At 42.1% G+C, this 71,735-nt stretch overlaps 3 protein-coding genes and 2 long non-coding RNA genes across 6 annotated transcripts; 3 read left to right on the top strand and 2 right to left on the bottom strand.

Annotated features, from left to right (window-relative positions):
- The first annotated feature begins 17,428 nt into the window (after positions 1–17,428).
- On the top strand, positions 17,429–18,480 carry LOC124199345. Its single transcript, XR_006876792.1, has 2 exons — positions 17,429–17,530; positions 17,598–18,480. It is a non-coding gene; the product is annotated as an uncharacterized LOC124199345 (long non-coding RNA).
- On the bottom strand, positions 18,362–32,547 carry LOC124199344 (plexin-A4-like). Of its 2 annotated transcripts, none has more exons than XM_046595153.1 (15): positions 32,200–32,547; positions 30,867–31,327; positions 30,033–30,799; positions 27,869–28,054; positions 26,510–26,656; positions 26,280–26,380; positions 26,064–26,193; positions 25,783–25,945; positions 24,183–24,391; positions 23,687–24,117; positions 23,510–23,615; positions 22,522–23,172; positions 22,133–22,450; positions 19,949–22,045; positions 18,362–19,872 (listed from the first exon to the last, which is right to left on the bottom strand). In XM_046595153.1, the coding sequence occupies exons 2-15, from the start codon at positions 31,273–31,275 to the stop codon at positions 19,636–19,638; spliced, it is 5,952 nt and encodes a 1,983-aa protein (XP_046451109.1). In that variant the 5' UTR covers positions 31,276–31,327; positions 32,200–32,547; the 3' UTR covers positions 18,362–19,635. The 2 variants fall into 2 exon arrangements, with proteins under 2 accessions (XP_046451109.1, XP_046451111.1); XM_046595155.1 differs by having other exon boundaries at positions 32,461–32,512.
- A 6,508-nt stretch (positions 32,548–39,055) lies between these two features.
- On the bottom strand, positions 39,056–45,750 carry LOC124199341 (N-acetylglucosamine-6-sulfatase-like). Its single transcript, XM_046595151.1, has 10 exons — positions 45,296–45,750; positions 44,961–45,020; positions 44,751–44,821; positions 44,446–44,578; positions 43,872–43,929; positions 43,681–43,787; positions 41,936–42,247; positions 41,251–41,598; positions 39,918–40,085; positions 39,056–39,483 (listed from the first exon to the last, which is right to left on the bottom strand). The coding sequence occupies exons 1-10, from the start codon at positions 45,422–45,424 to the stop codon at positions 39,184–39,186; spliced, it is 1,686 nt and encodes a 561-aa protein (XP_046451107.1). The 5' UTR covers positions 45,425–45,750; the 3' UTR covers positions 39,056–39,183.
- A 46-nt stretch (positions 45,751–45,796) lies between these two features.
- On the top strand, positions 45,797–46,783 carry LOC124199342 (39S ribosomal protein L52, mitochondrial-like). Its single transcript, XM_046595152.1, has 4 exons — positions 45,797–45,924; positions 45,998–46,085; positions 46,145–46,277; positions 46,340–46,783. Exons 1-4 carry the CDS (start codon positions 45,897–45,899, stop codon positions 46,484–46,486), a joined length of 396 nt encoding a protein of 131 aa, XP_046451108.1. The 5' UTR covers positions 45,797–45,896; the 3' UTR covers positions 46,487–46,783.
- A 219-nt stretch (positions 46,784–47,002) lies between these two features.
- On the top strand, positions 47,003–48,629 carry LOC124199343. Its single transcript, XR_006876791.1, has 3 exons — positions 47,003–47,660; positions 47,742–47,871; positions 47,940–48,629. It is a non-coding gene; the product is annotated as an uncharacterized LOC124199343 (long non-coding RNA).
- Positions 48,630–71,735: the final 23,106 nt, after the last annotated feature.

The raw sequence follows: 71,735 nt of genomic DNA, 5'->3' as shown, positions 1-71,735 counted from the left end.
TGCTAGTGGATAAAACGGTAGATTGGGACGCGAGAAGGTCAAAGCTCGATACTCGGCAAAGTCAAATATTTTTCAGTAAGTTTTAATTTTTTTTGTTTCGTCATTCATTTGCCGTTCATTTTCGGACGCTAAACGGAGTACCAGTTTGGACGTCCATTGGAGAGGAAATGTTGACGTACAGAACAATGAAAAAAGACGTCTGGCTTGGATGTCAGCCCAAACGAAGCGGACGACTTTGAAACGTCCCATGGACGTTTTTTTTTAGTTTGAGAATTCAAAAAACAGATCTAACGGCAAGACTGGATAAGTATGGAGGGCGAATCGAATTTAATCCGTTTATTTATACGTTTAATATACTACGTTAAATAAACTTTTCAATACGTTTTATTTTTCAATACATTTTCATCATTTTCCTTTTTGTGTTTAAGTGCATGAGAGGGCAACGGACATTTGAATTTATCGAACATGATCAATCTGGTTTCCCTTCATATCACATTTAAACTTCTCTTGAAAAAAACTATTGAATGTTTTGTCCAAGGATGGAACAACCACCCTCTTAGTACGGAACATAATGAAACTCCCACAAGACTTTTCCACGGAAAGCTGATTGAATTTTGGAATGCTGACGGCGACGATTGTGATCTCTTACGACAAGTGAGTGTCCTTGTTCTTAAAAAAACTAGTTGAATAAAATTTTTCTTATTATTATTAGGACGTTACAAAGATGAAAGAGGCCTTGAGTCAGCTACCAACCTACCCTTACGATGACTACGACATTGAAGATGATGAAGCATGAAACTCAAAGTTTAAATGTTAACGGTAGTCTAGTCAGTTTTGTCGCGTACTAAGTAGATGATACTTATTGCGAAGCTGTACCGGTACTTTTTTCCTAGTTGATGGTGATGCTTATCGACTACACGATGCTTGCCTAGCTTGGTAACCATTGCAACCGGGAAAAAATACATTCTCACTTGGCAACGTTGCCTATGCAGCGCGTGCTTCGCTCTTTAGCCACGAGTATCTCCAGCATTTCTCTCGCGGCAGTTCCCATCTTTTGCCCCCAATTCCCTGGGGTCAAGTCACGCTGGAGGTATCCTCGCTGCATCCGCTACGCAGGCGCTTCCATCTGTAAAGTTAAATAATAGCATTGAATAGTCCGGGATTTGAATATTCAACCTTTGGAGTCGTAGAACGGCTCGCTAACCACTACACAAATGAAAAATTAATTTCGTTGGCAATAGGAGTTTTTTATCCAAGTGTTTTGTCGAACGTGTTTTCTCCTTTGGCCGTTCGGTGGCACCACCAGGGGCGCCAACAGGTGAGAGCCAATCAGAATGCGGGGACTAAGTACTGGCGCAGCTTCGCAATAACCATCATCTATATGTGCGTGACGATGTTGAGTCAAGTGACCCTTGAGAATGCATTTCAGGTCTACATGTATGTGAGAACAGCTGTAGAAAATATCATTCGTCTCCGATAGTTTAGATTTGCTATATTTTAACAACAGATAGTAATGTCGCAGAAATACATTCCTTTTACGAGCAAACGATATATCCCCATGTTTCTTGTTTGGCACACTTCCGTCGTTTGATGGGTAAATTCAGATGAACTTGTGTATGGCACAATGCTCGTCGGGACAAATTCATGATTGGCATTTCGTAAATAAAAGGTGACTCCTTAAATCGTGTGAATGAAATGTGATGTTTGTAAGATGAAATAAAAATACTGACCGGTAGAATATTAATACATAAGGAAACGGTAATTTCAATAAGTGTGAAATGCTAAACAGCTCCTTATTCACAGTTTTTACACGCATCATTCTGAAGATCAAGTCTCAACAGAAAACACTTGTTCTTTTCGTAATATTTGCTCAGTTTTATTACTTTAATTTCCACTTTAAATTTCGTATTCTACCTAATACTGCAAAGAAAAAACAACAAAAATTATAGCTTTTGAATTTTGTGTATGTATACGCATTTTCCAGTTCGAAATGAATTAATTTGATCACATTGTTTTACTTTGTAAGATCACAGAAGAATGATGTAAGAAAAAATAATGAAAAGAATAGTTCAAACATGAACGAATAAATTGAGTAAAATAACAACTCCCGTCAATTAACGTGAATTCCGAGAAATAAAGTTAAGTTGGCATTGAAGATGATTTTCCTTAAAACTTATCTCGTTGGAAATCAACGATCTGCAATCATATACAATCAGATAAGTAAAACACCATAATAACAAAAGGCAGCAACAAATAAGCTGCTATCCGTCTCCGTCAATGCGCTCAGCCACAACATAATGTGACGAGATAACGTGATGGTTAAACGGCGTCAGTGAAATGAGTAACCCAGAGTCGAAGAGTACGGTGGTACATTCGATTATTTGCAAAAAAGACAGAAACTCATTTAGAGCTCTATCTTCCGCAAATCTTTGAAACGGGTTTTGAGCAGATGCATCTGCTGGTTCCAACAGATTTTCAAAATCTTTGGCAGATAATACGATTGGCTTAAACAATTTTCGTATTTTTTTCACGCTTTAGCAATTGATCAACATCCAAAATGTTTAAACCTTCTTTAAACGGATGACCATCTGGTAACGCATCATTTTAATTTAAGATAAACGGTGAACACAATTGAAGTGGGACGATTCCAATCGCACACTACACTCCATATGCGTAGAGGATTCAAAATGATTCTTTTCTGTTTCGCAATCTTCTCCATTTTGAGAAGATGAAATTGGGGAGAACGGGGTCATTTTGGACAAAAATCTTAATTTCCGATTATTTCTCTTTTTATTTACTTTTCATTAAATATTTTTTACTTGTTTTGTAAAGTATCCTCTTGTCTACCTCCCCAATTTTTTTTTATTTTTCCGGTTGAAAATAAAGGAGTTGTAACGATTTAAAAAAAGTCATGTACAAAAAAAATTACGTATGCTAAAAGTATACTTGTGCACATATTTCTCTATACAACCCTGTACAGCCTTGAGCTCCGATACATTGTGTATAGGAAAATACTATACATTCCAATATACTGGGAAAACGTTATACTTGGTCTATATGATTTTGTCCCTAGAAGGTAGCGGTTATATCGGTCTCTCCTCCTTCTTATAAACTTGATTTAAAATGTCCTTTTTCGCATCATGGCCTCCAAACCAAACCAGAAAATTAGCTGAAATAACCTTGAGTTGCTTCTTTATATAACCTTGATTGCCTTTTGTAATGCAATAACATTTTTACAGCGATAATGTATAATTGTATAAGAATTTATTCAATAATCGTGACGAAGGCTGATAGGAAATTGGCTTTTATTGAATTGCGTTTAAATTGTATTGATACTATGATGGCTCGATATCATATTAAATCTTATAACATTAATTTAAGGCTGATCCAATATACCGCTACGTATCTCATTCGTAAAGTACGCGCAGACGCCTTTATTCAAAAAGTTATCTACGTTGTCTTTATATACACAAGCCAATTTATGCGGATTTTTCTCATAAAGAACAACTACTTCAAATGAAAATATGAAAATCCCTTTGATCCAACATCTTATCTTTCAAGTGTGGTATTTTTAGACTTGTCAAGCAGCCAAATGGCTTTGTAAATTTTCCACACAAGTATTTTTGATCGAAGGTGGAATACCAAACAAGGTCTCAAAAAAAACAAACACAAATTTAAGCGGAACAGGATATTGAAGATTAAGCACATGATAATAACCAACTACATAGGCTAACCCTAATTCCAAACTAGCATTTTCAATTTTTATAAATAACTGATCTATTTTAATATAGTAGTCATTGCCGATAATGAAAAGCTGGCTGGATCATGTCACTTGCATTACTTAGTGCTTCGCGCATAGGGGAACGTATAAGATTGACGTGAGCAGGGGATTTACTTCTAAAATTCAGATGATATAATTACGTCGAATCGATATGATGACTATACACATCAAAACAATCCCTGTGAAATCAATCCTAAAAGGCTGTCAGCAACAATGTATTTAGTGGAATGGAATTACACCACACACCAACTTCTAACCAAACTTTCGTAATTTGTCAATAAAAACCTAAGTCAACTAGCACTAGAATTTAGTGAGAAACTGAATAACTGTTTCCGTACAGAAATTTATAGTCAACTGAGGGGGGAGGGGGATGTATCCCGATTGTTCCTTCCACTACACTGTTGCTTACGGCCTGGTAACAGCAGGGTAATGGATAATAAAAAAAAGAAGGTGAGGAAACAAAACAATCAGTGAAAATACCTTGAAAATAACGCGGTGAAGGACATATTTCCTTCTTTCCATTTCTCTTATCATAACTCCCTTTCTCCTATCTCCTCTCCTACTTCGTTTAATCCCCTTTTTCGCTTCATTTCCACAATGCTTTCCGTCCCCTTTTTTACACTGCCGTTGTTAATGAGGCTGGAAGGCCGGTGGCATTTTAACATGATGGCCGCCATAAAATACTTTTTCCCTCTTTCTTATGAACACGGATGTTATAAAAACTTGGCAGAAGAGGGCGATGGGAATACAGAGATCACCGGAACGATGGCCCTGCTGGGCGGTCTTCTTACTCTTACAAGATGATTTGGTCACCAACAGAACTGAGGCTTGAAGGTTGCTTAATTAATTAAGTCAGCCAAACTCCCAGTACCAGTCCCGCGGGTGAACGCTCACACGTCGCACCTTGTCACCCACGGGCCCAAAAGGGAACGAACTAGTCAAAAGGTTTAACACAACACCAACGGTTAGATTTAACAATAGAAAAGGATCACTCAAAGACGCGCTCCAAATCAGCCAAGATAGTTCTCCGGACAAGTTTCTTGAAGAGTCCAAAAACAACTGACTGAAAAAGGGCTCTCTTCTTTTTTCGTTTTGAAAGCAACATCATACCAACGTTTGAATTACAGGAAGGTTGAGGTCGGCTCGACCTTTTTTAATTCTTCTTAAACTAGACGTAAGATTGGCGTTCAGTTTAAGCTGAGACCTTCCTTTCCCTTGGACTGAATTATTTTTACACTCCCCTCTCGAATTACAAACGAGAGTAATTCGAAACATTTTCTTTGTTTACAACAATACTCCTTGATTTGATTTTACACGAAACATTTTTCTGACAGTTCAGGATTACTTTACCACTTACAACCATTATGACTGAGCGGCGACTCCCATCGTCACTCAGATGAAGCACCTTCCTGTGTTTGATTCTCGGTATGATTAGACTCGCTGCACAGAGCGGTGTGATGGCGACGATGAATTGTCGCAATTGGCTGCCCGATGGCCTTTCCGTAGGCAGATAAAACACAATCTTTCCCTTCGGACCACATCGAATTTGCTTTGTAGAGGAAATTCACATTTGATAGCCGAATGAGCTGCTCGGCAAAAGCAGCATTCATTTTTATATTCCTCTTATTCTCCGACTTCGTTAAAGTTGTAAGGCCCGATGCGGACGGAAACAGTCTTGCTCTTTTGGATGCCGGATGATCAAGCGACTCCTCATTGGCTCCCCTCTTTCGGCTCGTACCTTCGGAAGTTTGGCTTCTTTCCTGGCTGATTACTTCTTTTCGGAGGAAGGCTGGAACATCCCCCACTTCAGAAGCTTCCTCCTTATCCGCGATGGACCTGTACCATGCAGTTCGAACATTTTTCGGTAGCCGATCCATATTAAACAGGAACTGCTTCAGAGCGGAATGATTCCCTGGCGGGACCACCGGCAAATTGTGAAGATATCTGAAATTCTCTATAAAGTTCAATAAGACGTAGCTCTCTTTCCATTTTGTGGTCTAAAAGGAAAAAATTAAAATTAAATCAGTAGATCCATTATCATCACAACTTTCTATTTTTCTTGCTATGCAAGATTGACACAACAAGGATAAACGTAGCCAATCCTTTCCGTGAAATTTTTCCCAGTCTCGCTTCATTCAAGGAGCAAACAGAACTTCCAATAGAGCTTGTCTTGGGGCATCGCGCCACTCTATGGACCGACTATTCCGTAGAGCTTGTCTATGGGCATCGCGCCGCTCTAGGACCGACTATTCCGTAGAGCTTGTCTATGGGCATCGCGCCGCTCTAGGACCGACTATTCCGTAGAGCTTGTCTATGGGCATCGCGCCGCTCTAGGACCGACTAGATTTCCAATGGAGCTTTTCTCTGGGCATCGCGCCACTCTATGGACCGACCAGATTTCCAATAGAGCTTTTCTCTGGGCATCGCGCCACTCTATGGACCGACCAATTGAACCAACTGCTCTGCCTCTCTTACCTCCCCCCGTGCTCTTCCTGCCAATACTGTATACTGACCAATATTCCGGTTCGACGGACCATATAAAAACTTGGCAGAAGAGGGCGATGGGAATACAGAGATCACCGGAACGATGGCCCTGCTGGGCGGTCTTCTTACTCTTACAAGATGATTTGGTCACCAACAGAACTGAGGCTTGAAGGTTGCTTAATTAATTAAGTCAGCCAAACTCCCAGTACCAGTCCCGCGGGTGAACGCTCACACGTCGCACCTTGTCACCCACGGGCCCAAAAGGGAACGAACTAGTCAAAAGGTTTAACACAACACCAACGGTTAGATTTAACAATAGAAAAGGATCACTCAAAGACGCGCTCCAAATCAGCCAAGATAGTTCTCCGGACAAGTTTCTTGAAGAGTCCAAAAACAACTGACTGAAAAAGGGCTCTCTTCTTTTTTCGTTTTGAAAGCAACATCATACCAACGTTTGAATTACAGGAAGGTTGAGGTCGGCTCGACCTTTTTTAATTCTTCTTAAACTCGACGTAAGATTGGCGTTCAGTTTAAGCTGAGACCTTCCTTACCCTTGGACTGAATTATTTTTACAGATGTATTACATTTTCTGCATACAATGTACAGAAAATTAACTATATAAACAAGTGTATTGCTTCTACAATACTCGATTTTTTAGAAAGCGGGACTTGCCCCAATAAAAGAATATATTCCTTTGAAATGAAGAAACCACAATTGGAATATTTAAACGGTGAATAGTGTCCTTCATTTTTATTCCTTCTTGGGGGGGGGGGTGTTATTAGGACTTGTTTCTCGGACAATTTGTGGGTTTCGTACAAATTGTCTCTTTGACCCTGTCTGTGGTGGGCAGGTGAATTCACACTTGATGAGACGGACAAGTTGAAAAAAAAAATATCACGATCCGTTCAGCGGATCGTGAGCGTTGTCAATTAAACCGCTTTTTTCGTTTTTGCGGTTCAGATAAAAGGAAGGAGTCGGATTTTTGGCTGGGGTTGGTTGGAAAGGCCCAATTTTTTTTGTGCGGGGGTGAGTGGAAAGGGGTCAATTTTTGGAGGGGGAGGAGTGGGTGAGGAGAACATGATTTTTCTACCGGGGGGCCTACCCCCCCCCCTCCTATAGTTAACCTCCTATAGTTAAAGTGTCGTCTGCTTTCTTTTTGTTTTGTTTCCGTCGTTAAGCAGACAAAACGGCACACACACACGAAAAAAATACAAACACCAAGAGGAACCTGCCACCACACCGGCACCTCCTGGTTACCGGCTTGGAAGTGTTGTCTATCTAAGCACAATTTTATTCTGTGAAACTAGTGTTTGTCTTAATTTCATGAGCTGATATCACTGCATGCAAAAGGGTTGCGACATGTGTGCAAATTTCATCTAGACTGGAAGATAATTTAACTATTATGTAGACTAATGATATTGTTAAAATAGCAAAACAGTTAAATGAAATATATTACCCTGCTGGACATGTGCAATGAGCAAATTGAGCCATGCCGTCCTTAGCACAGGCTACCCAAGGATAATACATTGTACTTATAATGTTGGTGATGCTGTAACCTATGTATAAATACAATATAAACTGCGATTCACATAACACGAAGAAATAGTTTGAGGAATATACCTTGGCTTTCAGCACGACTGTGCTGCTTGTCAGTTCTAACCCACTAAAGTCCCTAAACCATTGGTTATCCAGATTCTGCTCTATGGCAGCAATAACTTCTTTTTGAATATGCAGTGGTTCTCCAGTATTTCAATTTTTCATTTTGGAAATGGTAATTAGCTTAGGCTACGTCACTGCCGGAACAATTGGAACGGCATCACGATATTTTTCCAAAGATTATCGTCAATCCAGTTTGGATAATCAATTTTCAACGACGACAACAGCTCTAACAACCGATTCTTTGCTTTCGGTTCAAGATTTTTAGAAAATATTGAAAGTTCAGGCATTGTAAACTACACCCATTACAAAAATTGTTCACTTTTATTCGTTTCCCACCAAAAATACTAAACAAGCCAATGCTTTTTTGTTTGAGGTTGCACCAAACTAATAACTATCCAAGATGGCAACCTCGAACCACTCTATGGTTAGCGTTGTCCAAATGTCCAAATACACCCCCAAAACTGCTGTCCAATTTGCTCCAACCCTACAGTTTTTTTTTGTATTTTGCTTGTATATTTTAATGTACTTGACATTAAAATGTAATTTTTACGGTAGGCCTAATTATAAAGGAATGAATACTCTAGTTATTCTATAATTTGTTTATTAAGGTATCACGTTTTTATTAGTTTTTTAAAGAGTCTTCAATCCAATTAGTTTAAAAAAACGGATGTGTGCAGGCTGGAATTAGGTAGGAATTATCAAGAAACAGATGACCAAACCTGAAAAGGAAAAAAGCCCAAGATTTGGAAATACTCTTTGGTTCAATTGCTTCTTGAGCTTTGTAAGCAAAGGCAGAACAACTCCTATTCCGAGAAAGCAGCCTTTGTCTCCTTGAAAAATATATAAAATTGCAGCTAATGGCTTAGCGCAGTGCATGTACTCGATCAATAAGTCCAAGTCGTCTTTCGTAAGAACTGGAATGCGAAGTGAACGAAATACTGTGCCTGCTGCGTCCAGGCTCTTTTTGTAGTGTTTCAGAAAAGAAGACAGACTATTATACAGAGAGTTCCATCGAGTAGGACACGGTGTTGGGAGGGCAATACCAAATACTTCTTTGACTTTTTCAGCTGCACTGATTGATCTGCCAATTTTGTTCCAAAAAGCAGTCATTTTGGACAAAGCTTGACGAAGGACATTTCGTTTTGGAAAATACTTATTATTATTAAAAATTGAGTGTTCTATGTCAACACTAGCAATCAAGATCAATGTGTGTGAGGCACACCTAAGGAAAATAAATTGTCAGTAATAGCTTTGCAAACCCAAAAAAGTTATTTCACCTCAAATGAGTAGGAAGAATAATTGGCGAATCTAATAGATCAGCTGAGAGGGCATCGTAAGCTTATGTCTGCAAATTTGCTGCCTCGTTAACCTAAGTCAGATCGTCCTCGTCTTCGTTGAGTAGTTCCATTACCTTGCAAATATTTAAATCTTCTTCACTGCAAGTAAAACTATCAGCGGCCCTACTATTAGCCATCTCTGCCTGATCGGATACAAAGTATTCAAAATAAATTTTTAAAAGATTCAAGCAAAACTTAACTGTAAACTTACTGAGAATTCTTTAAAAGCTTTCACGAAATTGGATACATTATCAGTAACAATATAAGAAGCTTTGCCATGCAAATGAAATTCTTCCATAATTTCATCAAGTAGTTTTGCTATATTTTCAAATTTGTGTGTTCCTAATGAAAAATTAAAATTAGGACGAAATGTAAACAAAATAGCCGCACCAAATATTTTTAATGTTCACCTGGGAACCGTTTGCAAGACATTGCAACTGATTTTCTCTTCAGTACTCCACAATCGTCTGAAATGAGCCAGTGAGCGGTAACCCCTAAGAAACTTATATTTTTGACCCCCACACATCGGCTGTCAAACATACCGAACTGGCCACAGCAAAATCTTTCCTTAAGTTTTCTTTAAATTCACTAAATTTCTTTGCAATTAATTTCTTCAAAGATTTAACGCAAAACACTTCGACTCTTGAGTCGATTTCCTTCAGAAGATTGATGAAATGAATACTTTCAACTGTGATCAAAGGGCGGGCTTCACCAACAATATAGCTAAATATCTTAAGATTAATTTTTTCTTGAACCTCTTGTGGTAGTTTTTTCTTCTCTGCCTCTACAACTTTTTTCTTAGCAATAGCTGCTGGATCTAATGCAATGAAAATGTCTTCTTGGCGAGATCTTTTGGAAGCTGTACTACTTGGAAAAAAACGTAGATGAAGAGGATCGATCACGTTTTCTTTTCTTGGCTACAGATTCTTTGTAGATTTTATGCACATCAGGATGTTTCTATAACAGAGCAGATAATAGGTAACAGCTTTAAGGATGTAAAAAAAAGTAAAAATTTACGAGAAGATGGCGAACCCAGTTTGAAGGATTTCCAAAGGCAACCCTAGATTTCTGCCGAGGGGTTCCCCACTGGGGCTTTGGGGGTACGAAACAAAAATCTTTTGCTTAAAAATTGCGTAAGTTACGTAAATTTTGCTTAATTTGCTAAATTTTTGCTTAATTAGCGTTAAGTTTGCTTAATTTGCGTAATTTGCCTGTTTTTTTGCTTAATTTGACTAAATTTGACCTAATTTGCGTAAATTTTGCGTATTTTGCGTAATTTTTAAGTAAATTGCTTAAAATTCGCGTATTTTTGGACATTCTTATAATAAATTTTTCACACTAAAACATTTCTGATTTTCTACCTTTAAATGTTAATTAAGTGAACGCTCGAAAAGTTATTAGAAAACATATTGACTTGTGTATTGTTTTAAATTCAATACCGTTACATTCGACAATTTAACAATGCACATATCAAGCTGGGGAGGGGGTACACTGCAAATATAAAAATTACAGGGATGAAAGCCATGAATGAACACCTCGACTGGTTTCAATTTACCTGATAAATTTTGTTTTTTGTGTTCAAAATTATACCAGTGACATAGTGCCCCAACGTTTTCCTCACCATCCCATTCCAAAATCGTCGCATTCATCTCTTTTTTCGAGGCGGCAGATAAAGCGCTAAATGACATCACATGACCAAGTATAACACGTTTTTGTTTTCTTTCGTTAGGATGGTTGGGATTGGGTTCACACTGGAACACAAAACAATCTCCAATTCGTATTTTTCTTTTCTCTACTGTTTTAGCAACTAACTTGTCGCCTAAGCTGAAACTTGTACTTTGCATAACGCGTGTTGACCGGTCGTTGCTTACTTTTCTCACTCCATTTTCCCATGCCCATACTATTTCGCTCTTCCTAATAGCTCTGACTCTTTCATCCTTACATGTTACAAGGACAAACGAACTAGACTCTATAGAAAAATCAGTATCATTATTATTACCGTTCTCGTTTTTCCCTGGAGTGTTATTTTTTTCCATGCGTTGTTGAGATTTCAGACAAGCTTTTTCCAAAAGGGATGTGTAATCATTGAAATTACCATTACTTATAGATGAAAGAACGCTAGCATCGAAATTGTCAAAATCATCGTCGACCGAATCGACAACGTCCTCAACAACTGCGCAATTTGTTTCTTCACACTCATCATCAATATTTTCCTCAGAATCAATATTTAAAAAAGCATTTGGTTTCCATGCCAATCGGCTGTCAAATCCGAATGGGTCCCCCCATCTACGCGAATACCCAAGGCATTCAATTTCTCTTCGGCGTCCTTTCGTGCTTTTAAAACGGTAAGCTCTATATCTTTCGACGACGGAAGGCTTTTACAGACGAATGATTCATTTTTTACTCCACCATAACGATTCAAATTTTTTAAGTGTCATGGATAAATAATTTTGTCAGTAGTACCTGAGGCTGTAAGAATAATACTAGTGTCAACTTTCCTACACCTAGAATACAGGAGTTCCGCTAAAGAAAAATTGACTGCAGTACTGCCATAAGTTGTGCACGAGCGAACCGATTTGAAAAAAGTCTCGCATTGCTGACTACCATAGAGCCAAGGCTTGCAAAATTCGGGTGTTCCGTCATCTCTGAGAGTAGTTATCAACATAATCAATGCATGTGCATTGGTTTCCGCGCACAGATATGCATTTAACGTGATAAAACGCTTGGCAAGAGGGTAGACGCTATCGCAAGAAAGCCAATATCGCCAGTAGCGAAGAGAGAAAACAGAAAACCAAAGACGATAGACGCGCTGTAAAGGGTCGAGGGTCTTGTCGAGATAACTTGAAGTCAAGTTTCGCATCAAAATTTAAAAAAACAGGTTCCGGCAGAATCAGGAATCTCCGTTTCCAACAACAAACCAATCTGGGGGTTGCAAAGTCTGAACACCGCACCGTAATTCATTTTGTCTTGAGGCAACAGATCTCCTTCTTTTAATAGGTGTTTATCCTTGGTAAATTGACGCGTCAAATTGATCAAATGTGCCTGATTGGCAACCGTGTTACCAAATGGCATAGGTTTTTGTAACTTAAGAAGTCTTGTTCGAAATTTCGCCCCAAGATGCACCGTATCTTGCACTGGAATGTGTTCGCGGAGGTAATCGCACACGAACCATGGCCATTTCTTCCTTAGGCGATCAGTATTGAGTGGGCACGTAGCATCATGAAGCTGGGTCCCGAGTCGTAGTTGGTCACGCATTAACTTCATTTCCCGACTATCACCGTCGGCCGAGTATGTGAGAATACGGATTCCTTCCTTTGCCAGGGGACGTTTTGTGAAGTCTAACCGATTTTTTACTGCTTCGGTTTTAAACTTGTTGTCACTTCCGAATAGGAATAGTCGAATCGGGGGAAACCCGTCTGTCAATGGCTGTGCCATTCCAACCATCGCGACACTAAAATGAAGAAACAAAGACCGTTAAATTAACTAAAAAATAAAAATAAATTATGATGTAATACGGACGTGGCACGGTTATATTTCCGGAATTGTTTGATGATGTCGCTCGCTGTCCTAGCAATGGAAACACTAACATCGGGTAGGCCATTTTTTGGTAATGGAACGGAGAACCCAACTACACGGTTAGTCTTTGGATGGTATTGACGACGACCCACCAATGCAGTAGCGTCCTCGGAAAGGCATACGACGAGAGGCAAATTGTTTGTGGAGAGGTAATCCTTGAGGACGCCAATGTTGAGAGAGCCCTCATCAACAGATTTGTCAAATTGCAGCAATCTTCTTTCTATTGTAGTTGGAGACGGAAATATTTCTGGGAAATTTGCGTTAAAAATCTCGTAGAGTTTGCGGCCGCCAAGAATCCAAACATTCAGGGAGAAATGTTGCAATGTTGGATCACGGTGTTGGGATTTTTTTAGGATGTTTTCCATGTTGTTTAATGGACTGGGCCATCATCTTGTTTAACAGAGACGGCCCAATGCCTGAATCACCGTTATAATGTTTTTGAAGCGAATAGAGTTGTTCTTTCATATGGTTGAAGGACAAAATAAGAGATTTATTTTCTTTTTCGAGATAAAGCAGCTTGTCCAGCTTATCTATTATTTCATAGTAATCCGTGACAAGCATTTGATTTTGATTCGCCACTGCTTACTTTTCCCTTTTTTTGCGTCTACGGAATACTCTGGAATTCCAATTATTAATCGTGAAGCAGGTGAGCTGGTCAGCTTCTGCTCCTCCTTCTGCTCCAGGATCACCATGCCAACATTGCAGCTTCCTGATGAGGATTCCTGAGCAGCATCGTCGAAGTCAACATCAGAATTGATTTCAACTTGGTCTAGATTTGGAACGAGCGACAAACTATTATAAATGGGTGTACACGAGTGAGGGTTTTCTGAATAATAGTACCGTTTTGATGTTGTGATTCACTATTAGATGATCCGGTTCCTGGTAACTTGAATGACTTAAAGGCATTAGCATCCTTAGTTTTATTATTCTTAGCAGAATCTTATTAAGACAAAAATTAATAAATTTTACATGCAAATCATAATTAGTTTAATTTCTATACCTTTGGAAGCTGAAACGCTCGCTGACTCTATGACTGAAACAGATGACTTGCCGGGGTTACTGTACGCCTGCTCGATTTTTTGCCATTTGTGGCTGACTTGGTTTTCTTTGGAACGGATTTTGTCTTCTTCAATTGCTTTTCCATTAACGGCAATGGATTAACAATAGGCAAATTCCCAGCTTCCTCAGAAGCAGGCTTAGGAACATGAACATCAGGAAAAATATTGCATGGTTCAGGAGTAGTGACATCTGCGAGAGTAGTTTCTTCCGAGATTATTTCTCCTTCAAAGGCGATATCCTATATGTTATCCGTGGGGCTTTCGTTTCTAAGAGATAATCGTGATGACTGCTCTGTTCGGTTTGGATTATATCGAGAAGTTGAATCATCATTGGTGCTCGAATCAGGGTCGCTTGAATCAGAGTTGCTAGAATCCTTATTTCCAGTTAAATCGATATGGGTAACTTGCAAATTTGATGATGCACCAGCCTCACCATCGTTACTGGATTCCGGTTGAGTATTTGAGCTTGAGTCTAAGAAAAACGATAACGGTACGTATAACGTGGAAAGAATGCACTAACACGAACAAATCTATAGGCCTATACTCACTCAATCCATGTGTTGGAAATTTTATCATGTTTAAGCCAGACTTCCTAGAGTTTGTAGAGTTCTTCATGTGGTTTTCTTTCACATGCCTAGTGAAATTAGAGATCTTCCACCTCCCCTCATTATCAAGGCCAACAGTCAATCTTTTCTTGCAGCTTTGTGAAGCAGATAACTTTACTTTGCACAAGATATTTTTTTCTCCAATGTCAAAATCTGATTCGAGGAATCCTAGAGGACTTGAGGGCTTAGGTAGTGGCTTGACTAATGTAGTCGTTGTCAAGGCAACTTATCGCGTCATCACGCACATTGAATTGAGAATTGACAGTTGTCGCATAAGAAATCAAAAATGGCGGATGAAAACTCCTCGGAAAACTCTGATGCAACCGATGCAACTAATGACAACACTTTCGATACTCTTGAAAAAAATAATGTCCTTATTCCACTACATATAAAAAACATATTAAGTCGTTTGGGGTATTTTGGGCTACGAGCTTTTTCCACAATCAATGACCATAATATTTCTGAAATTGAATTGGGAGTTACTGAAATCTTGGCTGAAGATGCTGCAGAAATGACTATGAAAGAAAAAAATTATTTTTTGGTCGAATGCATGCAAACAAGCCCAAAAAATTTAAGTTGCTACCTAGGGATAAAACAGTCATCAAGGTGATCTCAGAGGTTTCGAAGAAGTTGGTAGAGAGCATGCCACCCATCAATATGGACCGTAGTATTCAGACACCCAAACAAGCAATTAAACCCCAAAAGGCAGTCAATCGTTTAACAAAAGGTAATAATGTTAATGTACATTTTGAAAACCAGCATCCGTAAACTGTCATGTATTTTTAGATGCAGGTCTACGTAGTCCAGTTCAAAGCAACCCAAGTCCAGTAATGTCATTAACCGACTATGTGCAAAGGTGGCTGAGAAAAAAAATCTTAGAGCATCAAGCCTCAACTACCTATGAACACTTTATGGTTCTTTAACTGTTATTTTAAAATCAATTAAATAACAACAATAAGTAAAAATAAATATTTATTAATTCGAATTTTTAAAACGAATTTCAGTCATAAAACTTGCTTATTATTGACTTATGTTGTGCGTAGTTTGCATACTAATTTGCGTAATTTGCGTAATTTTTGTGTATTTTGTGTGATTTTTGCGTAATTTGCTTGATATTTGCGCATTTTGCGAAAATTTTGCGTATTTTTTTTTAAATTTCCTTAATTTGCCTAAAATTTGCGTAATTTGCTAAAAATTTGCTAAAATTAACCTCTTTCGGACAAGGTGTACGAGATTTTTTTTAGTGGTGAACCCCTGGATTTCTGCCTACAAGTTTTACATGTGCCAGCCACATATTGTTGGGCTTGTTTCATTCTCACTTCCTTTCGAACAATTGTGCTGGCTTTAGGGTCAATAGAAAATTCCTTAATCGTTTCTTGGGTGAAATTGAACCCCTTAAAAATGCCTAATTCAAACCACGGGATTTCCTCACCATCAATAGGCCTAGCCATTTCTTTAAAAAAACTTATTCGCAGTTACTAAAAACTTGATTTGCACTAGAGTTCGATTTTCTTTCGAAGGAAAATAGTAAAAAACAGACGAATTTTCAGACTCAATAAAATTGTTGCCAAATTAAAAATTACGTATTCGAAAAGGCGGGAAAAAATTATTTTACGTCAAACAAATAAGTAAAAAGTCACAGCAAAAAATTTCGGATGCGTCAAGTCAACGTAAACGTCAAAAAATGGAGAAAAATGACGTTACGTCTGACGTTACGTCAAAATTTGACGTAATTCATTTTTTGACGGTCACACCACTGGTTATTTTACAGCTATACGTTATTTAATAGCTATTGAAATGGAAAAAAATTACGTTAAACGCACACCTATTATTTTTATTTTGCGATAACATCTAAAATAATCACGCGATCTCAATAAAAATGTTAACCATGATGTCAAGCACTAAATTCTATATAAAAAATGAAAAAATAAAATGTTCTCTTCTGAACTGAGGGAGTTATTACGTTTGTCCATTATGACCCGTGTCCATGATGACCCCGTTCTCCCCTATAAGACACATGAACGAGTTAAATTATCTCTTCCATGCTATCATAAATTTTTGTAATAAGGTACGTTTTCAATCCTTCGTAATCCGAACCCGCTTCACCTTCAAAAGTTACGATTAGCGAGAACACTATCTTTTGTTAAATTAGTTCTTTTTGAGTATATGGAGCTACCTCATCTAGTGACCAGATATGGAACCACCCCATCTAGCGACCAAACTCAACATCTCTAAACTGATCCTATCTTTCTTTTCTCTGTACTGTCTTCTTGTTCCTTGTACGACTGCTATTCGTTCTCTTTTTCTTCTTCTCATCTCGTGTTCCTGTACCGTGCACTCACTTCTTCATCTCTCATATCGAGAATAACCAGGTTAATATACTATACTAGATCTTTTCCGCGTCTTCATAACTCTACCCGTTCTTTAGTTATTCCCCTTCAAAGTATCCTAATTTGTATGGAGCACTATAGCGTGTTTCCAAACTTAGGGATCCCATTTTACACCTACCCTCTTCTTGGTAGGAGAAATCTGAAAAATATTCAGCTTATTCCTACCCATAATGGCTACGGCCAAAAAAAAATTTTATCGCGATCCGACGAAAATTGGATTTTTCGGATCGCCGAGAAAAAAAGCTAAACGCCATAAGGTTCTCTCTCTCGCGCGCGCGCGTTTCCAAACTTTAGGTGGGTACTGTATGGATATCTGCTTTTAAACTTACAAGGGCTTATGAGATTTGGTTCCTAGATGGCACCGCCGCACCGGTGTTTCCACCCTATTTTAAATTTTTTGAAAAGAAAATTTTAATATTTCAATAAACATAAATTTTAAGTATAAGAAAATTTGGTAATTCAATAGTTATTTAATTTTAAATTCTGATTCTGATTCTTCGGAAAAAAAATGTACATGACCGACAAAGGATACGCCAAGGTGCCCCGTCCTTTAGTTAGAGAGTATTCCATGCCTTAACTGACGGTGACGGTGGTTGGATTGGGATCACATTCCTTTCGGCTTCATTAAATATTAAATATAGTTGGTTATTTTCTAAAGACGTTCACTATTTTTTGCCTACTTAAAATTGTATTTTTTCTGTTTCCAGGTCAATTGTAAATTGATGTAATGGCGAAAAAATATATAGCGTTGTCATCCTTGGCTGAAGAAATTAAATGTATTGAAAAATCAAATGCTCAATCTGATTTTCTTTCCCTTTGCAAGGATTATCGTGGGGATGCATGACTTACTTAAACGTATTATGACTTGCATTGAGCGAGGTGCAGACATCAATCAAACTGATACTAATAAGAAAAATGCAATTCAGTTGTTATGTGAAAACTACAACGCGAAAGATTTTATGCAAATCATGGCTTGTATTATTCAAAACGGATTTGATATCAAGAAACACAACTCTTCGGTTCTCAGGTGTGTTTTAGACAGCTCAATGGACAGAAGCCAACAGGATGAAGTGCTGAGACTCCTGACTCGATATGGCATTATTATTCGCCATCTTCCAACTTTCGAAAACTCCGTAACAAAGATAACCCCTAAATAATTAGAGTCAACTTCTTAATAGCAACTCGCACCAGATGGCCACCAAGTTCTTTAGTGTGCGGCACTGCGGCCCTGGGTTGTTTTCGGCGTTCCTCTGCTGGACGATTGTCGTACACACTGTGAGCCACGAAAAAGAATGTTAAAAAGTATCGTCGTTTATCAATTGGATTTCTCGTGTGATATTGAGTCTTGTCTCACGAGGTATACAGTTGCGATGGAAACTACACAGCATTATTTTGATATAAAGAAAGATAGCTTTTTGTTTTTGTTTTGTTTAGTGAACAACATCCGGAGCGCAAATGTTTAGAGAATGAGTGATTTTCGACGGACTTATGTATAAAGAATGCAATTTTTCACTGTACACTTGTATACAAGAAAACAGGTGGTCGTCGCAATGCATCTGAACTTGAAAACACGAGAGAATTTTTAAAAAGGAGGACAAAAAAAAACAATGAAAAGAAACAAAACACTCGCACGTCTGGTCGCTGCGTCCATCTCGTCAAATCGTTTTCAAATCGAGTCTGTTATTGTCTGTCTGTCTTTTCGTTTTTTCGGAATGCGGTCAAATGGGGTTGACCTCCAATGTCCAACATCAAGTGTCACTTGATCGACTGTCAGTCTCGCGTGATCGAGAGAAATATCACCGTTTTTTCGACTCGATCGGCAACCGAATGACGACAGCATCAAATCAATGAGCTTCACATGGACAGGCAGCGATTGAACAACAAAAACAAATTGAGGAATTAAGCGAAATAAAAAAAAAAGAGGAAAAACGCTGGCGGATGTGATAATAATGGGACAAGATCACACGTACATTCGCAGTACACAGTCACATGTTTTTTTTTATATATACAGCAAGCACGCTCTTAAAGTTATGTAAAAAAAAATTGAATTGGGAACAATGGGAGAAAGGGGCAAAAAATTGAAAACAAAAAAATGATATCCTGATTGGTTTGGGAGTGAAATTTTCATCTGCGAGGATATATATAAGAGAGAGATTTTGGGTAAATCACGCTGCACAGAAAAGAAATGAAACCAAAAAAAAAAAAAAACGATCTTTTTTGTTTTAAGATTCTGTTTCAATGATGTCATACGCCATTCAAGAAGATGGTGAAGCGGTGGAAAGTCTTTGCTACTTTTTAGGATTGGTCCATAGTGGGAGGAGGGGGAGGGAGGTAGGACGACGGGGGAGAGGAATGATGAAAAAATCAAAGGAGGTGCAAACGATTCAAGCCGATTGGATTCTTTGACATCCACATGATAATGAAACGGCTTATATTGGTTTTTTTATTATTATTATTGCCTATTTAAATAGCCACTTTTTTTAAAAATAGGGGGTGTGAGGGAGGTTGGGAGGGGGGGCTAACAAAATTTGACTCGAATCGAAACAGACGATATATAGGAATAGTCCTCTTGTTTTCTTTTTTTTTATGTTTGCGCATCTCGCTCTGCTCCGGCCAAGATATATAAGAATAAAGATGGAGGTCAAGCGAAATCAAAGGAAAAAAAACGCATTATTTTTCTTGAGGTTTTGGTTTTTCTTTCAAGGTTGGTGGTGGTGGTGAGGAGGATCTTTTGTTTTGTTATTTTCAGGGGCTGCCCATTTCGGCTGCCATCAGATTTCGCACTTGCTCCAGTCGATAGGCCAGTCGTTGCTTTTGCGAAAATTCGTCCTCCTCGAGTGCCATCATGAGCTGCTCGTAGTAGCGGTCGGCGTAGTTGTACAATTCCTGCAGGGCGCAGTTGACGTTGAAGTCGACCGTGTGCTGGCGCGACTCTTCGGCCAGCATGGCGTTCATGTCCTGATCCGAAATGGCCGCCATCGTCTATAAAAATGAAGACCCAAATGAATCAATCAATCAGTTTTTCAATATAATTTATAAATGTGTAGTTAAATTATACCTTGATGTCGGCGTAGTATCGCTCGACCCATTCCTTGTAGACGGGAATGTCTTTGGCGAAGAGGAGCTTGGAGCTGGGCGAGTCCTTGCCCAGTCTGTGGTCGGAAGTTGAGCAAGAGTCCATGAACGTCTGGGCGACGACCGAGAGACACGAGTCGACAATGTTGGACTTGTGAACGTCGAAAACAAAATTGGGATTCTTGATCAAATTGACCCAGAAGCGGAGCGGCAGGCTGTTGGACTTCCACGTGTGCACCACCTCGGGATCGGTGATGCCGTGCTGCAGGGCCTGGTCGTCCAGGAAGTCGAACATGTACTTGATGGCCAGAGGGAGGGCCGAGCCGCGATTGGCGATGCTGAAGATCGTCTCGAAGAGATCGTCCACGTACTTTTGCAACGTGATTTTAGTCGACAAGAGTCGAGTCAGGTAGATCTCAGACACCATTTTGTTGCCCCGCTGGTCGCCGTCCTTGCGGCTGTTGTCGTGGTCGTGGTGCCGGACCAGGTGCCACACCTTGACGCTGGGATCCTGGTCGCCGCCACGGTCGTGGGTCCCGTGGCCGCCACCACCGCCGTGACTCCGATCGCCGTGGTGGTGGTTCATGGGCGACGTGGCCCGGCTCATGGGCGGACTGGCCGAGCTGAACTTGGACAGGTTGAGGTTGAGCGTCTCGTATTTGTGGTGGTGGCCCTTGTCGGCCGCTCCGCCACCTCCGCCGCGGTGCTGGTCCGACAGGATCGACAGGTTGTACATGGACGACTGTTTGGGGATGAGCGTCAATAAGGCGCCGTCCGGCACGCGGTAGTGGGCCAGCGTGTTGAGCTTCTTCCAGTCGCCCTCCACTTTGGAGGTCGAGTCCTCGTCGTAGAGGACCAGCCGGCCCGACGTGCCCGTCCGCCACTCCAAGTCGAGATCCTCTTTGCGCGGGCGCTGGCTGTAGGGCGTCGAGCGGTAGATCGTGTCCAGGGCCTTGTCCTTGACCTGGACGATCGTGTCGCAGTCGAGGACCTTGACGGGCGTGTCCGTGTTGTCCGTGTGGGCCTCCAGGCCGCTGACGTAGATCGTCTGCGGCGAAATCGACACGTAGACGGTCATAATCTTGTAGTCGATCGACTGCCGGATCAGTTTCTCCTCCGACAGCGAGTAGCGGGCCTCCGAGGTGACGCAGTCCACCGGGCCCTTGTCCACCTGGTGCTTGATGGCCCGGAAGAGGAGGTAGAGAGGCTCACCTGCGCACTCACGCAGGAACTTGTACAGCAGAAAGGTGAACCAGGCCGACAGCATCTTCTCGGCCACCGACTCGGTCCGGCGCAGCAGCAATTTCGGATGGCTCTTGCCCTCCATGCACTTCTCAATCAGCTCGGCCAGCAGCGTCTTGAGAATGTCGGTGCAATACTCCATCTTGCTCTGCAGCGTCACCATGATGAGCGAGGCCACGTTGACGCGATCCCTCATGTAAAAGTAGCGGTTGCTCTCTAGCGTGCGGATGAAAAGCAGCAGGAACGTCTTGTTCATGAGGAGCTGGCCAAAGAGCCTGAGGGGCTTGTCCTTGCGCAGCATGTCGGGCCGCTCCCACTGGAGCAGCGTGTGCTCCTCCATCGACGGGAAGAGGATCTTCATGGCGTAGGTGCGATAGTCGAGGAATGGAATTCCGCCGGAAGTCAGGTCGGACGTGAGATCCGTCATCTCCGTCTGGAGCTCGGCAAAGGCCTCCTTGCACTCGGCCGCCACCTGGAGCTCCAGCTGATCCATGTGCTCCTGCATGGATTTGAGGACTCGTGAGCTCTCGGTCGACTTGCGCCGGTAGGCGATGACGACGCAAATGAAGACGAAAATGAGCAATCCGCAGCCGATCGTCACGCCGATGATGACCGATTTGGGCAGCTGGCCCTCACCACTGTTGGGCGAATCGTAGCTCAATTTGCCGATGACGTAGCGCAAGCTGCGGCCCACCACCACCACCACTTCGGGGGCGTCACCCGGGTTGGCGCCCGTCGCCGGCGGTTGGGCCGACGGAGGACGACACGTCAGTTGATTGCGAGAAAGTGAAGTCACGTTGCACGGGGCCGTGCCGATCGTCACCTCCACGTCATTTTCCTATTCCGTCAGAAAAACCACAAAAAAGTGAAATGATGAAATCTCTTTGATTTCATTAGAAATGCCAAAATGTGTCAGAATTATTACCTGACAGGCTCGATCCAAATTGATGCCGTTGATGGTGAGGTAGTCGCTCTTGTAATATTTGACTTCCTCGTCGAATTTCTCGTAGACGGGATCGGGGTAGAGCAGGAATTTCGGGTAGTTGGGCGAGTGCGAGAGATTCCTGACCGACGGCACGTCGTCCATGAGAAATCCATAGTCGAGAGACATGGGCTCCTCTGGTGAAATTTGCTGGCCCAGGACGGGAACGGCGGGCGAGCGGCACTCCATCCGCTGATTGGAGAGCACCTGGCAACTGCTGGAATGAACCACGTCCCGGTAGCGAACAAACATCTTGGGTTCCTGTCAATTCAAATAAAATCAAAATTAATGGCCGTCCCAATTTTAAATTTGTCGATGATTTCGACACGTGCCTGAATGTATTCCAAATTGTTGCCGGCCACCGAGATGATAATTCCGCCCGAAGGGACGCCCTTGGGCACTTTAACTTGGCTGACAACACCCGACTCGGCGTACTCGATGGTAGGATCCTCGACGTACTGGTACATTTGACGGGTGTAGCGGCGGACGCCGCGGTCAAACGACATTTGCAGTTCGCCGCTGCGGAGTCGATTGGAGGCGCTGGTCCGGCACACGGCGTGACTCGAGTTGGTCGACGTGATGGCGCAGTCGAGCGACGGATCGATGACGGCCTGAATGGAGCTGCCGGCGTTCATAAATTGTCCGCGGATGACCAACTGGGTGCCGCCAGAGAGCGGGCCGCGAGTCGGGTGGATCGACTCGATGACGGGATTGACAAATTCGTAATAGTCGGCCGATTCGCCTTTAAAATTGGAGACTCGGACGATGACGGGCCCCCGTCGGGTGTCGCTGTTCTTGGGGCTGTCCACCAGACAGACGATGCGTCGTGTTTGAACGTAGAGCTCCTCGTAGGGGTGACAGGGCATGCCGGCGACCGTGATGCCTCCGGCAATGTCGTCAAACGTCTTGCCGAGATTGACGCCCTCGATCGTCACGTTGGTGCCGCCTTCCCACGGGCCGAGACGTGGGTCGAAACGTTTCACCTGTCAGGAGACAACAAATGCATCAGTCCGTCTATTCAAATTTATTTTGTTAAAGGAAAAAAGAAGAAAAACGGGATAGAGAGGAACGGGTTTGGCGTGTGGCGCCAGTGCAACTTTCACGCGATGGGCGCCATGGACTTTCACTCCTCATTTACGTCAAACGGATGAGAGAGAAAGCGAAGAGAAAGACACGCGGGTATTGTGTTTTTTTCAGACAACTGACGTCTAACCCACACAAAAAAGGTGAAACAGTTGTGTTCCAGCAAACCAAATGGATCGAGAAAGTTGCCAACCCGCATTTTGTTTTTGTTTAAAGGGGGGAATTTGATGAATGTACCTCGGGATTTGGACAAATTTGATCTCGATCCAGCCAAGGAGCTCCGGTGGCCACCGAAACGGATCCTCCGATTCCACTGCGATCGCATTGCTCCCTCACTTCGCACCTGTCAATGAGAATTTCAAATTATTATTTCAAATTTCTTTTTGGTTATTATTGGAATGGGTTGAGACGTACTTGTCGGAAGTCTGGCACCATCCGCAGAGATATTTGTCGGCCAGGGCCAGGCAGAGTCCGCAATTGTCGGCCATTTCCCGGCATCGGTAGATGAGAACGTGGACGTTGTCGGGATTGTCGAGCGGTTTGGATCCGCCCCAGATGACGGCGAACGTGGCCGTGATGTTGGGCGCCCTCGACGAGTAGGTGAACTCCATGTCGTCGCAGTAGATGATGTCGCCGAGGAGCTGGGCGCGCACGTGAGTGACCCGGCCCTCGATGTTGAACTGGCAGACGAAATTGGTCTGGACGATAAACTGGGCAATGTTCTCCACTTTGACTTTGATGCTCTTCTTGATGCCGTGCGAGACGAGGATCTCAGTCGAGACGCTGGCCGTCGCGTTGATTCGAGGACAGAAGCCCGGCCCACTGCGGATGCTCGGCCCGATTCGCTGTCAATTTAATTGCAAATGGAAATTTAAATGAAGAATTGATAATATTAAGATGATGGACTCACGTTGACGCCGGTGACGAGGATGTCGTTGCGACAATTTTCGGCCGTGTCGTGAGTGCACCGATGTCCGTCGACGCACCAGTCGCACGGGTAGGACGAGGAAACGCATTCCGTGCACGACGTGTACGTGGTGCAGTCGAAAAAGGTGAAATTGGTGGCCACGAAATCCGGGCCCGTCGTCATCCGCACCGACAGTTTAGCCGTGAAATGATCTGCACATCACAAAGATAAAAAGTAAAAAAATAAAATAACATAAAATGCTTTTTTTGTTACAAAAAGAAAAGATCCCATTTCGATAGAATGTCACGCGTCTCTTTTTGCTTCGTGACACGAACGTCCGTGAGCCAATCATTTGGCTGGAAGGAGGGGGGAGGGAGGGATAGAAAGAAAAAACTCAGGTGAATGCACATACTCCATCTTTTGGGATTCTTTATTCCCCCCCAACATCTTTTGATGTGTCGTCTTTTCATCTTTTATTTTCTTCTCTCTCTTGCCCCCACGTAATAAAAGTAGCCGGATAAAGGCACACACACAAGATGAATCACGCTAGACGGACGCACCTCTTCTCTCTCTATAGATGGAACGATCAATACGGCCACCCACCGACTTCCCCTGCCCTCCGCACACACATTACATTAACTGAATTTTCTCAATGGCGAGAAGCTCTGATCATCATCATCATCATTACCATTACCACCCTCCTCCTACACCCGACTGTGTTCGCCTTGGCCTCGTTGGCAAATCGTGGCGACTTGAACGCTCAGGCATGAATAATACAATCACACGTTGGGGTTCTATCAAAATTCCCCCCAAAAAAGAGGGTGGTGGTGATAAAGTCGATTTCCGGCGCTCATCAAACGAACTTGTCCACGCCCTGGCCAAAGTTGCCGAGTTGTCGCTCGAGTGATTTGATCAAGTTAGACAAGGCCCCGCTAGACTCGTCGTCGTCGTCAATACTAATGAGAATAGCAGCGTCGTCGTCGGGCCTTTAATTTCAGATAGGGGGAAGGTCGTCGGCAGAGAAGCCCCAAAGAATATATCCTTGGGTGTGTCAAAAAAAGATGATCTCTATTGATTTTGAGTTTTCTAAGATTTCCAACGAATTGAGAAGTCTTAATTCTCCAGGCTGCGTCCCAAAGTTGAAAACCTGGGCAGACGTGGGCAAAGTACAAAGTCCGGCGGCTAGTCAGAAACAAGAGACTTGGAAGAAGCGAAGGAAGCAAAAGGAGGGCGGCAACTTATCGATCCTCTCTCTCTCCCTCTACCATCACGACGAGACGTGAGCTTCTATTGTAGCAGTGGAAGAGGGTGGTAGGATGGATGGATGGATGGGAGGCAAGAGAAAGGAGACACGTGTGAAGCTCACAGGAGAGTGAAAGGCGAGATTTTCTGTTCAAGTGGGGGGGTGAGGGAGGGAGGCAACAGCTGCAACGGCAGTAGCCAAGGTTCCACGCTCATCAACCGGAAAAAAAATAAAAAGAAGAAGAAAAAGTGAACCCGAGTGGAAAACGAACAATGAGGCCATCTAGCGTGAAAAAAGCAACGGGGAGGAGGAAGAATAAAAATATATCAAAGGGGGGAAGAAGATAGACAAATCTCTCACGTTGTCCAGGAGGGTTGGCCGGAATGTGATCCGTGCGAGGTGTGGTGCAGCTGACTCCGTTGGCCGTCCGGGTGGCGTTCGTCAACAGCGTCTTGCCAAAAGCCGAAAAGGCGCACTGGAATTGGCCAGACAGCGTCGGCAGATTGTCGATCACCAACGAGAGCTGGAAAATAAAAACAAAAGAAAAACGGCCAATCAACAGTTAGCGATGGACGGGAAAATAACGGGTCGGCCCGTCGTCCAAATAATCATCAAAAAATAATAAAAAAAGAGATATATACCGTGCGAGCCGTGGTGCGCTGGAGCTGGTTGGGCGTGACGGAAGTAATGGTGGTGCATCTTCCGCTTTTGTAAGAGATCCAGTAGAGCGGATCCTTGGCCGCGTCTTGGCAATCGCTCCGCAAACTGCACCTACAAAGAAATGGACAGCCGCCAAATTAGAAACGGAAGCCCCCCACTCATTCTCTTTATTCCACAGTCAATTCCGGGTGACGTACTTGTTGTCCAGCGAACACCAACCGCAGTAGGGATCCCTGGCTCCTAGACATTCGCCACACGTTTTATAGATGCCGCAATCCTGGACCCGAACTTTCGTCACCTGGGCGTGACACACAAAAAAACATTTCCGTGTAAAATTCTCTGCTCCGATAGAGACCAGCTGTCTGCTGGCCCTGGTATTTCTCGTTAGAATAAAAGAGAACCAGCCAGATGGGCAACGACTTTCTACCTTGCGCTCCGTCATGGCGTAGAGGTGCATCCGCTGCGGATCAAAGACGAGATCGGATGAGACTCGACTGCCTTCGTCGACGGTAATGTCGCCGTACTCGAAAGCTCCTCGGCCGCCTCCATCTCCTTTGACGTTCTCCACCACCACCTATTTCATTTGAAAATGGAAAAATTAAGTTTACGGTCCAATCGATTTTTTCCATCATTTCGTCCGAATCCGATTTGCTCAGATGCTCAACGGGGGTGCTCGCCCGCCAGACGGACGGACTAGATTTTTTTGGTTATCCAAACGTAATAATCAAAAATCCAATCCAGTTCAATCGGTTCTGCCTTTTTTACGCCCGAAAAAATTGTTTTCACACGTTAAATTAGTGGGGAAGGAGAATCCCCAATTTGAACAAAGTGAAAAATTGTTAACCATTTGGTTTTTCTCTGAATATTTCCCGTTCCAGGTGTGTTTTTAAGGGAAAACAAATAAGAGAAACAGAAATATAAAAAGAGAGACGGCCGCTATCTCTTCCAACTATTCGCCCAATGGGCAAAACTAAACAACAACCAAAGAAGAAGAAGATAAAAAAAAAGAAAAGTTTCATCTTTTACGGTGCGTCGTTATCACATGGCTGTAACGCACCGGGGATGGAATTTTCTATGGAGGGTTTAAATATTCAATGTCCAACAGATATGTATGCAATCAACATCAAAAGGAATAAACAAGTCTCTCCCTATCTCCACCCAAAAGGAGAAACACAAAACCCATTGAAAAAATTCATTCGATAGAAATCAAAATAAAATAAGCCGAGCTTTCGCCACCCCCTCTAGGCTATCGCTGGCAACAATGTCGTGATTCTTTTTCGTCCAGCTGGCCACCAGCATCCATTTTTGTCTTTGTCAAATCAATGAGCCATGTGTTTTCCCAATCAATGGCCCTCCTATTTTTTGGCTGTTGTTGTCCCGTTACACGTCTCACGCTTCTGACCCGTCACCTTTGAGCGACAAAATCAAAAAGCCCAGAGGCGTGACATTGGTGAATGTTCATGCCCTCCGACCGCCAATTTTGTTTTCTCCCAAAAAGTTAACCGATGGAAAAATAAAACGACTTTTTTTATTTTGTTAAATATTTTTTCCCTCCTGAAAAATTGGAATTCGAACAGGGAGACCTCTGAACTCGGAAGAAAGAAAAAAGGCGCCATCTTTGAACTTGAGTCGAACATAAGAAAAACAAAAGAACGACGGGGAGTAGACATGAAAAATAAAAAAAAGTCTCACAGTTACGTTCGAGTCAAATAGATAAAATAAAAAAAGGGGCTTGCATTTTCCCATGGATGTTGTGTAGTGAAATATAATTGAAAATTATAAATACCTTTTTCAAATGTCCCTTTGACGTTCCGAGAAAGACGACGGTGAAATCACCAGTCGATGTGGCGGCCACGGCCGTCAGGAGGACGTTGTTCATGGTGCAGACGGGCCGTTCAATCACCGGCTCGCCACCGCCCAACGGTGTGTTGACGTCCAGACCACAAAAGTCTTCTCCGATCGTTTGCAATTTCTGTTTATATTGAAAAAAAAAGAACCAAAAAACAAGAATTAAGTTGACGATATAAATAAAAATCAGGTTTTAATGTAACAATGGATCCCCCCTCTAATGGCCGTCACTTGTCTGACGACGATTCATCCAAAAGGTTAGACACACAAAAAATAGAGAAAGAAAGTTGGATGGCCATTAGTAAATGATTGGCCGTCTTCAAGTTGGAATTAAAGAAAAAGGTCGACATTTTGATGCTGGGCAGTGGAGTGGAATCGTCAGATTTTTTGGGCGATGCAAAATAAATAAAATAGGAGCGCTGGCAATTAGCGGCGTCGTCATTTTCTTCTGGTAACAAACGACGCCTTCGACTGGAACGACATTGTGTCTTCCGGTTTAAAAGTCGGGAGGTGGTTGAGAGAAGCGAAAAGAATAAATAAAAACGCAAGTCTTGCATGTAACCACAACCAGAGGAGGACCATCTGGCCAGATCGGAAATTTCATCCGCTCAAATTACTACCGAATTTGTCTTCCGGTTTTTGTTCTTTTTTCGAGTTGGCGGTTCAATCAATAACGCCCCTTTTTTTCTATCTCTTCTCAACAGCGTTGATTGGCCGGTTAAAAGGGCGCCCCTATTGTATTGTCCAGCCAACTGTCGGAATCACTAGAGCGTAGAAAGACAATTCCGGTTTCAGGATCTATTTTTTTCGGCTGGAGGAATTTTCTGTTGTTGTAAATCGAACCCATGCGAATTGAGAGAGAAAGAGAAGGTCGGCGTGAAATAGGCCACTCGATCGTGACTGACCGAAATAAACTTTCGTGGCGCTTCTCCAAATTCTCTCTCGACATTCCCCGAAAAATCCTTCCCAACAAAATTTGAAAATAATAAATAAACTGAAGCGGGGGGACTGGGTTTTTAGCTCGAGGGGGTCCACTTACGATGTCGCACTTGCCCAGCAAAAAAATGTTAAAAAATAAAATCAGAACAAGATTTTTCATGTTTTTCGGTCGAGAAAAAATCGGATTTCAACGTGATACACATTTCCGCCATGATGATGGCCACAAATGACCCCGAGTTAATTACACGCCATAAAAAAAAATGTCTGCCCAACAGTCGATGACTTTTTTTTCTCCGGTTGGCCCCTTCACTCGCATTTTTCAAAAAAAAAAGCCTTCAACGCCAGAGGGCCACACGGCATATTTCTTTTCCCTTCTCCTCTCTTTCCCGTCTCGTCCGTGATGATGGAATCGATACGAGCACAAACGGGCAAGGTCGTTAACAATAGCTCTGCTGCTGCTCTCGTGTTGTTTGTCGAAAAGCAAAGAAATTTTTGTGTTTTTATTTTTCTTCGTTTCGATCTGATTTGTCCGTCTCTCTTTGTGTGGCGCTGGGTGAATCCGGTTAGTGATGATAACTTCATCTGTTCTCTTCCAACCAGCCAAGAAAAAGGAAAATTCACTTTTTTCTTCTTCTTCTTCTCTTCTTCTGCTGTGTGTGTGTCTATGTCTAGTCGTAAAAGGCGTACATAGCCAGAGGGCATCACATGTTCCCCTTCTCTCTCTCTCTTGAGGAATTCTTCTTCTTCTACTGGAAAAATGACCGGGGTCATCCGAGCCGCAGGGGCTGGAGGGGGTGGTGCGCTTCTTCTTCACTACAACCAAGTGCGTCCCATTTTTCCACCATTTTCACGGCTTCCACAAAACGCGCCATTGTCCCTCCTCCTTCCTTCTCTCTTTCCTTCCACTCTACTTGATGATGAACGCGCTCGACCTTGAGAGAAAACCTCTTCCGACTTTACAAATGAAATTAAAATAATAAAACACCAAGTGACACCATTTTCTTCTTTCACCCAAAACGAGAAAATCCTTGGGAAATAAAAAGTAACGGCGCAAAAAACCGGACGGAATCAAACAACCAAAAACAGACGCGTCGCGCATATTTAATGAAGCCGAAGGACGTGTGTGGGGCACTGTGTGTGATGCTGGGCAAAGTTCTTCTTACCGTATGGACGCAGGGAAGGCTGGGCGAGATGAAATCGAGTCCGCGGTGTCCCTCGCCGCTGAAACACTTTTGAATGTTGTGCATGAATTTACGGCGGATGGATTTCAACGAGTAGACGCACAGGGCAGAACGGGCAGCCGGACGGTTGCTCATTTCTCCGCCTTCGGCCGGGTCAGACTGGGCGAAAACGGCGAATAGGACGTCATCCTGGGCGCGGATGCCCAGCTCGGCCGCCAGATCCGACCCGGGTTTGTCGACGTAGGCGGCCTGGATGAGATTGTAGCGGGTGCCGTTGTCGGCCACGCACTCGAGCGGCACCTCCGTGTACGAGTAGTAGTCGCGGTCGTCCTGGCACACGCGGACCAACTTGGAAATGTACGGCGAATTGTTGGTCGATTCGCGCATCTGCGTCGTCAGGAAATAGGAAAATCCTTCCGACGAGAATCCGTAAACGTAGTGGATGGGGTAGCGGTCCCGCGACAAGGAATTGACGGAAATGCGCGTGCCCGTCGTCACCTCCATCTTGGCGATCTGGAACATTTCGTGACGGGCCAGCGAACGAGAAGAGACGGCCGGCACTTCCGACCTGTACGGCGAATTGCCCGTGTACGTCACACCGACGTAGAGGACGTGAGTGCTGGGCGGATTGGGCGGCCCGGGAGCAATGAAAACCACCGTCGTGGCCGTTGAATTGTTGGCCACCACCGGTTCCCTCACTTCCATCAATTCTTCGCTGATGTTTTTCAAATTTCTGACGCTGCAAATGCCTGGACAAGTAATTGAAATAATTAAAAATCTTACTGGACGTATAGGGGGGAGTCAATGATTATTTACCTTGGTATAAAGTGCCACAGGCAATGAGTCGAGTGTCGGTGTAATCAATGACGAGGGCCTTGTTGACGTTGTCGGTGAGTCGTTTGACGACCGAGCCGAGACAGTCGACGGCCGGGCATTCTGGACTGTCCTCCCTGGGTCCGGTCTCGACCGTCACCTGGCGTTCGAGCTCAGGTGAGAGCTGGTAGAGTCGGTTGACTCCGCCGATGTAGACGAGGGCGCTGTGCTTGTCGACGACGAGATGCTGGAGCCGGTGGCCGCCATTGCCCGTCGGTTCGCTGAAAGTGGCCACGATCGGGCCGGCGGCCGAGGCCAATCCGCCCACTGAGGCGCACAGCAGCCAAAGGTGAAGCAGCGGCCAGACCGATGATGATGATGATGCCGGACACTTTTGTTTTGCACTGGCCATGATGCACTTTAGTTGCGTCTAGACGACCCAGTCATCACAGCAGCACCAAAATCTGAAAATTGAATGAATAAAATAACAAATGACGTTATGTAATTGGGTAGATTAATTGCGGTTTAAAAAAGTATCGTAATGGATGACATAAACAAAAAAAGGGGCGTCAACATTTGATGAGAGTGACGAAAAGATTAAAAAAAGTTTGAGAATTTCATTGGTTTCTTAATCTCCCACCTTAAAGAAACGCAAAAATATTTTCTGGCTAAAGTTTCGTGACGTCACCTGAGTATTCTTCTTTGATTATTATTATTTTTAAAATTCTGAATTTTGGAACAAATAAAATAAAAGATTGTTTCGATTTTCTTGTTTTCAAGTCGATTTTTGTTGACATCGTGTCTGGACTCGCCCTCCTCCCCTCTCCACCATCTTGTTTTGGCGTGCCCGGTAGCTGCTGCTGTAGCCCAGTGTATTTCTCTCTCTCGTCGACTGGTCGTTAAAAAATAAAAAAAAGCAACTGAAAATTGTATGTGTGGTGGGACGCCAGAGGGGCCACAATCGATACTGTGCCCAACACACTCACGAAATCGATCGAAACTAAAAACTAGAACTCTGGGAGAAAAATCATTTCAACTCGTCGTGTGTGTTGTTGGCGAAAATAAAAAAAGAATCAAAGAATAAAAAAGAGAATCAAATTCTGTCGGTGTCCAATCTGGGCGAGAGAGAGAAACGCACACAGTTGCCAGCACACACACACACACACACACAATGGAATGCTGCTGCCCTCCCTACTTGACGCTCTAAGGCTTTTGACAACGCATCCCCCCACCACTACCACCACCATCATTTCATCTGGGGGTGGCATGGAGAAATCTACAACACAAAAAATGGCATCGAAGATAAATTGGACTGGAGATTTTTTTTTGGGTTCACCTTTTTCAAACACGAAATCACACACAATGGCCGCCTGCGTCTCAAATAAAAGTCTGCCAACAACTGGAGACGGCACACACACACACACGAGTTTTCTCTTCTTTTTTGTGGGGTTTGTTGCAAGCCCTTGGACGACGTTATACAATAAAACCAAGGGTGGAGAACTCTACACACACACAACTCTTTTTTGAGTAGAGAAAACACACACACACACTTTTGCACATACACTAGTGCTATAAAGCCACACACACACACACACACCAAGTCTTCGGTCGAGGGCTGGGGGTGAGGTGACGCTATGCGCTTCTCACTCTCTACTAACGGGTCGCACACTCGAACAGCAACTGAGTAGGAACTGAGTCACGACACACAAATCCCAACCCCACCCCTAGAAGCGAAATGCCTCGCGGCCATTCCACGCCCCTCTCGCTGGATTTTCACTCGGACGCCATCTAGCGCTCGAAATTACAACTAACAGCCCTGGTGTCTGCTGCTTGCACATGTCGTGTGTCACACACACAATTGGAATTTTTCTACTACAAAAGAATAAAAAGAAATAAGAAAAAATACAATCCGGCCAACTGGAAGGGAAAACCGGGCGGATGTCAAGAGTTATATTGATCCCCGATTGACATGGCAACGACGGCCGTTATTTTTTTTTCTGAGCCGACAGATTCGTGCTGGATTATAAAATGTGCTTATTCATGAACATTTGATTGACGTGTGCCGCCGATTCCCATCTAAATCATAACTGGTGTCACAAACAAAACAATTTAAGAGAAATATTTCTTTTTCATCCAACCCCTCGATGGATTTATTCAGATTTTTCTTCAGCGAGCCACTAGCTTTAAATAATAAACGACAACAACAAGGATAATATTAGATAGATTGGGACCCTCCCCCCGTTTGAGTGTTGGTCGTACGACCATTTATTGATCAAGCTCTCTTTTCTCCTTCTTTCCTTCCTTCCCGTGTTGTAGGATCTACTAAAGGTATTAGATGGAAAACGAGGGTTATAGACGTCCGTTGGTTTAGACGATTCAGGGGGCCAGCAGCATTTATATATAAGAGAGATAGGATCGCTTCATAGGGGAATACATGGAGCAGAGTCCGTCTCTATTATTTTCCCAGTGCCGATCTATAAAAACAAAAAAAGAAACGGTCGACCATCCCCCCTCGTTCGTATCAATTAGACAATCTTATATAACGTCCGGCTCTCACGCAATCAAAGTTGACACGGCCGCCAACCCAATTGCCTTTGGTGATTTGTCATTAAAACCAAAAACCGCCGTTGAACTATCAAACCAAATGTGGATGGACTTGATTTTTGTAATTAAAATCTCGACATATGCAAATGAGGTGATGAAAAAATAAAATACAAAACCCGCATGACTTGGTGGTGGGGGATCTATCAGAGTTGTGTCATCACTTCCCGCCTGTGTTCAGCAGAGCCGTGATGTGACGCAATACACGACTATGCGACGAGACGACCGGTCTATTATCAAACGACGTCATCATTGTCGTTTGATTTGACGAAATCGAAATGCACAAAATTCAGTCGAATACAGGAATTCCGATCTAGACATTCCTATACAGTGTACAACTTTGTATAACTCGTTGTTGTAACCGCAATGCGGGTTTTTTTGTGTGAAATCTGATTGTTTACATTTCAATTCCCCTTTTTCCTTTTTCCTTTTATATTCTCCCATGCTCCTTATAGAGAGAGAGGAGGAGAGGTGCATGGGGTTTGTATATCATTGGACCAAGTTTATATACCGACGCTAATCAATACGCAGCGTCTCGGCTCCTGGGCTGGCGCGTCTCTATAGAACTCGGCTCCTAGCTGCTCCTAGCTGCTCCTGCTCTGCTGGAGGATTATTCCACTCCCTTATGTGGCCGCCACACGACGTGATGGGGTGGGGGTAGAGTTCCCTTTTTTTCTTTCCCTTTCCTTCTTTTACTCCGATCCTTTATCTTTTTTATATATTCGCCCAAGGCTCCCCCCCCCTCTCTATCCGACCCCGAGCGAAAATCCATACAACATCTCCACCCATTGAAGGAAAAGAAAAAATAAGGAGAAACTACGCACAAGATCCTGGGGGGATCCTGGGCTAAAGCCTGGAGCATTCCGCCTCCGTGCGACAAATCCCTTGCACCAATAAAAATGGGAAGGTCCGCCCCGGCCATATACGAAATAGAGAGACGACGTCTACGTACATATCTAACGTGTATAACAACGTCGACTATAACAACAACCCAAGCCCCAGCAACTCTCTTAAGTTCGCCGGGAGAGGATTCGGTGGTAAACCGAACGACAAAAAAGGAAAAAATAAGTCTATAACAAAATAGGGGGAAAAAGAAAAAGAAAAAGGTTATGGCAACATCCATTACAGCGACTAAACAACAACCATATTTCTATCTCTCTATCTAAGACGTGCGCACTCACAAACGAGAAGATTATCAAACAATCCTCCTTCTTTCCTACTTTTTTTCTTTTATTCCTTGACGTTTTCTCTTTATTTTTCTATTCCTTTCTAAATATTTTTGCATTATTTATTGATTATCTTTTGTTGAGTGTGTGTGGGGGGCTCTCTTTTTATTACATTTTCTCCTGGCACATATAGTGAATGACATCACGGAACACAAAAAAGAATTTTATCATCACAACGCCTTTTGTTTCGTGCTGAAATTACCGGGAATGATGTGCAAGAATTCTATTTTCTTTTGCTTTACCTTTTTAGAAATCGAACGAGTTTTATTTTATAAAAAATAATAAAAATAAAAAGCTTTTTTTTTATTTATTCATGATTTTGTTTGCGCGTGTGCCAAGTATATATAATAGACTCACCTTGATCGTTTTATCTCTGGCACACACGGATCTTCTTATTACATAATAAATTGAAAAAAAAAGTGAAAACTGTTTTTTGTGTAGGTGAAATATCTAATCAATAGACAACATTGTGCACGTAGGTTTCTCTTTATTGATGGATTCGATTCGGTTTTTTATTCACGAAGAAGAAGAAGTGGCTGGCTGGGTTTTTGGCTGATTTTATTTATTTCAGATCCAACAAAAGCACATCGATCCTCCTTTATATAAACAGAAGCTATGTGCTGGGCCTTTCACTTTTTCCCATTGGGAGATGAGAGAGTCAGAAATTCCAGGTAGACACACGCCCTGGCCGACAAGAGAAAACACTCTATTGCTATACATTTGTTATACTATTTTCTTTTGCAGTTCAGCCCCAGTTAATCATACATCAGTGCGATATACAGGAGAAGAGTACACTATAGATTATAATCAGACCGTGGCTCTTGAATGTTTCAAAGATTTGATTTAAGCCAGCCAGCAGGTGTAATTGGCACAGCAGTCCGAGACGGCGCTCGGTCCGAGATGAATAGCTCAGCACAGCAGTTGATACTGGGGAAAACTAATCCCAACAGTTTATAGTCTGAGAGACTCGTATGAAATTGGTCTACTGCTAGCTGGGCCCGGCTGCGGTGCTGTGTGTGTGCTAATCAAGTTAAGACTATTAGATCTTCTCCTGGTGGTGGTCAGCATATGCACACGGCGGTATATATCCAGTCCATCAAGGAATAAGAGGAGGAAAAACATAAAAGAGAATCCCAACGGCTAAATATTTATTTCTCTCTAGACCGACGTGTACGCCGGACGACGTATCACCTTTCATGTTGCCCAGCATACATTTCGTGTGTGTCTATATAAGATGCCGGCTGGCCGGCCTCTATATGTAATATAGAACAGACAGGGGGTCGCGTGGCTTTGCCAATCCAATTTCCGCCCGTCTTCTCTCCCCTTCGCTATATGTGCTGGGCGTTATGTGTGCAGTTGCAGCGAGTTGGACGAGCGACGACTTCATTCCTGGGCGCCCAGTTTCAATTAAATGTGTCTGTTATATGTATACCTTCTTCTTCGCTTCGACTGTTGGCTGCGCTGGCCATATAGAAAAGGAGACGGACCGTGAGCTCAACTTTATATGTTGCCCGTCTCTCCTTTTTCGGTGCTGCTGCATGGGACTCTCGCGTTTCAATTGACTCTCTACTGCTCCTGCTGGATATGTGACGGGTGGCTGGACGGAAAAGAGGTGCACATCTGTCGGCTCTCATCATCACGTCGTCCAGCAGCAGCGCAGCCAGTCACATACGCAAGTATAAAGAAAGTTGACTCTTCTTCTCTGTCCGTCCAGCATATTTATTTAGTAGGGGATAGAACATAGAAGGTAGCTATACAATCGATTGGATCGGTCGTGACAGGAGGCCAGCAGTCGAAAACTTGTTGGCCCGATATCTTTAGACAATATAGACACTTTTGTGTGTGTCTGTGTGTGTCGACGGACGCCATTTTAGGCGACAGGGGCGTCACCTTTAATTGTCCGTCTCTGCTGCTGATGCTGGGCGAAAGTCTATAGACAAGGAGAGCTGCTACATATAATATAAGATTGATCTTATTTATATATTAGAGAACGCCAGTCATATCCTCTGTATAGATCTACTCTACTGCGCTATGCTGCTGCTGGTGAGTGCACGGGAACGCCACTCGGCACGTATTGATCGGTTTGCTGTGCTGGGAAAAGGGAAGTGCTATGCAGTTGCTCCGTTCAACGGCTGATGTGCACAGCTTCGCCCAGCTCTTGTGTTGTACTACTAGACAACTTGGGAACATGTCTGGAAGATATGAATCATTGCTCTTATATATATTTATTCCTACTCTCTCTCTCTTGGCTGAAAGCAGAAATAGACGAGTTGCCAGCCCAGCAGAGTTACACTATAAGCAACTGGGCGTCTATATTCTGTATGGTATATACCTTTTTGCTGGGCTCCAGCCATTTTCAAATGGTTATGCATTTTCAAATAGATGATGATGATGATGTCTACTTATATGATTATATTAACTCTTGTACCATCTTGTAGGTATATATAGAGACTAGTAACGTTTATGTTGGCAACTGGGCCGGCCTGCGTGCGTCTGTTTATTCAACACACATGACTAAATTCACTCTCAAAGGCTATATAGCACAACTATAGAGTCCAGGTTGTTTGCTATAGTTTTCTGTGTAGGGGTGGACTGTATATTATTATTACCGCGAGGTGCAAAAACATAAACATAAACTATAGACCCAAAATAGGGGGGAAAATGTTCTTTCTTTCATTTCTTATTTTTAAACCAGAAAAAAGAGAAATATCGATCTGTTGGATCGACATGTATAATACAATTGACTTCACTTGAACTTGATGTCGTTGCAGACCGACTGGAATTCGGTGGTGGTTGCGGGCGGCTAGCAATCGATATCGATCCGTTTGCATAGCGGTAAAAAACTTCAAAATAGGAATAAAAGTAAAAAGGGGGGCCCAGTTGTATATTTCACATGTTTGTAGTATACTTAATCTATAAATATAACATCCTGGGCCCAGCAGATATATGTATAGACAACATTCCAACACACATATGCATCACAACAACATTGCGAGAGTCTTATTTTATTAGGATATTTCTAGCGCTTCTTTTTATTATCGCAAATCCCACCGGGGGCCCAATGTCCTCACGAAAGTAAATACAAATAATAAAAATACAAAAAGAGATAAGACATTTGAAATCATACGACGACGACATGATCAAATGACGATGGAATTTGGTGGCCTGATGTGACTAATCAATTTTGATGATAAGCCGGAACTATTTCTTTCATCTATTACAATCTATAGCATTGGGTAAATATGAAGTAGGCTACGGTACTGTATTTGCTAATCATTGAAACTCGTCTGTGCGTGTCAAAAGTGACGAGTTGATATTACACATTGGGTATATATATTGCGAGGCAGTCTCTCTCCTACGCACCGCATCACTCGGAAGTGGCTGGATGACGTCATTGGCCGTGGGAAATTTTAATAAGACCGGCGTCTGTATATACATTTACGTATTAAAGCGAATTGCATATCCGTCTGGCGGTTAGTTTAGATTATTACGTATAAAATAGGAGATAGAGACAGAGGAGGGTGACGGAGGATAATACAGCCATGATTCTTCATCTTGGTGAGTGCTTCTATCTCTCCCCCAATTTCTTTCTTTTCTATAGATCCATTTCGTTGATTGAACGCACCCAGGATTGACAGCAGCAGTGGCTCCCGGTGGAAATAAAAAACTGTTTTTTATTTATTTATTTATTTTAGAAATCCCATTTATAGTATATCTTTATCGTGAAATCTAATTCACAATTTTCTATCTCTTTGTTATATAGTTAGGAAAGCTCGGAGCGGTGTTGTTCATAATTCAGCCACTTGGTAATATTTTATTGAGGGGATCGAATCAAAAATGAATGGAATAAATCAAGGAGCAGCTACTACAGGCTGATATGCTGCCGTATTGATCCGCTTCTCTCTTTCCTGTTAGTCTATCCACCTATACCTGTGCATATAATAGCAGGAGGATATATTCCTGGCGATAATGAACGGATCTCTATCTCGTCTCTCTTCTTGTATTCATTAGCTCCTGGCCCCCTTTTTTGATCGTGTAAAAAAGGACCGGCGGCTATATACATGTGTGTGTAGTTGTATAGGCGTACAGCATCGATCGTGATTGGTCGTTCCATTCATTAACGGCGGATCTGTGTCTCTCGTTGGCGGCACACAGAGTCTTATCTCTAATCCCTAATGCTCTTTTCTCTTTCTCTCTATACACACTCAGCCTTATTATTTATGATGACGTAACACACATCATTATGAAAGAGAAATAGTGGCCAAACGGCAATGATTGACCGGCCGGCCGGCGGCAGTTATCATATTTTTCAGAGAAGATAAAAGCGCGTTCATTGTAGTCAATTGCCAACCGGGGAAAATCAAATCATAATAAACGAACTATATTATTATTGCCGGCCAAACAAATAACATTTATAATGAAAAACTTGCCAGTCCATCAGCTAATAATAAAATCAGAACAAAACAGGAAATGAGGCGTATGTCTCAAATGCCCTAAAAGCAGTTGACGGACCCACGACATTTGGCGTAACGGGCCAGCAATTTGCGGCGACGGGGATCGGCCGTCGTGCAGTTGCACGATCGACGGTAGGCCCGGTTGTCCAGCTGATAGGGATCGTCACGCAGGTCGTAATATTCCACAAACTTTTCCGAATCGTCAAACTGGCAGTAGAGACTATTTTCTTCATTATTCTTGCCCGTCTGCTGTTGTTGCTGGGCCGGCAAGGTGCGCAGGCAGACGTACGTGTTGTTGGCGGCATCTTGGCATTTGCAGCCGAAATCCTTCAGGCACAACTGTGGGCACCGGAAAAATATATTTTTTATTAGTGAATAATAGAATTGATATTGTATAGGCCCATTGAGGAAAAAGCCAAAAAGGAATATGTTGCCGACGGCATGGCCGGCAGCCATCGCCCAGATTTCTATGGACGGACATTTAATGAGACGATAGGTAATAGGGACCAGACGGGCCATTAACTTTCAGTCTCCGATCGATAATGGAGAGACCGTTACACACGTCTATATAAAAGACGTTGTTGGCTATTATGACGTAGACACAACATGACAATAGCAGATGAACCAAGTTTCGTAATAGTATACAACGCATCGATGCCCGCAGGCTCAGCAGCAGCAGCTCTTTTATCATTTGTTTATTATTCTAATAGGCTACATTTCTATATGTCCTATATAATATTATAGTAGATGTAATCATATAATAAAAATTTTACGGTTGTGTTGGGATCCTGTTGGCATTGGAGATCGACGTCGTCCAGGTCGGCCTCGCCGTGATATTCGATCAAGAAAAAGCGGCGACTCCGCCACGGATGAGCGGATGCTGGTGGCCGATCATCGATCCGGCAGACTCGATCCCACGGATCGCCAACTTCCGACACTTCCTATATACCAACACAAAAGCAATATACAAGTGTCTATTACCTAATATATTTAAAATGATTTATTAAACTTTTGAGTGGTTTGAACTTCAATTTTCTCACTTATTTCATATCATACAGGGTGGGTTTAGACAGGTTCACTTATTTCCTATTAGACCAAAGGACGGAGATGGATAGGAGACTGGCTTCCGGCCCACGTGTTTTCCCGCCATCTAATCTCGACCCAAAAAAATGTCGCAATATCCAGCAGCAGCAGCCGTTGATAATGAAATCTAGACGAGGTTGTTATTGTGCTGTGCTGTTTCGTATACTATACAGCCACTTATCGCTCGTCCCTTGTTACCAGCTCGGCTCTAATCGCAATTGACGGCGAGACATGTACACACCAAACCAATTTAGAATTAAAAGAAATTACAACAAAACAAAAAAGAAAAGAAAAGATAACTAAATAATCAAGATTTGATAACATAAATGTTGTCAAAAAAGAGTTTAGATGCTGGCTGTTATAATATAACAATTAGACGTGGGTGCTGAGATATAACTATCGTCAACAGCTGTTGAGAAATACTACTGCGCTAATTGTTTAACATGTCTCTAATACGTGTATAGTGTGGTTTTAATTACCCTAATTGGTGTGTGTGTGTGTGTCGTGTGTATACAGCTCTGTCCAACTTTGATTTGCAATTAAATTGTAATTTATCGTCACCGCAATAAAGCTAAATAGGAGAACAGAGATCTTATATACATGGCAGCTGCGATTCCTTATGGAAAATGACGTAACGCAATTCCATCCGCTAGCTCCTCCGCAAGATGGGCTTTAGATATCCTAAATCCAATTCCCTCCGGCAAACACATACACACAGCACACACACATGCGACTTCATTAAAGAAATATAGAAGAGAGACGGACAGCACAGCAGGACGGGAACGGGACGGATGTTTAGTTTAGCGCTGGATTCTAGATGCATTCAGGATCTCAGATTGTTTGTTCGACTCTCTAATGTCTGTCTGTCTGTCTGTGCACACATGCCAAAGTTATATAGAGGGGGAATCATCCGGATGCGGTTGGAAGTTTATCGGACGGACCGGTTTCCGCACCGTTTTGCTGTGGTGGCGGGCGGGAGGTTGGAAATGATTTTGGGTTGTTGGGGTTGTTCTCCTATTTTACCTCGGCTGGCGGATGTCGTAGGATCAGCGGCAGGAGTGAAAGGCCGTCCATGTCGGACGGGACGGGCAAGGCGGCCATGTCGAGAATAGTGGGCGCCAGATCGATGGAAACGACGGCCAACGAATCGATCTCCGTGTTGTCCTTGTTGTTGTTGTTGCTGTTCTTATTGAGGGTTTGATTGCCGGGGGCGATGACCAGCAGCGGCACGCGAACGTCCGTTTCGTAAGGTAATCGCTTGTCGACGGGCAGGGCGAACTGACCCAGGTGGTAGCCGTGATCCGACGTCACCACCAGCCACGTACGGTCCAGCTGGCCCTTCCGGCCCAGCAATTTCACGATTTTTCCGATCTGTAATGAATCGAAACCAAATTATATGTAATCGCATCATATTAAATGACTTGGAATAATCACAAATCAAATATTCAAATCTCTTCCATTTGTTAGAACTTTGATTTTTAGTTTTACAAAACAATTGGAGCGTCGTCTGCTGCTGGTGAATTGTTCATGTCGTTTGTAAAAGGATTTCGGTGTCAAGCTCTTAAAAAGGGCGGGGTCTTATTCCCAGGAGAACGGAATTAATTAATGATGCATGAACACAGCAGCAGTATAACAGACGAGATTTGATTTGAAGACATCAACTTGAGCGGAAATAGATTGAAATGAATTTTTAAAATATATATAATACCATTTGATCGACGGATAAGAGAGTCCTCCACCTCTGACGGAAGATGTGGTCCACTTGGTCGATGATTTCTTTGGGCAGAGGGCCCTGGGGGGCTTGACGGACTAGCCAGTGTTTGTCCAGGCCCGGATGGCGGTTGAAGCTGGGCCAGCGCGGGGCCCGTCGTCCGCTGAACTTGCGGGCAAATTGCGGGGCCGGCGTGAACGGCGAATGGCAAGCCGGCGGAGCGATGACGGCGAACAACGGCCGATTATTCCTCCCGTCTGTTCCACCTGATAAGGAGGTTCCATCGATGAAATCCAGCGCTTCCTTAGCCTTTTTTTAAATTCAAATATAAATCCGGAATAAATCAGAAATGGAATCTGAATATTTATTCAAGCAGCGCAGCTCATTTGGAAATAAATCGGCTCTCCTGATTCCGGAATCATTTGAGTCCATTGTCAAAGTCTCGACGGGCACAATAGGGTTTTATATTTTCTACTTTTTTAAATTCTTATTGTCAATTGTCATTCAAAAAAGGTTCCCGCCTCTTATAAATCTTTTTATCTGATGAGATTATTATTCAAAAAAAAGAAAAAAAGTCAAGAGCATCCGCATAATGTCTATAGGACCCGCAGAAACGGAATTTTTATTTATTTTCTACCCGAGCGCTATCGATTTTTTCGTGGGGGTTTTGGTAGTTCTGGCCTTATTAGAGTAGTAATCACCGCGCTCTTGATTGTTCCATAGCTTATATAATCTAGAAGATGATGAATCATAGCTCCGATTTTCTGATGTTTCTTATAATACCGAACAAGATCCCCCCAGCAGCATAGCAGACAACAACGAGAAGAAGAAAATCGTTTCAGCTCAGCGCTGTATGTGTGTAAGACGATTAAGGGCGGAAGTGGCGATGACTCTCCTTTATTATAAGCCGGAAATGATAAGAAGCAATCGTTTTATTACATATATACGTAGTAGGAGGGACGATGATATTGTCTCTTATTATTTAGTAGCCTACACTAAACTACTATATAGGCCCTGAGGACGTTTTTGATGGCCTTTGGTGGACAAGGTCCAACGTCCTTGTTTTGTCGGTCTTATTACAGTGCGTCTTAGTGTCTAGTTGGGTGGGGGGGTGATTGTTTTTTTTTCCCTATCTTATTGGATGGGCGTCGGCAATTGGCACTCATCTATATATATAAAAGGCCGCCGTGTCCAAGTTCCGGAAAAATATAGCTAACCAAAGGGATCGGGATGATGGCACGTGCCACTATCAAAATCCAAAAAAACAAAAACAAAAAGAAACCAAACGCGTTCAGGGCTCAGTCTCAATCAAAGGTTAAGCCCGTGAGAGAGAATCAATTACACTAATGCTCATCAGAAAAAAAAAAAAAAAATCCAAGGCCTTTTCTATTTTTTCTTTTCTGTAATATCAAAGTAGAGATCAAAGTTCTAAAAGTCTTATAAGTAGGAATAAACCCGCAAGAGTTTTGGCGGGATAAAGTTAGATAGACATTTCGCTCTTATTCCGCCTGGTGGAAGCCGTATCAAATAGTTTAGAGAGCCGGGAGATCTCCATCATCCTGTGGATGAAAGCACAGATTTCCCATCTAGAGTGACACACTACTTATTATCTATCTATCACTTTCATTATAAATAGCTAAGACGCGTTATTTCGGACGCAATTAACGACACAATTTCTAAGATAATAACTGGTCGGGTGGGGATGGTTGCCATGCCATTGTGTCATCAAAGCGGAAACATACCAAAACGTCGGTCAGGTAGTCCAGGTGATAGTCGTCGCCGTGGTCACGGGCCTGCCCGTCCACCGATAGGGTGTAGTTGTAGTAACGAGAGTTGCCAACCAATCCCACTGAATTAAATCATAAATAATACAAATTGATTAGTCTATTTTTCCTCCTTTTGGTTTTAAATCAAAGCAAATTGACTTATTTACCCCAACGGTCGTAGCCAGGGGGCACATGTTCAACGCCACCGGTTTCGTTCTTCCCATACTAAGAAAAAGATATAAAATATAAAAAGTAAAGTCAAGTAAAGAAAGATATTATTTTACATATTTCAGAAGCAACCCGAGTCCACTAAAAACAATTAATCACAATAATTCTTAAATTTTTTAAAAATTTATAATTTCAAAAAAAGAGAAAAAAAACTGGTTCGTATTTTTTTGGAGACCGAACACGATACGTCGCCAGAGAGCTTAAAGGAGAGCAAGGTAACGATTTCAAAAAAGAACTCTGAGGGACACTTGAATTGAAATTCGACCCCTTTCAAAAAAATAAGAAACATGAAAAAAAAGGAATTTAAAGGTTTCAGATTGCACCTGACGCATTTGGCGTCACTTTGTCATTGTTTCCCACCACACAGACGAATATATTATTATCCTATAACGCCACACACATTCCCAGCCGCGGTACATATATTCCGCCAGCAGAGAACAATGGCCAAAAAACAAATAAAATCTGGACAAATTTCAATTTTAAATTTTTTTAAAAAGAAATGTTTTCTATTACCTGGTTGAGGTATTTGCCGCCGTAAAAAGTCGCGTACCCGTTGGCCTGCAAATACGTGGCCATCGTCTTGCGCTCCGGTCCATTTTGCCATTGGCGACTGCCGCAGTTTCCCGACGCCGTGTTATTGATGACCCTGGTATTTATACACGTACACACGTGTACACACATAGAAATTGAATTCAAAATGCTTTGGGACCGCTCGATTGATTTTCAGCTGTGACACACACAACATCAAACGCCCCATTGATTCGATCTCGTCGTCTATCTAGATTCCAATCATATCAAATGTTGAATAAGTGAATCACCGGTGATTGTGAACGTATTTGCCCGTCAAAATGGACGAGCGGCTCGGACAGCAGACGGGGGTCGAGACAAACTTGAAATGTCGCCAGTCATATAATATAATACAAAAGAAAAAATAAGAAATACAAAAACAAATTCGATCGATTTTTACGACGACTGCACGATATATATGCAACCCCCCACCCTTAGACCGGGAGAGTTTGGATACTCACGGCGTTGGTGAAGGTGGCGCCGTGCTGGGCGACGAGTCGGCGGGTGATGGCCATGGGCTCCTATATATATATTCCACATTGAAAATGACAGTCAATATATACAGAAATAACAGTCAGACAGAAAAACCCAGCCAAGACGGTCAGAGCTGGGGCTTATATGACTGATGCTAGCGTGCGACTCTAATATAATAGCATTAGTGGACATGCAATCCGGTCAAACGACATAATACCTTCTTACTCTCTCTCTCGATATAGTAGTAGCTGCCCCCCCCCTCTCCATGTACAATAAAATAATACGTAATAGAGTATAGTAGCGAGGGGGGGAATCGACTTACCAGGCCTCCTAATACTACATCTAGATCGTCTATTAGAATAACTATGATGTTGGGCTGGAGAAGTTTACAATCGGAGATGGACAACCACAGGAAAATAATAATAATGACGAGCGCCACTTTGTCATTCATTTCTGGGAATTTTAAGCGCAAAATAATAATTAAAAAATAAAATGTTTAGTGAATGGCGATGAGACGTAACTCAATCAGGCCATATTGTTGACTGGAAGAAGAAAAAGGAGATACTCTTGTGCGCTATGCGTCTACTGTTTTGGGAGTTGTTCAAGGCTATTGAATGAATCATTGATGTTGGGGGTGGATTTCTTTTCCAGAATAGCAAATGAAGCGATAAATGAGAGAAAACTTGGAAATTCGGAAAAATGTCACTTTAGTGCCATCTAGCGGATTTAAGATGAAACTCGAAATTGACGTTTTGCAAAAATTAGTAAAAACGCAAATTTTACCAAGTGAGTTATCAAAAATAAAGTAAAAATTTCAATAAAGAATTTAAAAGACATTAGTTTTACCACTTCTAAAATAAAAAATTCAAAAATTAAAAGTTAAAATAGACTGGTGGCAGTCGTGCAAATTACTTTTGTATACAATGGCGGCACCCACGATCTCAAGACTCGGTAAGTTTAAAAATTACACCACAAGTAATATGAAAACTATCGATAACAAGATTTCTATCCATTTTGTTTCTAGCTGTTGGGCTGAAAACAATAGGACAGAATGGAACACGTAGTATTTCAACCAGTTACTGCTGCTTGGTGGAAGAAGATTGGAGATATAAGTAATCGAGATAGTGGGATGAATAAAAATATTGTTTTTATAGATTCTTGTACTTTATAGGAATGGTATGCCGAGAAACTCGAATGCGTACGGTCCTCTGACAGACGGACGTGACTTTACTTTTGTTGATGGAAGACCAACCCCAGTTAATTCTGGTCAGCGAAGACGTCTGGAACAGAATAAGCTGCATGCTGTGGGTGACTTATTAAATTTCAGTTTGAATGAACAATCTCATAATACTTATTTCTTCCATAGGATAAAATTATTCAAATTGTAAAAGAAATGAATTTTGCTGTTGAACGCAACAGAGGACTGAAACAATTGAAGGAAGAAAAACGAAGAGAGATCTTGGATTCCAAATTGAAACCTAAAGGTCACTTGCTGCTTTCTAAAGACAAATGAAGATTGAAAACATTTACTAGTAAAATATAATTCATGCCTAAAATACAAAAGTTGCTAAAAAATTCACCAATTTCCTGATAGGCATATTATTTGCCAAATGACCTTCCACCCTTTGTTATTCATTCTCATCCCCAACTCATCCCTCCCACTTAGAACGGTCCAACGACGACGATTTTTAACCTACGTTCAGTCTTCGGGGCTTTTTAGTTTTTCCCCATGGATATTGGCACCGTTTCTTTTTAGGAAACGATTTTTCGTGATTACTTAAGGGTGGTATAAAGTTCCAAGAACCATACTACACATTTGAAAAGGTGTTGAATAGAACGTTGCAACTGCATTTTAGTTGTACGGTTAGGCTACTTGTGTATTATTGGTTATAGCAAATACGAAGAAACAGATTCGGCTTGTACTAGAAAAACATTGAGTTATTAACTGCTAAATAAGCAAAATCCAGAAGTTTGTAGTTGCTATTTGAGTTGGCTTATTTTTTCTGTTCCCGAAGTTCTCATCATTCAAGTTAAAAAAAAAAAAAGACATTTTAATTTTTTGTTAGTCAACATATTTTTGTTAGTTATAACTTATAATGGTATTCGTTATTCTATTTCAATTTATTAATTTGAATTTCCAATCAGAGGGAAAACAACTTCTTCACTAGAACGGATCACATATCATTGTTAAAATCTTTCATCACACAATGGGGGGATTAAATAAAAAACGGACAAAAAAAAAACCATATTCTTCATTTTCTCGACATGTCCTCTTACAACTGTACTGAGAAATAAAAAAACAAACCTATTATCGAGAAAAAGATTATGAGACAACTAGATGGTAAATAGTTCTCAAGGTGAAGTGAGGCTATTGGGGAAAACGCAGGCGATGAATTTCCGAGGAGCGATATCACCTCACTATAGTAGTGAGAAAATAAAAAAATATAGTAAAGAATTCGAAAACGTATCTATGGCGTAAACATCGACAGCCTCGCGTTTTGCTTTTATCCACTCCTTTCTAGAGAGAAACGATGCAAAGACGTATCCGTGCAGCCAGTTCATTCCATTTTTACTGTTCATCTGTGATGGTGTTGTAACCAAATAAATCCGAATTTTGATTTTAGTAAATTGTCGCAATAGATCATCGCTGAGTCGTCACAGTTCGTTATTTGAATCCTTAAATAAAAGTAATTTTTCTTTTCGAAAAGTTTATGAATTTTTTTGTCTTAAATCAGTTAACAAACCGGGATGTTTATTTGTTTGTATAGGGTTGTGACGTTGTGGCCTAGACCAAGCTGGACGGGGTCGCGTTGGACGAGAGGCGAAAAATCTCCCAACGGGGTAGGCATATGGGTGGAAAAAACCCGACCCGGATAACGGCCCGGGTTATAAAGTCGGGTCAGGCAAATTTTTGTGTAACTTTTTACATCAATGTTAATAATATATGTATGATTTTTCTTCCACAGCATTTCACCGTGGAGACCATTTCTGTCACATTCGTTCAACACCACACCCACGTTCAACTTTTGCGAAATTTCCATAAATCGATTGATTACCGCATTACCGCACCACATACACATACTTTGTAAAATTTGCTTTTTAAAAATGGTGCTGAATGTGAACTTTAACAATAATAAATGATTGTTAAAGTTCACAATTTAGAAACTCGATTTTAACTAGCAACATTTTACAGAATATGATACCGGTATGTGAGAAGTTATTTCAGATTGTGGCGTTTTCAGAACACAGCAAAGATATTGGTGAAAGAAATTTTAAAAGTTGTTGGAAATCGGCGCTCTTGTAGGATAAACAAAAGAGAAATAAGGGTGCTGTTTTTACGGTTGGATAGTGGCGTCCAGTGCTGTTGTAGTGCGTGATGAGTTGATCAGAGGCGTTGAACGGTCTGAAGATTGATGGCTCGCAAATGCTGCAATTCTCATTGAAAGTCGGTTCTGGCGATATTTCACCGGATTTTGTTCGATTTTCTCCATAAGAAAAAACCCTTGATGGTTTCTCCCTCCAGCAACACGAAGGCGACGAGAGGACCTCCGATGGTGTCTCCTTGGTGGAAGCTCTGATAGCTGAGAGTGATTTCCCCAATTAGTGGAGTCAAGATATGAAAAAAGGGGGGTTATCGGGAACAAATTGCAACACGAAATGTTTTTCATGAGCTTTGTTATTACTCTAATTTTATATTTGTTTTAAAAAACCTTCCCAGAAATATTAATTTTTGCTATAAAAAAAATAGAAAACAAAATGTAAAAATTTGAAAATGTATTAGAATTGTGATAAAAAATAAAAATAATTTATTTTTGACAGCTAATAGATGTTCCCCGTCTTTTTATCGATCATAGTTCCCATTTTTAATGTTCTAGCTTTAACGGTGTTTTAGTAATTAAATATACTGTGAGGGACTATGCCTAAAATTTTATGAAATCACCAAAAGGTGTTTACAAGGGACCTTATGGCGGATAGTCCCTCCGTAAACTCATTATATCTAGTCATGTAGTTGTCCTAAAATTTTGATCTTTTGTACACAATTAGTTAAGATATCAATTTTTCTAAATTTAAAAGTCGTTTTGAAAAATATTTAATAGCTCTTTAGTTATTTATTGAGAAAGTTCGCAGAAAAAAAATTATTTGCCGCTATGGTTCATAAAAAAGCCGCCGCATACAGGTGGCGTTTCATTTCGTTTCACGTTTCGTAAAAACGCCATCTGTATGCGGCGGCATTTTTATGAACCAGAGCGGAAAAAAAATGTTTTCTGCGAACTTTAACAATGAATTACTTAAGCGCTATTGAATATTTTTCAAAATGACTTTTAAATTTAGAAAAATTGATATCTTAACTAATTGTGTACAAAAGATCAAAATTTTAGGACAACTACATGACTAGATATAATGAGTTTACGGAGGGACTATCCGCCATATGGTCCCTTGTAAACACCTTTCGGTGATTTCATAAAATTTGAGGCATAGTCCCTCACAGTATATTAATTTACTAAAACATCGTTAAAGCTATAACATTAAAAATTGGAACTCTGATCAATAAAAAGACGATGAACATTTATTAGCTGTAAAAAAAATTATTTTTATTTCTATTCACAATTCTAATACATTTTATAATTTTTACATTTTGTTTTCTATTTTGTTAATAGTAAAAATTATTATTTCTGGGAAGGGTTTTTAAAACAAATATAAAATTAGAGTAATGACAAAGCTCATGAAAAAAAATTCGTGTTGCAATTTGTTACCGGTCAAAAATTATCTTGACTCCACTAAATCAAATGAAATGAGTCTAATCGGCGAGGAATGGGGAAACTCTTCCATGTGTTCTCGCTGGTAGTTCTCGTTGTCAAGTAAAAAAAAAACCATATATAAAAATAAAAGACAAAAATAAAGCATAATAAAATCAAGAAAAGAAAAAACAAACAAACAAAAATATAAGCCCAATATCATCCCATCGTTGTCAATAGGGACGTGGGCGACGTCTCCCTTGAGTAGGCAACAGATCCTGATAAACAGTTTCCTCTTGAATACAGTAATAAATTCGCTCGCTCCAATTGCGCTTATACGGTTCGAACATATTCAAGTAGGCCCGAATCATTTGGCTCCTTAACAAGTGTTGACCCTCATAAGCAAGCATGAATTTTTTTTCGCGCCGACTCTTCAAGTTGCACCTATTATCCCGGATCGACAAACGATTCTCGGTGTGCAAGTTCAACAGCTCGGGATATAATACAGCATGACGAGGAGCTGGATAACAAATGTCAGTACCGGATTCTGCGTACCACAGGAATCGGGCCTGACGAAAGAAAAAGACATCGCGATACTTCGCGTTATAATTAAAGCGTTAAAATTGATCACAAATATATATATATATATATATATAAAACAATTTGAAGGCCGTGATTGCCGCTTCAGTCTCCACAATTTGATTGGTTGGTGGAATACCATCATAAAAGCTGATCGCTATTAATATGGACGCGATCGACGTCTCCCATGAGTGGGTAGAAGTTCGAAAGCAGTTTCTTCTTGTATGCGGTGATACATGTCAGCCCGATGACGACTCCGGGATGGCTCGTCCATCTTAAGTAATGACGGATAAGCTGCGCCCTCAAAAGATGACGCGGCTCGTAGACCCGCATGAAATCATCAATGCGGTCCGACTTTTCCATTTGCCACCGGGCGTCGCGGATCGACAAGCGGACTTCAGATGGTGCAGCGAATATTTCGGTATATAAGTTGCCTAGACCCGGCACAGGATAGCAGATATCAGTACCCGATTCTGCGTACCACAGAAATCGGGCCTGGCGAAACGAAAAGATTTCGCGATACTTCGCGTAGCCGGGAAAACGACTAAATAAAACAACGAATAAAAAATAATTCAGAATTTTTTTTAAGTAGTCCTTAAGTAGACATCTTAATGTTTTTTAAATAACCTACTTACCCATAATAAAAATCTATCGTTTCCACTTGCCGAAGGTCATCTTGACTAGACTCGGGAATATCAAAACCGGGCAAAAATTCGCCAAACGCCATTTCGAGAAACGACGTTCTTTCCCTTTCCTTTAATCGCGTGCTTCCACTCATCGCGACGGTACCTGCCCAATTACCCCGCGTTTGGGGCATGTCGGTTCGGCTATTGCTCTTGTGGGCGGGCGGTATGGGCTGACTGTCATAATCCGTGGCCATGTTATGGTCAAACTTGGAACGTCAATTTGAAATCCGCCCTTTTGAAATAATCTATTCCGAGCAAGTGTTGGCGCCAAGTGTTGGCATGAGCCGTATAGACTTCCTGTCAGTTTTGCTGTAAGACAGCTTGGGGGTATTGTATATATTGGTTGGCTCTCTTTTGGTCAGTAAAGAATGTGGGAGTGAGTCCACTGGAACTAGTGTGAGGGCGCGGTGCTCTCTTCCCTTAAAGTTGACATTTGATACATTTCACTCTGGTAATTGGCCATTTTTTGAAACATTGGTATTCGAGAATACGCTTCCTCGCGAGGAATCACGTTCCCTTCGGCGTTGATTTCTCCGAAAGGCAAATTTGCTCGAACTAAAGCCATGTTGTAGGAGTTGTTGGAGGCGATCATGTCGTACATCAGCAATACAAAATCCGGTTGCTGGAATCCCCACGTGCTGAGATTGGTGTAGTATGCGATGAGTGCCTTTTTGAAAATGAGAATCTTTGTCTCCTCGCTGAAGCCTGCTCGACCGGGAGATTAGTCGAAATCGAGGCTCAAACCGTCAAGTCATAGAATTGCATATCGCAAAACACGCTGGTGAATAATTCTCATTATTTTTCAGAATCCAGTTTGCCGCTTGCGTCACCCAATTTTCGTTGAGCTGCTCTTGAATCAGAAATGTCTTTACAGAATCAAGTTTCTCGTTGGTTTCCGAATTTACTCCGATGCAAAATTATTAATATTAAAAGGTGCAGGAATTTCACGCTCAGCTGTGGGTAAAGGAGCGAATAGTCTTATTTGGTATCGATCGAGTTAGTTATTTTAAATTTAATCTTGTAAGAAAGGTATGGATCGATGAGTAATGATGGCAACTCATAATAGTTATCAGATATCTAAGCGGTTTGTGTGGTAGCCACTTCAGTCTTCACAATTTGATTGGTTGGTGGAATACCATCATAAAAGCTGATCGCTATTAATATGGACGCGATCGACGTCTCCCAGGAGTGGGTAGAAGATGTTCAAAAACAGTTTCTTCTTGTATACTGTGGTACATGTCAGCCCGATGACGACTCGGTGAAGGCTCGACCATCATTGAATAATGACGGATAAGCTGCGCCCTCAAAAGATGACGCGGCTCGTAGACACTCATGAAATCCTCGATTCGCGCCGACTCTTCAAGTTGCCGCCTAGTATCCAGGATCGACAAACGATCCCCGGTGTGAAAAGACAATTTCTGGGGATATAACGCAGCATGACGAGGAGATGGATAGCAAATGTCAGAGCCGGATTCCACATACCACAGGAATCGGGCCTGATGAAAGGAAAAGAGATCACGATACTTCGCGTAGCCGGGATAACGACTAAACAAAACAACGAATATGAAGAAAAATTGGAAACATCACGATATCTACTTAAGGACTACTTAAAAAAAATATATACAGTACCTACACAAAGTTTGGAAACACGGCGAGTGTTTCCGCGCTTCTAACACGGCGGCTTACGGCCAAAGTGACTCCCTTTTTTACGCGATAACTCACGTTTGAATTATTGCAAAGCAAATAAAAAAAAATCTTCTTGGTGAGGAAAGAATTTCCTTTCACCATGATTTTTTGTAGATTTTAGTTAATTGAAGTTTATCCCCAAAAGGCTAGATATAAAGTTTGGAAACATCGGCGCGCTCGCCGTATGTTTCCAAGCTAAAGTGTATGCTACTTAAAAAATCGTAAAAAATTCAAATATATCAATTATGACTTGAAACTTGCACAAATGGTAGACGATATAGTCGTCTTCATTTGGACAAAGTTTCAAATTTTTTAAATTAAACGCTGATTTTTGCCATCATCACCATTCAATATACGAATCGAACACTATTGAACAAATGAATGTCCTATCCGAACTTATCAGTCGGATACAACTATCCAGCAGCAACTCCCTCTCTTCTCTTGTTTTGGACACTAAATCGCAATCCAATTTTGGAGACATGTCCAGCTGGATCTACATTTTCAAGTATGGCCTGTTAGGTCTCCTAGCATGTATTATTATTTTTACTTGTATCTATCTAGCTATCGCCTGCATTCCATGCCATCGCCTTCCAGCGATACTAACACGTAAACAAGTTACAGTTGATGACATTGAACTAACAGCCCCTTTGAATCCTCGACTAACGATTGCAAAACAACACAACCACAATCACACCATCATCGACCCAATTAAAGGTCTCTGTTGGAACGACGGTTGTGTAATTGTCCCTCCTTCAGCCCCAGCTCTTTAAGTAAAAGTAAAAGTAAAAGTAAAAGTAAAAGTAAAAGTAAAAGTAAAAGTACTAACAAAAGTAAAATGTATATGCCTTTATTTTCCCTTTTCACTAACCTTTATTACATCTATGCCATTTGCATTACTAAAAACTAGTTTTTTTTGAGCGACTTACAATCTGCAACAAGTATTCCACCAAGCCCGACTTCCGTGCTGATGGTTATTTTGCCTTTCTGGCAACGCCATAAGAGCACACTGGTTCGCCCATCTCCAATCGTCATCCGTCAGCTCATCTGGATCCTCCACCACATCATCGGATGGATCGTAGTGGTGGATAACACTAAAACGGCGTCGTACATAGGCTCGCCTAAACTGCCACCTTCCACACCGACGACGATCGTTCACAGCACTCACTTCAGGAAGCTGCGCCCCTCGCAGCCCCTCCGGATAAAAAACATCAACTCCGGACTCCATCCACCACAAAATACGAGATTGTATAACAGTATAGTTGTCTCGATACTTTCTAAAACCATTTTGCCCCCTTTCAATGAAAAAAATGATTTAAAATGTATACATGTAATCGTTTAAAAATAGTGTACTAACCATAAGCGTTTTTCCTTATTAGTTTCTGCTGTCAATCCCGGATAGACAGCATCCCACTTGATTAAAACATCTTCTGTCTGGTCGTAATAACCATCTTTAAATAGAAAATAAGTCTCGGCCTTTAAAGGTAGCCAAATACTTTTTTTCGAGCACTCTGTGACACATTGCAGACCTCGGTCTACTCCTTCGGGATTGACAATGATCGTAATACGATCAATATCGAGAGGAAGCAATTCGTACCTACGACCAGCCATAGTAACAAACCGTAGAATTCTAACTTTATACCCTACTTTTTCAAAAAAGGGAGGAAGCGACATTGTCCCCGACCTACAGTAACCTTTTCATTCTTGACCTTCGGTGGCAGTCACAGGGCAAATCAAAAACCAAATAAAAAAGAGAAATCTTTCCTTTCCACTAACATATTCATTTCCTTCAAAAAAGGGAGGAATGTAACGGTTCCTTAGCCGTGCACATAGCAACAGCCGAGACACTCTCCTTATTAGGCGGTAGCAGGCAAGCTACACGCCAGATGCACGTGAACGATCCATATCTGGATTGTCTGGAAACTGGCCTACAGTCTGTGCCCACAAGGCACAGCCACGTCAGCATCCTCACTAGTATTTAAGCGGAGTCAACCTGAGACTCCGCAGGACTGTACACCCCAACTGTTACTGTATGTAACATTCACATCTGTGTCTCATTGAATACAAGCTGTTCCCTCTAACTCTGAGTACGTGTCTTATTTGCCTGTAACATAACTGTTACAAGGGGAAGGATACAGAGCCCACACACACTGGTGAAGGAAATTTTATGCATACCTCAACTATTCAATTATTTAGTTAAAATATGGTAACGGTAACTGCCCACCCCATTATGTATATACCCCATGTTGTACGTCCCCTTTAAGCAATTTAATATAATCTTTTAGGGTTTTAGTATATGCGTACCCCCTACAGCTTATAGCTTCGCGAAATATGATGAATTGGTGGATAAAATGAAATTTATGTTTATCCATTAAGTTTGGTTTTCAATTTATCCAGCGATTCTTTGGTAATGGAAATATGCCTAGATCACAATTAGAGGACTAATTCTTTCCCTCAGAAAAGGGGAAGGAATATAATGAGCCAAAAAAGCCCGGGGACGGAGCGCAAAATTCAAAAGTGACAGCGGGAACAGTGACAACAAGAGCCAAGCCAATTCTCATCTCTTTACCGTTATTCACGATTGTTATTATGTTTACACACCCGCGCTTGTCACTCATCATACCCATGATCATATTCGTGTCCAATCCGTAAAAATACTCCCCGATCTGTAGCAATAAGGTAGAGTTCTCTCAGCTCTCCTTCAAGCTCCAGCTCCAGAGTAAGATCACCCTTTTCATACTTTATATTGTGTACTTGTATACATGTTATGTGCTGTAGACTAATACATGGCTAGCGAATAAGTTCTCTACAAAAGAGAACTTCTTGAGTTTTCCGAATCCAAACAATACCTTTTGTTTCTAGTTCCCTCAAGTATATATCTTCATTTCTTTCAAAAATTCCCCTGTCGCACTTATTATGAATTTGAATATTGCTTTCAGTTGGTTTACTACACTTGTCGCATATGCAGATAAATGGGCTATCAACTCGTTCGCCGTCTTCCGGGACGAAAATGACTTGTTTGTCAGCGATATTAATTGTTGAAGGGTTCGGAATACTGGAAATGGAAAGGTCAGACGATCGAACCGATTTTTGTTGTTGATCACCTCCCGAATTTTTGCTATATCTGTCGTCGCCGTCCTCCTATTTATGATTGATTTTAATAATTTTATCGTCGCTGTTGAAGTGTTTTAATTCGGGCACGGTTTCTCCAGTTCATCCTTGACAATTTTGTCGTATTTGCTGCGAATTGATCGGATTTTGCATTTTTCACCCATTTGTCTATGAGAATTACATTAAATTAGGGGAAATTCAATAAGATTAACATTTTTTTATGGCCAACTGTAGAGTTGTTGTGTGGGTCTAGTTCGTTGATAATAAGATGTAAAATCTACGGGATCGTAAATTGCTTCAAACGTAGAACTATTTTCAGCTGACGGAAAAGAAACGATTGGAGATTTGCTTTGAGTCGTAATATAATTCACCCAAACGGATAAGAATCACGATTCTTATCCGTTTGGGTGAAAAAAAAAGGATTCGAATCTTCCGCTAAGATCTACTGAAATCCCGGAGTAATTTTAATTAAAATGTTATTATTTTTCACAAATTGGGTAGGATTCAAAATGCCATTGGTAATCTGAATCAGATTCTCGTCTGTAATATCAATAACAGTGTCGGGCGTAGCAACAAAATTATTTGTTATTATATTATTTTTTTTCCTACCTCTAATTGATTAGTAGGCCCCTATTTGGTCGAAGGAATTAACACAGGATCAGAAATAGTATTATCGTCTTCCGAGAAAAAAACACGTTCAAAAATAGGCTTGCCAATTTGAGAAGGATTTACTTCAGCAATGGTCTTTTCGTCAACGGAGTAAAGAAACTCTTGATTTTGTACACAATCGATTTGTCAGTTCGACTGTGTAAATTACGTTAACTGAATAAATTCAAAGAGTTTGGAACTGGGACGTAAATTTTATTTGATCGAGTAGGCCTATCAACACAGGAAGATTGTTGATTGCCCGATTCGTACGAATTGTTGATGTTCATCCTTAAAACAACAATCCTAATGCTTTCGTCACTTTCTTTATTTAAAAAAATTTTCGGCATTTTTTCTTTAATATTAATAACATGAACTTTGTAAAATAAATAAATATTCACATAATATAAAATTTTGAAAGTTAAAAAAATTTAACATTTAATTACGCTTTTTAAAAAAATTCGCATTCGGAATTTTTTTAGGACTCTACGTGGGGTTGAAGAAAATTGAATAGGAATAGGGTTTACAGTCGGTACAGTAGGAACAGTAGTATCAGGTAAAATATTATTAACATTTTTATGTTTTATTCAAAATACTCCTAGTCTTTGGTCTATCACCAGTATACGATAATGAAAGGTTTTGTTTTACCTCCACTCAACGCGGGTTTTCGTTCGATGATGTTTTATTTGCGTAACGCGCAAAATTTAAACAAAAAAAAAAATACATCAAAAGAGATTGGAGGTATACACAAGGCCCTTTACCGTGTAGCCAGCGTCAAAGTCTACCAAGACACAAATAAGACAAGTTTAAAACAGAGAACGAGTGAGCCAGCACCATACCGAATAAACGGCCTGACACTAGACCCAAAAAGGGGTGAGACAACACTAGACCGACTGAACAGCCTGGTGTGAACTGAAGGAGAGCCTGACATTGACTGAAGAAGACCTGCATTGGGTGGGATTTTATACAAGTCAAAACAGGGTCAAACGCGTTCATCGACAGTAGAGTCAAGGTTAGCGCGGGTCATAAAAAAGAAGGGGGAATGAATTGTATCGAGGCCAGAGAGTGGTCAATAAACCAACGAGGGGAACTATTTAGCCAAGAACTAGGGCACTGATATAGCCAATCCTTATACTAACATCAAAAATAAGTTCGTCGTAAACTGAGATACGTCGTTGCGAGTACTAGTAATAGTAGCATGGACAAAAGTTCAAACGGATATCTGGACTCCGTCAGCTGAAATTCTTCTGTCGTCTTCTTCATGAGTTCTTGAATCTGGAACCCTGTCATCTCCGACGACGCACGAGCGCCGTCGTTTCGGCGTAAGGTCGCTGATGAAGTAATAGATGTGGTATTCGCCTTCGGGAGCTCAATGACGGCGACTGATTTAAATGTGGTGACATTAAATCCTACTGCGCCCAGAGTGGGTGCCACCAGAGGATCCAACGAGGCCTCTGATCGCCCATCAAGACTGGCGGGGAAGACCCAGTCTTCCGTTCTAGCCGTACATCCAGGAGGGACATCAAAAATCCCAAACGGAGGCAGCAACAGGGATTGTGGTGGCCCCTGGCTGCTACCGATCGGGCAGGAGAACACCACCTCATGAGCTGTAATGGCTGAGAATGCCCAGCGATTTTCCCCAAGATAAGCCACTTCGGATTTCCACTCCTTAAATTGTTGCCTGCATTGCGTTAGCTTTCGGTTGGCGTCATTGGTGAACAATGAAATAGCACAGGATTTTCGTGCTCCCCGTTTTCCGAGACCTGTATGAAAATTACAAATTAATCGTTCCAGTATCTTACAACCCCGAATGTCGTCTGTTGAAAGTTCAATAAAAGTTTCCAAGTCCGTAGAAACGGCCAGAAAGTTGGGTAGGTCTCCGATCACCACTCCATGGGTGCCATTGTCTGTTGCTCGTGGTAAACTGAAAATTTCAAAAAGGGTATACTGCTGTGCGTGATCGTAGATTGGGATTTTGATAAAGAAACGAAAGCGTCCCTCCACCGCCGCCACCGTCACCATGGCTTCCCGATAGGTTACCCATATTTCTTCACTCGATACTGCCCAACCCAAGGGTAGTTGTCGATTAACTGCTTTCAACTCCGAAGCCATTTGAGCAGGTGGAAATATCTGAGGCGCTAATCGGCCGTTTGCCAAGAGGGCCAATCCTTCGTCAAGAGCATCTGCCAACTCTCTAAGCCACTGCAGGCTAGCTTCCACTGACTCAAATTCTGTGTCGAGATTGATGAAAAAATCGAAATACTCGATCATGTAAGCTTGGCGCTCTGCCATTCGTCCAAGAAAATTGTTATAATTCTTGGTTAGTTCCGCTGTTTGCCCTTCCAACTCCTGGATCAACTTCGTGTTTGTTCGGATCTCCCAAAGTGATTCGTTTACCACCGTCGCCTGCTGGTCCATTAAATGGATGATTTCGTTTTCCCGGCGGGTAAGGGTGTTGATCTTCTTATTCAAACCGGCGAGATCAGCCTGAGTGGCTACTCCAAAAAGCCACTTTAACGCTGATCCGCCGCCATCAATCACCGCTCGACGTTGTTTCGAAGGAGAACCGATGGCGTCCCGAAAATTTGCTAGTCGATGTTCGGACTGATTCAGTTCGCGTTCAAACCAACGACACTTAACCTCCAGTTTTTTCGCAGCTGATGCCCCTTGTTGATTTCCTGTTTTACGGCATTTAACGGCCATATCGGAGTACTCCTTCAGTCTCACTTTCAATGTTTGAACTACTGCCTCTGCGGGTCGTATGTCAAGATCTGTGATGACTGTCCAGAACGATTCTCCAAACGCGACACCCGGCTTTTCGTTGAAGATGACGGGGTCACGGACGAGCAAAGTATCTACCTTGACTGGCCCAAGGAAGGCCAATACACAAATTGTGTATTGGCGGTATTAGGTAGTAACAAAGCGAGGTAACGATCCGGTCGACCAGCTCGACGAGCTGGGAGACGGACAGGCCTGTTTACTGTTTTTTGTTTACGCACTCCTCCCGGGGAAGGCATTGGACGAACGTTGCTGTCATGCAAAACTGCCGCCTCCTCGCCATGAGTCCCATTATCCGGACCTGTCTCCCGATGAATCTCCACAGGTGGTGGAGGGACGTTGGGGAGAGGTGTATCAAACATCACCTCTGTGGCTTCCGTGTTCAAATTTGGACCTCGTTCGACCAGGTCATGGAAAAGCTTCATCTTTATCACGTGCACAATCTCTGATTTTCTTGATCCGGAACTCAACTTCACTTCGTAGTTCACAGGAGTGGTCTGGCGGATCACGTTGAACGGTCCCTGCCAGCGATGAAGCAGTTTTTCTGCCCTTTTCACTTTGCGAAATGGTTTGTACACCAAGACTTGGTCGCCTACTTTAAATTGGAGCTCCCTGTGGCGACCGTCGTACTGACGTCGTTGGTTGTCCTGGGCGACTCCCAATCGCGTGTGCACCAATGCTCGAGCCTTTGCTAATTCGGTCACAACATGGGTTGCATAAGCCGGAGCCGTTCTCGACGTGACCAGCCGAGGGTTGGCATCAGCACCTAATTCCAAATCAATAGGTAACAGTGGTTCACGTCCGTAAAGCAAAAAAAATGGTGAATATCCCGTAGATTCTTGCCGCGCCGTGTTGTAGGCGAAACACACATAAGGTAATGCCTCGTCCCAATCCTTATGGTCCGCGCTGACATACATTGACAGCATGGCCGCCAAGGTATGATTCATCCGTTCAACCAAACCGTTTGCCTGCGGATGGTAACTTGACGTTGTCTTGTGGTTGGTTCCGAGATTCTTCATGACTGCTTGGGTAAGTGTAGCTATAAAACATTTCCCTTGATCCGAAATGATGGATTCCGGGGCTCCGTGACGCAGCACAATTGGCTCGACAAAAAATGTTGCCACCATATCCGCCTTTCCTGTGGGCATGGCTCGTAGTTCCACCCACTTCTTTAAGTAGTCCACAGCAACGATGATCATCTTATTTCCGGTGTTGGATAAGGGAAACGGCCCCAAAAGGTCGATTCCCACCTTTTGAAATGGGCGTGCCACCTGAATACACTGCAGAAAACCGGCTGGCCGTTTGTTCACGCCTTTTCGACCCTGGCAATTAGGACACGATTGCACATAATTTGTAACATCAATCGCCAAACGCTCCCAAAAGAATCGATTAGAAATTTTCGTTAGGGTACGTCGAACTCCCAGATGCCCTGAAATCAAGTCATCATGGTATGCCTTTACAACGCGTTCCCGAAAGGAACGTGGGACACACAGGCGACGATACTGTTTACCGTTTTTAATGGTTTGTAAGCATAGTCGCCCATTGGATAGACAAAAGTTTTTTAGCGTTGCACGATCTGCTTCCAACTGGTCCATCAGCCGACGCCACCGCGGGACCCGACGCTGCTCCGCAACGAATTCTTCCTCCGGTCCAAAATCCACCGATCTGCCACTCCCCACAAGGCCAATGGCCACACAGCGATCTTCTTCTTGTTCTTCGGTCACAGGTAAAGGGCATCGCGAGAGGCAATCTGCGTTGTCATGAAGTTTTCCGCTTCTATACCGAATTTCGATGTCATACTCCTGTATCGACAAGCTCCAACGGGCTAGCCGTCCAGCGAGATCTCGTTTGGTTAACAACCAACACAGCGCCTGGTGGTCGGTAACTACCACGATCTTGCATCCCCATACATAGCCTTTAAATTTCTTTAAGGCCCAAACCAAGGCCAGGCATTCTTTCTCGGTGATGCTGTAATTGATTTCGGAGCTGCTTAACAGGCGGCTGGCATAGGCCAACGGATGTTCTTGCCCATTCACTCGTTGTGCCAGCACTGCTCCAATACCGTAGCCAAAGGCATCGGGAATGATCTCCATTGGTAGGTCATAATTCGGATGAGCCAGGACTGGGGCTGTAAGCAGCGCTTGTTTCAGAATGTTGAAGCTGGACTCCTGATCAGGACCCCAATCGAACACTGCATCCTTTTTGGTTAACAAAATTAACGGGCGTGTAATCATTGAAAAACCTTTGACATGTGGACGATAATAAGAGCACAGGCCAAGATAACTCTGTACTTTCTTCACTTTAAGGGCCACCGTCTTCCCTTCGTTGCACGGTGGGAACTCCCTTACCGCTGCTAATTTTTCCGGGTCTGGACGAATGCCATCCGCATCCACCACATGACCTAACACTTTTAAACTAGTTTCCGCAAAATGACATTTAGACACTTTTAACTTAAGGCCGGATTTCTTTAAACACTCCAATACCAACCGTAGCCGTTCAACGTGGAGGTCAATTGTCGACGAGTATACTATGACATCATCTAAATAGACGAGGCACGCTGTCCATCGAAGTCCCGCCAAAATGATATCCATTGACCGCTGGAATGAACTGGGGCCGTTTGACAGGCCAAATGGGAGCACCTTGAACTGATACAACCCATCTGCTGTAATGAAGGCTGTCTTGTGGCGGTCCTCCTCTCTCACTGGAATCTGATGATATCCAGCTTGTAAGTCAAGGATGGAAAAAAATTCTGCTCCTTCCAGCGGACTCAGCACATCTGCAATCCTTGGTAGAGGGTATACATCCCGTAACGTGACGGAATTCAGCTTTCTGTAATCCACACAGAATCTCCATGTTCCATCTTTCTTTCTGATTAGCACCACCGGTGCGGACCACGAGCTGTCATATATTTCGATAATTCCCGCATCTTCCAAGATTTTTACTTGTCCATTCACGATTGTTCTAGCCTTCCACGCGCTGGCATACGGGGCCTGGTGAACCGGTGGGGCGTCTCCCGTTTCAATGTTGTGTTCAGATATGTTGCAGCGGCCTACTTCGGAAGCGTTTGCCGCAAAACATTCCAAATTCTCTTCTAGCAATTGGAATACTTTTTCTCGTTTCTCTTTCGGAATGCCGTGATTGACTTGCTTTTTTAGGTCGTCTATGAGTGTCCTCCGCCGATCCACTTCTTCCTTTGTTGGTGGTCTGGTCATTGAAGGGTCCTCATCTTTTGTCTTGAGGCCACAGCTCAATACTTCTCCGTCGTATCCACTGACGACTCCCAATGTCGTCCCCTTTGGAATCCAAACGCTAGTGGACGTTAGATTGGCCAACGGGACGAAAGTTACTTTGGCTGCCAGTAACGCGTGTCCCACCGACACACCTTTGGTTTCTAAAAGTTTTCCTGATGGATTGAAACAGAAGTTCTCCGCCTGTAAAGCTGGTTCTACTGTACCCACGTTGGCCACTGAGAAAGAAGGGATGGTTACATCATTGTTGGAGATCAATTTAACTGACCGTGGCGTGTGATTTGTGCGATGCGACGTAATGGCTGCAAGAGGCTGGTCTCCGAAAGTAATGGAGACCTTCGGTTCGCGATAATCGATCTGCACCTTGCCGTATTGTTTCAGGAAATCGTTTCCCAAAATCAAATCGATGCCGTCCATCCCAAAGACGACCGCCTCGCCCGTCGCCGTTCCCATTTTATGGTTAACCGAAATGGTGGCAGCTCCCATCAACGTAGCTTGCTCACCATTCGCCATCACTACCCGCGGTCCATCCCATGGAAGCATCACAAACTGGGATTCCTTTAGCAGCTCTGGTGATATTACTGTCAGTGCCGCCCCGGTGTCGACAACCGCCATCACCTGTCGTGTTCCACAAGTTACTTCTTCTCTGATAAGTTTGCTGTAATCTAGTTTAAGGATCGGCTGCTCTTTTAACACGTCGTGGGTCGATGAGTTTGCCGACAGCTCGGCTAGCTGTGACACGATGTTGATGGGTGCGGGATGACCCAACGCCCCCCTTTGTGGGTTAGGAGGCCCGGGGTAGGGCCTTTGTCGAAAACGAGCAGATTGCGGATTGTCCCAACCATTCCGGGCCATATGCCCCGTTCCGTTACAACAGTAACATTTCAGGACTCCATATTTGGTTCGGTAGATTCTCTCCGACTCTCCCCACGTAACTGTCTTCTCGTTTCCTGGTCTCTTCGGTGGGGGGGTTGCTTGAATCTTCAAACTTTCTACCGCACCTTGCAATTCTTTAATTACTTTCCACAATTCCGTATCAGCCGTGGTTGGAACAGGTTTCGGAATGGTCCGAATGAAATCAATTGGGACATCCGCCGCTCTGGTCGCCGCCACCCCAAGCACCGCGTCTGGCCAGTTTCGTCTGTTGGCCAAGAGCTTGGCATCAGTAAACCGTTTTGCCGCCTCCAAAAATTCTTCGCATGTTTTGGGTTATAACGGGTACAATTTTTCTACCAACGAGGGCCGTAACCCTCCAAACAGGTAGTCCACCTTGGTGGCCTCCGCCATTGTTGGATCCACCGCCCTACAAAGATCAATAACATCGTAATAGTAATTAGTTGTCGCTTCTTCGATACCTTGAACCCGGTTGCGCAAGCGTGTTTCTTGGAACAGCCTGTAGTTTTGTTGCTGAAATTCTTTCAAAAACAGTGTTCTGACTCCGGTTACTGCCGGAAGGTCCGGTTTGTTGAGGCCAACCCCCGGTCGAACGGGTAAATCGCGCCATTCTGTTGGAAGTGTGGAGCAGAGGTACCATTTTCTTGCTGCCCCATCCAGGTACATGCTGAAATTGGCTCGAAGTTCCGTGTTGCCCCATTGGTTGTATGCCCCCGTGGATTCGTACCGTTCCAGCCAGTCGGAAGCGTCATCTTCCGACGATGCCTTAAAAACCTTAGGGCTCAAAAATTTAATCTGAGGAGGCATTATGTCCGTATCCGAATCACTATCGATATCGGCCAAAAACTGTTCTTCTTCTTCGCTTTCGTTGCTACTTTCGTGTGCCGCCTCAATAATCTCGTCCACGTCAGATTCTTCAAGATCTGACGCAGTACTCTCTAACTTCTTTTCCGCCTGGAGCACCTGCTGCCTACTTCCCACTACGTCCTCTTTCGGGCGCGTAGATGGAGGCACAGGATGTAATCGTCTGCTGGGATCCCTTGGACAACTAGGCCAACGTGGATTCGATTGCTTTCTCATTTACCTCCGGCAAAACAAAAAAAAAACAAAAAAAAACAAAACATTTAATTGCTTGCTGCATTAAAATATCTCAACATCTTGTCACAAAAGTCAAACCTCACTCTGAGAGAAAGCTAATAGAAACTAAATAAGCCTATCCACTGTCAGCCGAAAACATGGCTCCGTATCCAACAATTTAAGATTTGGCACAACCTGTTGGTTAAACCGCTTGTGGTAGAGCCCATAAACGATATTCGCCTCTGACAATGAATAATACTATAAGATAAACGTCCTTGCCTTGTCTCCTTTGTAATGCTGCTTCTCCACCATTTGTTACACTGAGGTTAAGGTGTAACACGAGTGTATTAGGAAGTCCACACTTTAGGACGTCAAGTAAGAGAGAGAGAATACAAGAGGCAATACACGCCTATTTATGGTAGGTGAAGAGCAAGGTTGAACCATCGAGTGCTTTCGCCCTTGCTGCTTCTACGAATAATCAAGATAACCCTTATGACTCATTACTGAATAAGGGCGGTTATACGAATACATCCGCCCTTGCTTTGTTTCTACGAAAGAGAAGATGCACTTATCCGTTTACTACAAAGCAAGGTCGAACGTTTGAGTACATTCGCCCTTGCTTGTTTCCCCGAAGCGCTAGAGAAGGTGTAAACGTCCTATGTTGCTAACGCGACATTCAGACAAAGCAAGGTCAAATGTACTCGTACATTCGCCCTTGCTTGTTTCTAAGAACGAGATGAGTGTGGGGTGTGTCTCACGCGTATGTCACGTGATCTCTACGTGACAATATTCTCCCGTTGTAAAAGATTATTCCATTCGATTGGCCCTGGCAATTGTAGCGGCTTTTAACTTAGAAATGCTGCAGTTGGACATTAAAACGGCATTTTTGTATGAAAAATTAGAAGAGAAAATTTTTATGAGACAACCCGAAGGATATGTAATACCCGGAAGAGAAGAAGAAGTATGTAACCTAAACAAACCAATCTATGGCCTTAAACAGTCGTCAAATTGTTGGAACAAAGAATTTGACAGTGACCTCTCCAAATTTGGCTTTAAACGCTCACAACATGACTGGTGTGTACACTTAAGAACTCGTCCCGACGGGGAATACACTATCCTAATAATTTATGTGGATGACAGCCTCGCTTGTAGTAACCGACCTAAAGTCTTTGAAGCTATCCTTGAACATCTGCGAAAAAAATTTCAAGTCAGAACACTGCCACCAAATAGATTTGTTGGATTGGACATCACTAGAAACAGAGAAGATAGAACACTTTCAGTTACTCAATCGGATTTTATCCGAAGGATCCTCAAAAGATACAACATGGAAGATTGTAATCAAGTATCAATTCCAGCTGATCCCAACAACAGGGTGAATGCGAAGATGAGCCCAAATACAGAAGAGGATAAGCGGGAGTTGGAAAAGTGTCCAGTCAGAGAAGCAATTGGATCTCTAATGTATCTAGCAAACAAGCCCAGACCAGACATATAATTTGCAGTTAATCAAATTTCAGTTTTTTGTATCAAATCCCGGCTATGGACACTGGGAAGCGATGAACGGGTACTTGCTTTCCTTGCTGGGACCAAGAACCACGGAATCTGTTTTGGCGGCAAAAATCTAAATTCTGAGACCCCTCTCTTTGGTTTCACCGATGCGGACTTCGCATCCGACACAGAAAACGAAAATCTACAACAGGCTTCATGTTTCAATTCCATGGAGGAGGAGTTTCTTGGGCCAGCAAACGCCTAAGAGCAACAGCAATATCCACTATTGATACAGAATTTTATGCAGCATCTGAAGGAGCAAGAGACGCTATATGGTTCAAATCCATTCTAGCAGAACTAGGAATCGATACGGGAACCATTCCCATGTATTGTGACAGCAACTGCGCTTTCAGCATAATTCAAGATCCCGAAGAACACCAAAGAGTCAAGCACATTGATGTAAAGTATTTTTTTCATCCGGGACCACCAAGAAATAGGAACGCTCAAGATGATAAAAATCCCAACCGATGACCAGGTAGCAGTCATATTTACAAAGCCCCTTGCAAAGAAGAGATTTGAGCGACTACAACGTATGATGGGCATCCGAGAAATAAAAGAGTAAATAACCTAACACCTATATTTTTATGTAAGTAAACTATTTCTCAAGACCAGGTCATTTTGTCTCTTATCCTTAAACAAATCCCACTATTATTCAAGACTAGGTATTTTCTCTTTAATCTTTATAATCTCACTCGATTCTATTTATTTACACATTTTTAGCTTTCCCACCGACATACGGAGTTAGACCAGGTGTTGAAGTAAGAATGGGGTTCAGCAACTCTTATCGGTGGTTGCTACAACCTATGTGTCAAGATGAGATTCAAATGGCGCCACTGGTTACAACAGTCAGTGTCAGCAAGATATACGTACTATGTGATATACTCGGTCTATGTCCTTTTCTAGATCCTGTCGGTAATGTGGTATTCGTAACTGTGTTATAACCAATACTGTGTCAACTAGAATATACTAAGTACCTTGATTAAGGTTCAAACTTCAATAAAAACACAAATCTTTTCGCGAGGTGCTTTATTCACCAACGCCAAGTAGGGTAACGCCTTTTTACTTGAAATTACTCCTCTAACCTCCATTGATTTAGGCATTTTGAAGTCAACAGGAAGCAAGGGAATGTTGTTCTAAACATTAACAGTACAACAAATTTTAAAAGACGGAATAATGACATGAAATTGTACTTGCTTGTTGCGGTACGATAAGCCATCTGTAAACTTACGTTTAGTCCACAAATGTCTGCTCTGAAACTGGTGTGTTCATACGTTATTGACGCTCTCCAAGGATTTTGATTCATTGTCGACGATTTGGAAAACGTCGTAGCTGTTACAACGTCATCCTCTATAAGATCCCCTGTATGCATATTCCACTGTCCCGTACCGGGGTGGTTCCGGTCGTCCATCTGGTGGACAACCGTAGGTTTCTATTGTCGTAGTGTCTCTTTGTCGCTTTTGACATTGGTTGTAGGATGTCTTATATTCAAAGGTGACCCCAAAGCCATAGGTTTTGGGTGCGTAACGTGTGAATTACGTGGTTCTTCGACAGGAGTCCAAGCCGCTACATTTGCAGTTGCGGCAGTCGCATCTTCCTCGTCGACTGCTGTTGCCCACCCTGATTGAGCTGACGCGGAAGCAAAGGTTTCTCTAGCGCTAGCAATTTTTCATTATTGCTTTGGTGTACCATCTTTAAACGATTGCCATGTAGCCTTCACCTCAGCAGTGGTGTGAATGCAACAAAAGGAACACGAGTAGTTTTAAATCAACATTTTATATGCATTTTTATAATGGTGCTCTTACTGAAATTAAATTGTGCTGCAATTTTTGCCCTCGCTTGTGCTTGAATTTGTCCGTTCTTGTAATATTTCAATGTGGTATCATATAACACAGGGTGATTTTTCACACACAAAATGAACCTCTCTATGTCTTGCGTTTCGAGATTCAGTCTAAAAATAGAAAATTACACATTAAACTGAGAAAAGCAACAAATAGAATTCAAGTATTAACTTTAAGTTTTTTTTCTTTGAAGATTTCCTTTTCATTGGAGATGGTTTGGGCCCCATGTTTTTTGTTTCAATGAATTTCAACTTCAAGTTTTTATAAAAGTACGCACGAACATGAGGAGACGAACATCAGCAGACATTGGTATAGTCATGTGTGGTTGTACTAATAAAAAGTATTTGCTTTATTCTCATTGGTTGAGCGACGAGAACCTTATTTTTCAGCTTTACACAAATTCTCGCTTACGGAAAAAGTTTGAAACGTTTGAAACTTTTTTTCTTACAGACATACAGACATTACGGAAAATAGCTGGTGTAGATTGAACGGAATAAGCTTTCCGTATGTCTGTATGTCGGTAAGACCGTAACTTGTCTGTAAAAAGTGCTAGTGTAGACGCACCTTCGGTTACTGCAATTCGTTTATAACATCCAGCATTATAGTTATTTATAACTTAAAATCGCTTATAATGTACGTAGTACATAGATACGTGGAAGTAATATATAATCTCACAACATATAAATAACTAGCACACAATTTTTTAAAGCAATTAAATAAAAAAAAATTGGTTTTAGAGCAGAAAATTGAGAAAATAATTCAGTTTTTTTTTTCAATTAAATGGTTGAAATTTCATGTTTAGTCGGAGTCAGACGAGTACACTCTACGATAAAACATTAAACCTTTTGATGAAGATTGGATAATCTTTTCTTCATTTACCGAATCAAACAAGCATATTCCTCGACGTTTGAATGGGCTACAGTCGTTTTGGTTGGGTAGTACACGCAAAACATACGGAAAAGCGCCAAGAAAGAATGCACGGCTGGCATCTCGGTCTCACCTCCAGAATGACGTATAATTCCAAAAAATCGCTAATGAATTTAATCATAAGTTAGGTATAGACCGTGATTAAAATTATAAAGTTGAATCATACTTCTATGCAGTCCTGATTAAGTTTACCCGTCAAAACAAAATCATAATTGACCTCGTTCGAGAAGAGTTCATTTGTCAATTCGATGGTACTAAAAATCGTCACCCTCAGTGCCTGAAAAGTGGTCTGGGAAGCAAACGGTTTTACATTTGTAGCATCGTATGCAATTTCTGTTTCCCATAATGCCTTCAATAACGACTCCAATGTCTATAAAGTCACCAGTATTTGTACAAATAATGAATTAATAGAAAGCCTCATAGTAAAATTAATTCGAACTTAATTAATACTTGTCTGTCTTTTCTCCAAGTCGACCTGCGGATGGAATATATGTAACATCGCCCGTTCATTACATCAAAGGCATCATTTACGTAGCTCACCATTTCCTCCGTTCCCTCGGTATCTGTAACAGAAATATGATTGAGTTTTTTGTGTCTTTTAATAAAAAGAATATGAGTTAAATTACCCTCAAATGATTCCTTGGTATTTTCTCGTTCACGGTAATATTTAAAGCCGGTTGTAACTGAATTTGATAATATTTGCGCTGCTAGTCTAACATTCATCTTTTCGAACGTCGTTGGGTAAAGATGAGTCTCTGTGAGCTTATAAAGCCCGCTAAGGGGTGTTACCAGCTATCCTACCAGCTAACCAGCTATCCTACTGGTTTTGAATAGCAGCTCGAAGTCACTTAACTTGACCGGTTTACCTTTGGACTACACAACACAGTAATTAATAGAACATTTTGTGGACAATACAGTAGAACACAAGAATATACCTGTGCGTCCTTCACAGTAAAGATGTTGTTTCTAATGGTTTTAATAGATGTGGGACATCCTCTAAAAAGTAAATTAATTCTTCATCAAGTGTGGGATGTTTGAATGATGTTGCGTCCTGGCTATACTGTCATCACTGACAGGCAACGGTGAAGTCGTACTGGTATTTGGGACATTTTCTGAACCATTGAAGGTATTTGCAATGCAGTTGTGTTTGCCAGTGATACCACAGAGTTGCATTACAGTTTGGTTGGTTTTTGCCCCATCACAAACAACAGACTTTACAATAGCACCCTGTTGTTGCAGTACTGCTATTGCCCTACCCATGAGCTGATGAATGACTGAACCAGGACAAGCGCCTTTCGTTGCATAGCAAGCAATAGGTTGAATCCAAGAATATATATATGGCCTGAAAATTAGGCCTAATACAGTGCGTGATCTGCTAATTCCCCTTCGTGTTTCTTGAAATTAAGGGGGTTCACCAAATCCTTCGTCCTCCACGTAGTCAACGAAGCCCTCGAATACCAGTTTCATTGAGTCAAATGTAACGTCTCAAGAAATAGCAATTTCATCCCAAACTAAACTACCATAACACATAGCCTTGGGCTTCCCTGACAGAAACGTCTTAATTGAAGATAACGCAAAACTAATCAGCCCAAATTTACAAGGCATGCAGCTCAATAGCGGACGAATAGTTTCTACGCTAGGAAGAGGGAGAATGTTGTTGGTTCTTAAGTGATTGTATGTTGATTTTCTCTTAATGCGGAGCATCACGCATTCTAGAAGGAATTTCTGGATCGTACCGCATAGATCGCGAGTTCTTAGTCTCTGCTTTCCTTAATATAGTTTTGATCACCAGAATTTCCTGTAGATAAAATAATGTCACATTAAATAACAAGACAATAAAACACATATTCCCAATTCCCAAATTCAGATTTTGCTTGTATGAACAACATAATAAATACAGAGAAAAGGCAGATAATCAAAGTTAAAGGGAAAATAGTGATGAAGTCAATTGTAATATGGTGTGAGTCAATGTTGAAAAGTATTAAGGAAGGAACGGTGTTAATTTAGACTATCCTTGCATCACGAAAACTATCATCGCCTTCAGAGAATACGATAAAAGAATTTGTATTAATTAGTACCTTAGGATTAAGGCTGGCCAATTTCTCTTCAAGGGCATTCTCACACGCCTTTGCAACGCTTTTTCCTAAATCCTTTATTTCTTGTCTCAAATCCTAAACATAGAAAAGGCGAAGAAAACAAGGATAATAAAAATGATAATTCACAATTTTTACCTGGATCCTTTTTTGTTTTCTCTATAACCGAAGTTTTAACAGAAGATTTTGATGACTTGATTTCTGGCTCCGTTCAACAAGTCGTTCCATTTGGCTTGGCTTCGGTGACATACCAGCCACTAACTTTTTGAGGTGTTCGCACCTATAGCAGGTGGATCCTTTCTGTAGAAGTCGTAGGCAGAATTTCGATCGTAACTCACCAAGCTGCTTCATTGTAGCTTTTTTAAGGCTAGGTGTTAGAGCATCCTTACAAGGCAATTTCAAACTACTAAAAATATTGGACGAGTCGAAGCGACTCAAGATGTCATTGAGCTCGTCAACTTTGCTGTAGGATTTTGGCAGAAAATTTTGTGTTTTGACTATTACTCCACTCACAGAGTAAAAGACTTCTTCACCAACAACTGTAAGCATCTTGATGGGCAATGTTGATTTGATTTACAACACCGAATCTAACTGCAGTTAGCTTGCTGTAAGCTATGGGATTGTCCTCTTTATACTTTTCACTAACAGAACACCATTGCCATCCATCTGGGAGCTTTGCTTCCGTTGAATCACAAATTATGTTCTGGACTGCTTCAATTAATGGTTGATCATTAATTTCTTCATTTTCTTTTTCTCTTAGAGGATCTGCAATCTCTTTATCAGCTCGTGTATAGGCTTGATTGTCATTATCTCCTACAATAAATGAGAAAGATACATTATTAGTAAGAACAGAAACCGAACCGAACTGGAAGGCTTCAATGTTCCGATCTTTTTTTATATTACTTTCCCATTTTAGAGGACA

The sequence above is a fragment of the Daphnia pulex genome, chromosome 8, assembly GCF_021134715.1.
Source record: "Daphnia pulex isolate KAP4 chromosome 8, ASM2113471v1".
NCBI classification, from domain to species: domain Eukaryota; kingdom Metazoa; phylum Arthropoda; class Branchiopoda; order Diplostraca; family Daphniidae; genus Daphnia; species Daphnia pulex.
The sequence above is the reverse complement of the archived record's forward strand: the minus strand, read 5'-3'. Positions and strand labels throughout refer to the sequence as shown.

Bases quoted from the DNA above. Each gene is read 5' to 3' on its own strand.
- LOC124199344 (XM_046595153.1), bottom strand. From the start codon at position 31,275: ATGGCCAGTGCAAAACAAAAGTGTCCGGCATCATCATCATCATCGGTC. The intron at 28,055-30,032 runs GTAAGAAGAACT...CAATATAAACAG, and splicing joins GCCTTCCCTGCGTCCATACG to AAATTGCAAACGATCGGAGA. The intron at 26,194-26,279 runs GTACGTCACCCG...ATTTCTTTGTAG, and splicing joins TGGTGTTCGCTGGACAACAA to GTGCAGTTTGCGGAGCGATT.
- LOC124199341 (XM_046595151.1), bottom strand. From the start codon at position 45,424: ATGAATGACAAAGTGGCGCTCGTCATTATTATTATTTTCCTGTGGTTG. The intron at 44,579-44,750 runs GTGATTCACTTA...TATAAATACCAG, and splicing joins AAATACGTTCACAATCACCG to GGTCATCAATAACACGGCGT. The intron at 42,248-43,680 runs GTATGTTTCCGC...ATTTAAAAAAAG, and splicing joins ACTACCTGACCGACGTTTTG to GCTAAGGAAGCGCTGGATTT.
- LOC124199342 (XM_046595152.1), top strand. From the start codon at position 45,897: ATGGCGGCACCCACGATCTCAAGACTCG. The intron at 45,925-45,997 runs GTAAGTTTAAAA...TTTTGTTTCTAG, and splicing joins ACCCACGATCTCAAGACTCG to CTGTTGGGCTGAAAACAATA. The intron at 46,278-46,339 runs GTGGGTGACTTA...TTTCTTCCATAG, and splicing joins AACAGAATAAGCTGCATGCT to GATAAAATTATTCAAATTGT.